Below are 51,683 nucleotides of genomic sequence, written 5' to 3'. Positions count from 1 at the left end.
GGGTCACAGACACCATGGAGTGGGAGGATGGGACGCCATGGAGACTGTCAGGCTTGAGGGAAGATGCATGTGGAGGAGGGGTGCTGCTAGATCCATGGAGGAGGAGAGGAGATGAGAGGACGACCCCATGGCAGTCGCAGTGGTGATTTTTTTACAAAGAATGGAGAAAGCGGGCTACGGTTAGGAATATGTGGACGAGAGACTATGAGCCTTATCCGGTCGGAGGCTCAATTGCGTCGATATGGGCAGGTTCTGAGCGGTGCGACCTAAGTGGGTCCGTCCGTCCTAGATAGACAACCGAACAACGAAACAAACATGTCTTTTCAATCCAAGTCATTATAGGACATATATATGAAAATAAATAGGAAAAAGTCTATTTCTCCTCCTTCAACTTTTACGAAAGTCCACTTTTTCTCCCAGAACTCTAAAACTGGGCAAACCACCTCCGTCAACTTTTAAAACCGTAACGTTTTTACCTCCTAACCCAATTTTGTATTATTTATTTATTTATTTTGGTTGAATTTTTAAAAAAACATAGTATATCACATAAAATAATAAAATAGAGGGTTTATGCTTGTTAAATCTAAATAAATCTATAACTAAGTTGTACATAATGAAAACTTGAAAAGTATGAAATTTTTACTACACTTGAAGCATACAATAATTAGGTCATCATAAAAAAATTTACAACAATTGGACCATAGAAACTGTAATTATAAATTATTCTAATTTAATATAGAAAAGATTAGATCAAAACTCATAGTAAAAATTTATACTAAAGCACATCATATTATATGTTCACTATGTAAAACAATTTACATGGACTCCAACAAAATTAGATTTTTCTATTTTATGATTTTTTTAAGATTTACTGTGATTTTTTTAAAAATTCAGCTAAAATAAATATAAAAGGAAAAAAATAAACCTGTCTTTAAAACCGCTTATAACCGGACAAAAAATGTAAAACACACGGTTTTAGAAGTTAAAGTCGGTTTGCCTGCTTTTGGAGTTCAAGAAGTAAAAATAAACTTTGGCAGAAGTTTCCATAAACATAGGCATGGATTAGTGGGCCGGGCTGGGCTGGGCTGGGCTGATGGCCGTGTGGGTGAAAGGGAAGGCTGACAGCCCATCTCATCATCACCAAAAATAAGACCCCGTATAGGAGAGAATAGATGACAGATACAGAGAAGATAGCAGGGGGCGCACTCACAAACCCTAGATCGGCTTCTCCTTGCTCCGTCGTTGGTCGTCGTCGGCGGCTATGGCGGTGGAGGCGGCGCTGGCCTGGTACGAAGAGTTGCGAGAGAAGGACGATATGCAGGAGAAGATCAGTAATGAGATCAACCAACTCTGGTTGGGTACGAGGAACAAGGAATTCTCACAAGGCTTGAGCAAGGCGGAGCTCCGGAAGAAGCGGGCCGAGCTCGAGAAAAAGTGCGATGCCTTGTCGCAGAGGTACTGGCAGGTCGTTTTTGAGATGGGGTCGAAGCCGGATTTCTCAGGCATGACCGAGGCCGAGCGAGCGGAGACGGCGGAGAAGCTGAGGAGCGACGAGCTGCGGTATGCGCGCCGCCTTACGGAAGAAGGCGACCCCAGGGCTTTGAGCATTGAAGCCTTTGTTCCCATCCTCGACTTCGATCCTAAGCAAGGGGGTCGCTACTACAACCGCTACACCCTCGTCGACCTCACCACATTCGACCTCGATGAAGAGTGTAAGTCGCCCGCCTGACGCTTTCAATTGGATCCATCCCCATTGCTTGCCTGATACCTCTAGTAGTCCAGCCCAGTCCAATGGTTCGAGTACTGCATCCTTGAAGAAAAATAATTAATTGCTGCAATGCTGCTTTGATTTCATTCTAGAGGCTAAAAAATTGTTATCCCCCCCCCCCTGCCTGTGTGTTTGGGAATTGGGTTAGTCGGAGCTAATTTTTTAGTAATTTTAAAAATCCTGCTGTGTATTTGGGGATTGGATTACTCGTAGCTAAATTTTTAATTTTTAAAATCCTGCATATGGCTGCTGGTTCTGCTGGTCCTCCCACATTTATAGTTTTATCCACGTATCAATATTCAACTCCATCGTTTGTAAGCATGATTGATAGATGCAACTGATGATCTAATACCCTTTGTTTCCCAACATGAATGGAATGTGTACAGCACCCATTGGTCCGATGCAATTTACTGATTCCCCCCACAAAGTAATCGAGACCGACCACTTCAAACTGTCTGGGGCTGTAAACTTCTTGTCTGTCAAGGTAGCCTCTTCAGATATTGGCTTCCCAATCCATGTGTATGGCACTGTCATTGTCAGGGACAGCATCGATGAGAGGTGTGTTTATCACTTCCGCTGCGACCCTGACCATTGCCAACTCATCAATTCTGAGGTACCTATAACTATCATTTTTAGTTTGCATTACTTATGTGCTTGCTATAACTATCATCTCTTGTCATTTCTAGTTTGCATTATTTATGCGCAGGCTAGTAGCCTCATATTGCGCCCCTTTCTTTATTTCGTATTTTTGTTATAGTAATAGAGAAAAGATAAAACTTTTATGCTGAACTGAAACTTATTGCGTGCTGGACACACTGTAACCATGACTGTGTGTACTTGATTGTTTGTAAACTCCAGATTTTCAGTTATGATTCCTATCACACATTTATCTCTCAGTAGAGCTTTTTGTATTAAGAAATCTAGAAACGGCGAATCTGTATTTACAAGGTAGTACTTAGCTTGTTGCTTCCTATCGTGACTGACCATTAACAGTTTCGCCAGCTACCTATAGTAACCAACAGCTTCTGTTGCTGAAAAGTCTTTTTGCATATGCTGTACTCCACATACACTAGTAGTGCTTTTTGTACAAGAAATTCACTTGTTGCTTCCTATTGAGACCAACCATTAACAGTTTCATCAGAAAAACTTTTGCAGCATTATGTATTTGTAGAAATAATTAATGTGCCACTAATGTATCCTGTAAACCTTACTGTAGGCTGAATCGTTGATCTTGACTGGGCCGAAACGTGGGCTCGCATTGTGTGGTTACATGTATGTGGAGATTGATCTAAAGATCAAGGATCATCTAGGACAGTCCAGAGAATTTAGTAAAGGACTCTTAAGCATCAGTGACCCAACAAATTGTGCATCGATGGTATCTATGGTCGAAACTATATCCCTTGCTACCAGGCTCAGTACTGTGGATGTGACTTATGCAGTTGTGAATCGTGCAGCGGAGGGATTTATTGCAGTTAAAGTTCTGCAGGGAGGTTTCCATGGAAAAATCACCGCATACACCACCAGCGTCAAGGACATACTTGTGCTTTATGACAGCAAAGAGGCTGATGCTATGACCTTTGATGATTGTGGAGATATCCTGCAGCTTATGCGGCCTGTCGTATCTGTCCACGTTGAGGATTTCCTGATAATTGTTTTCCACACCAGTGACGGTAAATCAGAGAGCATACAATTCGCTCCAATGTTCAACGGCAGAGACGAAGGTCAAATTACTGTTGGTGCTACCAAGATGTGTGTGAAGCTTGCTTGGTCAGTAATGAAACCTTGACTGTGCTGTTAAGCTTCGTTGGTAGGACCCTTGATGCTTCACTATTGTAGCTACGTCTGGTTCAGTGATGCTGCAGTCATCTTAGGTTATGCAAAATTAGTGGGACCTTATAAGTAAGACAGTGTGTGTAACTACCCTATTGTGCTTGGCTGTTATATTTGAACCAATTTCTACCGTGTTGGGTTTGTTGACCACTATATAAATCTAATATCTGGGGCTTGTTATGCTGAACCACTATCTAATATGTGGGGTTTGTTCGCTGAACGACTAACCTATGGCTATTTGGGTGAACTAAGCATCAAGCATTGTCTTTGTGTGGCTTCGGATTTGAATTTGTGCTGTGTTTACTGTTTTGGTCTCGTCGTGCCAGTTATGTTATTGGAAGATCTTTTGAAGGCTGAAGTCCAGGAGCAACAGAAGTTCTCATTCTTGTATATAAATAAAATAGACAACACTATTTATGCAACATGTTACTTCCCTTAGTTTGAATGCTTGATTATGTAACGTGTGTTTTAATTTGCATGTCTTTTGAACTTCACGGATGCTGGTGAAACATACCCATACGCCCTCGGTAGCATTCTTTCGGCAGTCCATTGCCATCCTAAATTGAGGTGCTGCCTGGGGAATTATATTCGTTGGCTTCCTCCAACAGTTTTCAAAATCCTGGTCCTATATAAGACATTTTTTGCAGGAACCACTGTTTTAATATCATTTAAACACTTTTATATTTTCTCTCTACTGTATATTTGCATCAGGAACGCTATACTACTTTATTCTTTCTAACGTCCTTCACCTTCATATTGGTCATACTTCTCTCATGTCCTTCACCGATTGAATTCTCCAAGCGTGGTCATACTTTTTTTTTCTCATGTCCTTGCACCTTCAGATTGGCTGATGACACAATCAGATTGAGTTTTGCAAGTGAGGTCCTAATTATTCTTTCTCATGTCCTTTGCACCTTTAAATTGGCCGATAGCACAATCAGGTCGATTTTTGCAAGTGCAGAAAGATTAAGAGTTGAGATAGAGAGTTACTGGGGAGCAGTTTTTTTTCCAACCTTGCCACAAACAATCTAGATTGGAAGTGATTTTTTGAACCCTTGAAGATGCTTTTAGATTTGTTTTCCAAAGTGATCTGAAATGGAAATTTTAGGATTATATTAAGGCCAGTCTCAACGGAGGTTTCTTAAAAATTTCATGCACATTGAATACATTGAATATGCTGATGTGACACTATATTGATAAAGAGAGAGATGATAAGACTTTCATGAGTTTTATGGGGATGAAACTCTTCTGCACTATTTTCAAAGTGTTTTGGAAATTAAGCCATAAAACCCCCCACAGAGACTGGCCAAAGGGCCTATTTGGTTCCTTTAGTAATCCTACTGAAGTTTAGTGATCCCATTAAATTTTAGTAGCACTTTGTTTGGTCCTATTTACTAAAGATCACTGAAATAGTAAACAGTGACCATATTGTCCTTAATTAATGCAAGTGAGGCAGAATAAATGAGGGGTATCTCCTGTAATCTTTGTACTTTAGTCATTTTGCCTACTAAAGCCACTAAACTTTAGTGACCTTTATAGAGGGGGTTTGTTTATATTTATAGCATTTTAGCGACTAAAGTGTTAAGTCACTAAACTTTAGTAGAATTCAATCAAAGGGGCCCTAAACTCAGATTTATCTTATACTAGCAAATATGCACGTGCGACATGCACGTGTGTATGAAAAACTATTTTGATATGTCAATTTGTGTATATGTCATCAACAATTTTGTAAATATAAAAATACTATGTTAAATTACTTATTTAATATATAAAATATTAAAGAAGTTTACATGTTTACACCATCAATTTCTGGTATATTAACTCATACACTGTTGCATGCTTTGTTTTTGCTGCTGCAGTTAAAAGTAGATCAACCAGATTTCAGAGTATGAAAAAACTTATGAGTTGTGTGCAATCAAAGAATTTGTCTGAATAAAAACTAAAACAAATATAAACAAAAAATAAAATAAATATAAATATTATACAACCGTAGAAGAAATCCAAACGAACAACTGAGTGTTCTCTTTACTGGCAACACTCAATTTTTGTAACCGTGTGATTGTCTCTATAGGTCTCTGATCTAGCCTCGTGTCCGTCTTTGGAAATCACAGCACGCACGGGCGGTTGCTGGGGATAACACACACTCGGTTGGAGGCTCAATTTTATGATTTTGGCAAAAATCCTAGTATGTCAAGTTCTTTTGCCAAGCACAAATAATAAACTGGTGGAGAAGACCTCTTTTTTCATTTGACATTTGGTTTTGAGACTTGGCAAAACTATAGATTTGCCAAATGAGTTTTAGCAAACTATTGGAGTTGCTCCAACCCTGGTATGTAGGCGCAGCCCATGACCCAATCCAATCCGGTCTTCTTAACGCCTCCTTTTTCTTTCTGTCACAATGGTCTTTTGATTTCTTGCATTTCTTTTTCTCTTTCCTTATCAATTACTGTGCATGGGTCCTAAATTCGTACTTGACTGCAGTGCAGTTCTACGAGTGTTGATGTTGGTACGGTGAGAATTGAAGCTTTACTCGATCTTCTGCGTGCAGCATACATGATGTTGTCTACAACGAGAAGCGCATGCATCTATCTTGTCTTGGAGTACATGGATCTGGACCTAAACAAGTTCATGGATTTTTGCCCGGGGTTTGCGGAGAATTGCACTTTTGATTAAGGCGAGAATCGAATATGATAGTTTGTGACTGCTGTCAATCTGCGCCTTGCATCTGTTCTGCTCCCCATATATCCTCATAGATTTTTTTTCATCCTATTTATTTATTTCCCTTTGCTCATTTCTATTCCACTATATCCTGAAAAGAAAGCAAATTATGGGTTCCATGCCACAAAAAGTGGTTCAAGTTTGATCAAGTTTTTGGTGAATGATATTCACAATTATATCTTTAAAATAATTTATTATGAAAATATATTTTGTAATTAATTTGATGGTATATATTTATTTGGTATCATAAACACGAATACCTTTATCTAGAGCTTTTTACATGTATATCCCTAGAAAAATGCATTATGGCCTTTTTTTCTTTAATGTAACACCCGATTTTAAGAACAAAATCAGATATGCAAATATATGTGAGTTTTAGAAGACAAACCTCACATATAGCTACAAATAAGGGGTAATATCAAAGGAAAACACATAAATTATATAGCGTACATAATAAATCAGAAACAACCTTTGACAACAAACCACGGAAGAGAACTCCAAACTTAGGGTGTTAACTTCACTCTACAGGATCCAACTGACTGGTTGATCACAAGCCTAATACTTCTCCTGAGGTGTGGGGGAGATAGCAAGAGTGAGTCCAAGACGGACTCCGCAAGTATAACAACTAGATTGTATAGATTCCACGGTCTCATGATCAATGTGACATAAATAGTATAGAGCATTAAACAATAAACAATGAGTTTCTTAACACAACAAGATTCATCACCCTTAATGTAAGAATCCCCAAGGCCGCTCGTGGCCGTGAGCACGGCTAGTATACCAGTTTTTAACACTCTATAGAGGTTGTACATCTTTACCCATGAGTCATGATTTACCCTTTCGCCTGAGGTGATCAGCCTCGTAACCCACTACCAAGGTAGGTCGGCAGGGATCACTATGAAGTCTTTCAAAGGTTCGTCTAACAAGTTAGGGCCGCTTGGTTTCGTTAGTCAGTCCGTGTGATTCTACCCCGCAGGGGATCCACGGTCTGCTATCCCCCATTTGCGCCGCACGGGTAACCTCTAACAAGCTAGAAAAATTACTCATACTTGACTAAAGCCAGAGCCATTATAGCCCTCATGGTTGCACTTTCATCCCGGTTATCACTTACGAATAAATCCTCAAGTTGCTAAAAAGTCATTATTTTCATTTGTTGCTTTATATTAATCTAGTCACAAGATCATAGTCATAGAATTAAAATTCAAATGCTATACTTGCCTTGATTCAATTGCTCCTGCTGGTTCTGCTGATCTTACTTGCTTCCAAGGCTCTGATCTTGATCACCGAAGTAATGCCCACTATCTAATCTCGATCATCGATCATCAACACACAAACAATCGGAGACAGACATACACGAAGCAAACAAGATTATAATTAGAACAGTACACCAGCAGTAAATAAATCTAAATAAAAGCTTTCCAAAATCATCTACACGCTGCTACGATCACGTCAACACAAAGTTCACGCAAAGAGGAGTTACGACGCGAAATGTACGCATTAAACGGGACTGCAGTGGCTATCTACAGACTTGTTTTTATCTAGGAAACCTAACAGTGGTGAACCTAGGCAACAATGATACCAACGCGAAGCTTATAAAATTATGAAACTAGCGCAACTTGAACAGATCGAATCGGAGCTAAAACGGAGAAGATATGATTTTTCTAAGATTTTCCTATAGAAAAGTAATTAATTAAATAGGATCACGAAATTAAAATATTTCAAACCGCAGTGGTAGTGGGTCTAACACGTAGACAATTTAAATACGAATCTAACGCAATTTTAACAGGTCAAATTGGAGGTAAAACGAACTTTTTATGAGCTAAATGAAATCAGTGGCAAAACTATAAATTCCTGAAAGCGTATTTTGATCTAGCCCGACAGGAAATACGCTTTCTAAGCGGCAAAGCGTAACCTTAATGCGCTAAGGACGGTGGCCGAATTTGGAAATCTGGGAGGGGTTCTTTAAGCAAAGTTGCCCCCGAAGGGGTACGGGGCGCTCTCGGTCGTCCGATTAGAAATCAACGGCGCTGGTCGGTTTGGGGGGGAAGAGGTGGCGCTGCCGGCCGGAGACAGGGGAGGCGCGGCGGCGCTCCATGGCCGGCGGCGAGCTGCTCGCCGGAGAAGGCAGAGAACGCGCTACGGAGCACCATTTCCCAAACCGAAAACTCCGGGAGAAAAAGGAGAGCGAGAGGAGTTCGCTCCCGTCCCTAGCGAGGCCGGGCAGGGTGTCACACCCTGGCTTTTAAAATAAGACCAGAGTCGTCATATGTATGTCCAGAAAGTCCACACATACAACAAAGAATAGAAATATCAAAAAAACAATGTTATATATAGCGGAAAACATATTTATATTAACACTTACAAACATCAGAGTACGCGGAAACAGTAGCTAAACTTCTTAGGCTCCATTCTTCTCATGGACGGTTGACTGGAGGGCACCATACGCCAAGCACTTCTAACAAGCTTCTAGAAAACTTCACGATATCTTTATCCTTCTTCTGAGCAGCACTTTACTACACACTGGGGGTGTGGGGGAATAGCAAGGGTGAGTTCATGTCGAACTCAACAAGTACAGACGGAAAATATAATGACATGCAAGGCTTAATCAAAGGAAAAGCTGACACTGTTTAACTGCAGCTGAGCTTTTAAGTTGGTACACTTTTATTACAATTCTTTTATTAAACAACCTATTACTAATTATGAGTAGCATAAACCCAACCCTTAATTAGTGTAAGTAGTAATTAGCATCTTTTAAATGACTATCCTAATAATTATAGTAGTCCAGGGATTAACCCAAATTATTAACACAGGATAGCAATCCTGCCAACACGGAATAGCCATTCCGCCAAAACACGAGGTAGCAACCTCGCCAAGTTCCATCTCCAAGTAATCAGTGAATCCAATTTGCTCATCAAGTGAGGGTCTGGGCCGCTCGTGACAGTGAGCACGGCTGATATATCAGTTTTACACTCTGCAGAGGTGTGCACGTTCACTCCAAGTCGTGATTCCCATTTGCCCAGGGTCATGACTCCCCAAAACACTACCAAGATGAGCAGGCAGGGTCTCACTACGAGACCTTTCACAGGGTCTAACTAATAGGATGCCACTCGCAAGTTTTTGCCGGGGCGCTCGGCAGTCGATACCCATAGCCATGGCGTACCGATCAACCGACAACTTAATATTCATTACCCAAGTTACTTCCTCACGCCTACCCGGAAAGTAACACCCTACTAGTGGAGGTCCTGCTAATTAGTCAAGCCAGAGCCATATAGCTTGGAGCTGCACTGTAAGTCCCAGGGGGCCGCTCCCTGACTAAGTCCTTACGGAGAGCAGAGACGGGTACGCCCGGCAAACCAGACCACCAACAGTACCCGCTCCCCCTGTCACCACCATCATCACGATGCTCGTAAGCATCCAACATCACCATCACCGCAGTGACCAAAGATCCAGCACAGTTTAAGCATCAAGTTGAGTAGAGATTATTACTTGTTTAGGCATGTGTATAAGATGAGTAGAGCAGCTAAGCAAACCTAGTATAGCCTAGACTACCCATATACATAACTCCAGGTGAGCAAGGAATAGTAAGTAAAGCTAGTCATGTCCTTAGGGTTTGCATTCATTGGACACATGCATGTAAAGTAAATGACATTAATGAGTAGGTTTAAAATGATCAAACGGTGTCTGCACTTGCCTTTATTCCCAGTGTATATCTGCTCAGAAATCTTTTGACTTCCTTCTTCTGATCTCCAATTTCTGACTGTCGGTCCTCAACTTCTGGTCTTCACTGTTGACGAACCACGTTTCTTCTACTCGTAGCAACCAAGCAACACAAACAGACAAACAAACAATCACGACTAAGAACAAACGACAAGCAAAAGAAAAGCTTTGAAAGAAAGCGCACTAAATGACATGGCTTATTGCTACGATCGTGATGGATTGAGAACGGAGCTATCGTTAAACGGACACGACTATCGGGGCTTGCAACAAAACGGAGAGAAGACAGACTATACGCTGGTCGTATTTTATTAGATGAAATATGGTGATAGATATTTAAGAGAAATATCATAAAATAGAATTAAACAAATTATAATTATAAAAGACAAAGCATAGTTCTAGTTATATTCTATTTATAAATAAAAGGTATATATATCATTTAAGTCATTTAAACATTTATGATTTAGAAAGCATAAAGCAAGTGAGAGCAACTAATCGAATCATGACATGCTTCCATTTATACTAAACAAGTTATAATTAATAAAGAATCCTTTAAATTGATATTAATAATGTTAGCATTTATTTATTTATAAAAAATCTAAATTATAAACATAAGTTACTTTTAATCAAAAAGACATTAAATAAATATGAAACAAATTAATTATATACTTTATGTCTAACTAAAAGAATTATAATTAATAAATATTTAAGTTAACATTAATCAAATTAATATTATATTATAAAAATACTGAAGTGTAAACCTAAATTGTTTTTTTAATAATTAAAAATGGTACTCAATAAATATTAATTAAACTAATTATATTTATAAACATGGGACATGGAAACAGTATCGCTAACAAGTCATTTACGTTGCCACGATCACAAAACAATATAAAACATGATTTTAACTCTATAGTACTTTTAATTATAAAATTAGGTGCATATATTAATTAATCTAATATTTAACTAAATATAGAAAAAACATGTGACATAATAAAAGTTAACACTACTGCGTAGAAGGCGACGTTATGAAACTAACGCAACCGAAACTGAACAAAACGAAGTTAAAACGAATAAACTATTGCTATTTTTATTCAGTGGTAAAATCGTAATTAACACCTTCTTCTACCTTTGGTCATCTGGATCACGTACGCACCATCTGGATGAGCCGTGGCTGCGCTTGCGCAGGGGAGCAGAGGGGCGCCGGCTTGGGGCATTGGGCGGCGGGGCATGGCACTCGGCGCGACGCGGGCCTGCACGCGGGGCCAGGCAGGGGGCTCCACGGTGGCCACAACCGTGACCCATTCGGCCACAGGGAGGCGGCGGCGGCCATGCCTGTGCTGCAGGCACTCGACGCAGGGGCTCAGAGCGCCGGTGCTGGCAGCGGGGCCGTGGGCCTAGGGCAGCGTCGCGAGTTTGGCCCTATGGCCCGAGGTGAAGGGCGCGCCCATGACCGGAAAAGAAACCTGCAATGGTGGAGTTCGCCGGAGGCGAAAGAGAAGACAAGAAAAGTGGTCAACGGGTGACGGATTCACGAAACTAATGGTCTGTCGGTGTAGAGGAGATCGACACGAACCTCACGGTGGAGTCGGTTTTCGCAGGGGACGTCGGAGCTAACCGGAAACACTCGCCGAAGGTTCGTCGGAAAACTTCGGCGCGGCTTGGAAAAACGATCGTACTTCTGGAATCAGCGCGTCGAGGGCTACGCCGGCATATATATAGGTCTAGGGTTTTGAAAAATTTCAAAATTTCTTAATTTCGGGATTTTAAATAAATCATTTTCAGTTCCAAAATAATTTCAGAAAAAACTGAAATCATTTTAAATCCCTGAAAAAATATTTCCAAAATTCTAAAAAATTAAAGGAAAACTTTTAGAGATATATTGAGAGTTGACCAATCCAAATAAAGTTTTTGGTGTCCATGAAAAAGAATTTTAGAGCATATAAAAAAAATTGATTTTGTTCTAGGAAAATGGGAAAAAGTTCTGAAAAAGTTTTGGAAAATTCTCGGGAAGGACCGAACGGTGTCTAAACGCATTTATGAAACCTAGCACACTCAAAAACACAAAACTCAAACAACAAGCAAGCATCACATCAACTAAAGGTCGTCTAATTAAATACAAAACATTTGAAAAGCATCGCTTTTCTTTGATAAAAATATATAAAAATCTAAACTATTGTTGGCAAATTTTATCCATATATTGAAACCATTCATTTTATTTAGTATTTTCTAATAACAACCCGAAATAGAAATTTCGGGGTGTTATACAGGGGCTCGCGCAGCACGCTCCATGGCCGGCGGCCATGGAGCTCGTCGGAGCACGCGGCTAGAGCGCTAGAGAGCGCCAAATCACGAGAAAATTGATCGAGAAGAGCGCGGGGAAGAATAGGAGCTCACCAACGCGACTAATTTCGGCGGGGACGGCTCGGTTCTTCGAGTTTGAGCGCGGAGTTCGCCGGCGGCGTTCTTCGCTGCGGTTGCTGCGCACGAATGCGAAGGTTGAGGCGAGGAAAGAGCGGATTGGGGAGAGGATGGGGCTCGGGCTCTGGCGCGCGGGCTCTCCACTACTTGCTAAGGCGCGGGGAAGAGGAGGGAGGTCGTGGGAAGCGGGGGCGCGGCTCGGCGGTTCCAGGGAGAGAGAGAAACGGGGCAGACGGTTGGGGGGGAAGAGGGAGCTGACAGGTGGGCCCGGCCTGTCAGCGGGAGAGAGAGGGGGGAAGGTGGGGGTGGCTGGCTAGGCCTCGGCCCAAGAGGAGAAAGGGGGGGGGGGCGGGATGGGCTGGGCCAGCAGGCCGAGAAGGAGGGGAACATGATTTCTCTTTTTTTTCAAACTAATTTTCAAAGCTTATTTCAAATTAAATTTTGAATAAATTTTTCTTTTATAAAAAATCACACATCACAAAATAAAAGTGCTGCAGCATGAATGCATCAAAAAATTTTCTAAACTTATATTAAATTTTATTTTCCTAAAATTTATTTATTATATTTTTTTCCTATATTTTATGAGCACAAAATAGCAAATTAAATTATTTTTCATCTATTTCCAAAAGAGCAAAATTTAGAGTGTTACATTTAACTTAGGCCCTAAAACAAAATCTTCTTCCTTCTATACCTTCTGTCCATTTTTGGTACTTCATGGTGTTAAGTCCAAAGTAAAATGACCATTGTACCCCTGTTAGAAAAAATACAGATTTTTGTTTATCTTTTGTACATTTAGAGTAATATTACGTAAATAAGTTCACATATATATAACACTTCATAATCAAGTACACAAATAAAGTAAGCTTATCAAATGCATAAAAATTAGCATTAATGCATTGTAGTTAACCATTGGTTGACACATAAATTATTTCCAAATCCACCGTAGTTTCGTTCTCACATAAATAAGGTAAAAAAGCTCTTTAGTTTCGGGGCTATATAGATAAGTTAAAAAAAGGCCATACAAAGAAGATGTATTTTTTTCTAAGACCATACAGGTAAAAAAGCTCTTTTATCTATAATTGATCAAACTTCAAGGTACTAAAAGTGTTCTAAAATTGATTCTTTTTAGGACGGAGGGTATAGTATCGCATAACCATAAAATGGATGAGGTGCCTGTGGATGCATTTTGAAACGTGACTGTTCTCTTCTTCCTCCAGTCATGCCTGCACCAGATACTAGGCATTGAGTACTGCCATTCTCAAGGATTTCTTCATCGAGATTTGAAACCTCCGAACATATTGATACACCGAAGCTTGCAGACTTCGGTTTAGCCAGGGGATTTGTACCTCTTGTCCGTAAATTTACTCATGAGGTACATTTGTTATGCTCTAACTTGAGAAAGGGAGTTTTAATTGTCCTGTTACGGAAAAAAGTATTATGACTTATGAGGGATGCCAAAATTATGGATCGTATAATGGGTTAGAAATTTAGGCCTTGTTTAGTTCACCCCGAAATCCAAAAAGTTTTCAAAATTCTCCGTCACATCGAATCTTGCGGCACATGCATGAAGCATTAAATATAGACGAAAACAAAAACTGATTACACAGTGTGTCTGTAAATCGCGAGACGAATCTTTTGATCCTAGTTAGCTCATGATTGGACAATATTTGTCAAATAAAAACGAAAGTGCTACAGTAGCGAAATCTGAAATTTTTTCGGAACTAAACAAGGCCTTAGCAAAATTCAGCAGCAATTTAATCTAAAAAAATACCATGATAATAATATTGGTGACATCATATATGTGCTTGTGTGAACTAAAAATGAAACTAATCAGCAAGCATCTAACGCAAGATCTTACTGGAAAGAGGAGTTTAGAATTATATATACTAGGCGGCACCAGAGTCGGTTGCGCTAATCGACATAGCGTTTGTTGGTGTAGTTGTCCCACTCGATGCCGCGGAGGTATATAGCATTGCCGATCAACTCCATGACGTGTGCCACCACCAAGAAGAACAAGGTGTTTGCGAGTAGTCATGCTGCCCTTTACCTGTGCAAATAAATTCGAAGGAGACTAGCATTCCGGAGGCCTACTTTTCTAGGACTTGTGCGCGCAAGTACTGAAACAAGGAGAGCTTTGGGACAGCGGAACCGTGGTTATGTGTGCAAGCATCGAAGAAGAATGAATAGATGATGGAATGGGATATTTATCTCATTGTCAGGAAAGATGAGTGGACATAGAAACTCAAGAGACGAGAGAGACGTCATGGAATAAAGATTCAAAGAAGAAACTCCGGCCATCATGAACGATTAATCCTCACAATAGAAATTCATATCATCATGAATGAATAAATTCTGTAACTCACGTCATTAGAATTGGAAACTCCTAAAACTTCCATTTTAATCAAGTGCAGACTCCTGCTCTTACTCGACTTGAGTGGCAAAATAAATATCACATTCAAGGCACGACATGCACATCTTGTCTCGCACAACTAATCACAAATAATATAGTATTAAACTATCACATACACATACATATTATTTATACGGCCCTTAGAATTATTTAATATATTAAATATTTTATATGGACAAAAACATAATGTAACGTTTTGTTGTCCATTCTAGTCACATTAACTCACAATATGGAAGTATTTTTCAGGTAGTGACATTATGGTACAGAGCTCTAGAAATTTTTCTTGGAGAGGAAAAGTATTCCAGTTGATGTATGGTCTGCGGGCTGTATCTTTGCGGACATGGTGAATCAAAGGCGTTCGTTTGGCTGACATCGGCGAACTGTTTAAATATTCAGGTTCTATGATTGTGCTGGCATTGAATTTCTTATTTCATATTTACATATTCCCTGGTCACTCTTTAAGGGTACTAGGTACACCAAATGAACAAAGTTGGGCAGGATCGGAGGAGTCAGTTGTTTGCCTAACTTCAAGGCTGCTATTTTCCCCAAGGTCTTGTTTACTTCCACCGAAAATCTAAAAACTTTTTAAAATTCCCTGTCACATCGAATCTTTAGACGCATGCATAGAGTATTAAATATAAACGAAAATAAAAACTAATTGTACAGTTTGGTCAAAATTTACGAGACGAATCTTTTGAGCCTAGTTAGTCTATAATTGGATAATAATTATCACAAACAAACGAAAGTGCTACAGTGTCGCGAAAAAATTTCGGGAAGGAACTAAACATGGCCTTGAGTTGCAAAGCAACAGCATAAGCATTTCGTTCGGCACATGTGACAGTGCATTTCTTTTTACGGAAACAGGACTGTCCCATCATATGCTAAAGTATGGATAAAAAAAACACAGCATATGCTGGGTTCTCGACAAATTGAATCTTCGCTTCCTCTGTTCTGATGAATGAAAAACCTTATTTACACCTTCACCACCTCACTTAAGTAACTTGCCAACTAGGAGCAGTGCAGGGAAATGCCTTGAGCGCATGCAGGTTGTATGGCATATATATGAAAACTAAACAAAGTCATAAAGAAAAGAGGACATTTACTTCAGTATCGATACCTAGTGCAAAAGCACACATGCATATCTAAATGGCATTGGACGTTTCTTCAAGAGGCATCAAAGTTTGCAAATAAATGACTTGTGAACAGTATACAGATAAATGACTTGCAAATAAATGACTGTGGGGTCATCTGGGCAGCGGAATTCCCTCAAATCTAGCATACTTTTTTTTTAGATAACTGATTCAGCATAAACAGCCCAGCCCAGCGGTACAAGAGCGTCCAAATATAAAAAGCCACGCACAATACAAAAAAGTCACACACACACACTATTATTTATCAGGTCCGACACACTATTACTTATCACGTGTCCAGCTAAGTTATCATAACTTAGGGTGACGACAGCATCACCGAAACAGACATAGCTATAACAATATATAATGGGGTATTATGCAAATCAGTCAGGGGTCCATTACTGACCAAGAAAGCTTCACACGCAACTTGGTTGCACCGACAGCAAGTGGACATTCATCTCTGGTGTTGATCCTTGGAGTGAATAGTATGCGCTCAGATTTACCATCACTGGTCACGGCAGCAATCATCAGCAAATTCTTGATATAGACAGATACAACAGGTCGCATAAGCTCGAGAGTTCCACAATCATCAACAGTAATCGCATCAGCCTCTTCGCTATCATAAAGCACAAGCATGTACTTCATGTTGATCGGCAGTGTAGGCAGCAATTTTGCCATGAAAGCCACCCTGTAGAACTTCAACTGCAATAGTTCCCTCCAGTGCACGATCCACAACTGTACAAGTCACATCCACAGTACTGAGCCTGGTAGCAAGAGATTTGGTCTGAAGCGTGTATCCCGTCACCGATGGACGGACAAGTTGATGTGCTCCTGATGCTTATGACTCCTTTGCTAAGTTCTCTGTCGTGTATTAGATCATCCTTCATTTTGAGATCAGTCTCCACATACATATCTCCACACAATGCGAGAGGCCACGTTTCGTCCCAGTCAAGATCAATGATTCAGCCTACAGCAAGGTTTATTTAGAACGGGGGATACAATATTAGTAACACATTAATTATGTCTACAAATAAATAGTGCCTACTCCGAACAAGCCGATGTGGACGTGTTTTGATTTTTCATCCAACGTTTGATATATATGGATGGATCTGATGACAGCCGGACGACGGACCAAAAACGAGAAGGACGACGATACTTATGTGACGAAAACGAAACACGCTTCCCTGTTGCCGATCTCCCCTCAATACTTACGGTCGCGATGTACACGATCGATGTGCGGGCAGGGAAACACCGCGCCGAGGCGGCAGTGGAGGCTCTGAAACTACGGCCTTGTGGATCAAGTCATGGCGCTTCGAGACACATGCGCCTGCTGAGCCGTGGACGGCTGGCCTCTTCGTCGATGAGGATGATGCGATTGACAGCAACGTACAGCATGTTTCAGACAGCAGCACAATCAATCAGCCGGCACAAGCAGGATGGTGCGGGTGGCGGTGCCTAGGATCCGCCTTCACTGGATGGTCCTGCAAAAACAACAAGACATTTGTGGACCAATTTTGATTTTGGCAAGTGAATTTTGCTAAACTATTGGAGATTACTTTTTTATTTTCTTTGTATATTATTATAGGAGTTGGAGGAAACCAAAAATTCCAAACTGTTGGAGATACTCTAATAAAAAAAACCAAAATTTTCGTCCAAGTTTTTTCCACTCCGGGTTTTATTTGATTCTCTTTTTTTTCCACGCCCGATTTTCTCTATTATGGAACCGTCTGTTTTTGTTCTGTGGAAATTCCGTATCCTTTTCTGATTTGTTTATTTTTTCCGTCCATGTGTCTCTCTTTTCTCTGTTGATGACTTTTTCCTTTTTCTTGTGGACGTGTACACATGTTAGAATTGGAGGGAGCTACATGTTTTTTTTTTCCTTAATCAATCGAACAAGGCCACACAGGTTGATTTCAGTAAGCCATGGTCAGCTATGAATTCTTTTTAGCCACTTTTTCCATTCCGGTGGTCCGGGTACATATTTCGTAGGATTAGAGTCATTGTCCAAATAGGACTCCAAACAACTATCCTACAACTATAAAATAATCCCGCTAAGACTTCTTTTCTCACCTACATATAAGATATAAGATATTCTTCCTAAGTCAAGATTTAATCTTTCGTATTACGGCAAAATTTCAGGAAAGAAGAAAAAAATCACACTCAACGATACCCCAGTGCAACCAAAGTTAGGATCGCCCGTGCAGGTGCTCGCGTTCCTTCCATCGTAGAAAAAAAAATTCTACATAAAAAAAGAGTCTGAGTCTCCCGTACCTAAAAATGGTAAAATAAGGTAAAAAAGAAAATAAGAAAAATAGAAAAACAAATAAGGAAAAAGGCTTCATACAAAAAAAGAGTCGATCCGTAATAGAAAAATTCTACGAGTCTCCCGGACCTAAAAAAAGGAAAATAAGGAAAACAGAAAACAAATAAAGAAAAACGGTGCCAAATAAGAGAGAAACACGTGCTAAGTGGTCTATTTTATGAAGGTATATAGATTTTGCCTAGTGCAAACTCAGACACACATGATCGTCTGTTCACACTCCGGGAGACGAAGAAGAGCCACCTAGGGCCGAAGATCATGGTTTCATGAGAGATTTCAATAACAGATAAATGTATAAGAGGGTTTGGGTTGGTGGTCGCAACATGACGGTGATGGTGGCCGAGACAACATGGACATCGCTCGCGCGGGGCGGTGGGAGATGGCAGTTTACGCAGGGCTGAAGGCCAGGGCGTCATGCTGGAGTAGTTGATAGGAGTCCAGTGGTTAGGGTAGGGCAACGTGGGAGGTTGGTGGGATAGTGGGCGTCATGCCAGAGTAGTGGACAGGAGCCCAGTGGATACGGTAGGGCAACGTGAGAGGTTAATTGGTGGGGTAGTGATCCTATGTCAGCTGTCAACCGTGAGTGCTAGAAGACGAGTAGAGGGGGTGCATGAGGCAGTGTGCGCAAGCGAGATGAGAGGTGGAGTCGGCGCCGATCAGGCGATTTCTAACCACACAATTGTTATCATGTAGCAACACATGGACATTTTTGCTAGTGAGAGAATAAGTATGACCAGTATAAAGGTGAAGGGACATTAGAAAGAATAAGTAGCATAGTGTTCCTGATGTGTGTGTGTGTGTATATATATATATATATATAGGAAGAGTATACTCCGTAGCTAGCTACAAAATATGTTATTCTGTAGCCACCTCCATTTACGATAATATTATATACTAATTTACGATGATATATATACATATTTACGATAGTTGGGTTACTATAACACATGGGGATATTTACCGTAATGTTTTAGTAAACCACTTAGTAAGGAATTACTATAATCTTGTAAATTAATATAGTAATTATCGTAACGCAAAGTGGCTACAAAATAAGTTATTTTGTAGCTAGCTACAGAGTAATAGTTATATATATATATAGAGAGAGAGTATATTTAGTAGCTAGCTACAAAATAAGTTATTCTATAGCCACCTCTATTTACAATAATTTTATATACTAATTTACAATAATATCTATACATATTTACGATAGTTGGGTTACTATAACACATGGAGATATTATGGTATTAATATTATAGTAATACACTTAGTAAGAAGTTACTATAATCTTGTAAATTAACATAGTAATTATACTAACTCAAAGTGGCTACAGAATAAGTTATTTTATAGCCAGCTACAAAGTTTATATATATATATATATAAGAAGTGGTTAAATAATATTAAAATAGTGATGCCTGCAAAATTGTCATATAGCACCAGGATTTTGAAAACTGTTGGAGGAATCCAACGAATATATTTCACCAGGCTGTTAGACTAAGCAATGTGTGGTTGCATGTATTAGACTAGGCACCGTGCGGTTGCATGTGTGTGTGTCGCATGTGTGGCTGCATGTGTGCAGACTAAGCAATGTGCGGTTGCATGTGTGTGTCGTGTGTGTGGCTGCATGTGTGCAGAGGTTGTATAAATATGTAACCGATGAGATCAATAGAACCATCCCTTACATTCTTTCATAGTATCAGAGGGGGTTACGATCCCCGCTTCCGCAACCCTAGCCGCCGTCGGCCCTCACGACCGACGCGGCCTCGCTGACGCTGAGCGCCACGCTCGTCGGCTCGCCGTCGCTGGGCCTCGCGCTCGCCGGCCGCACGTGCGCCCCTGCGCCGTGCCTTCCCTCCGTCGCTGGGCCAAGGCTCACCGGAGTACCACACGTGCGCCGCCACGACGCCGTGCGTTCTGATCGCGCCGCCGACCGATCCCGATCTGTCCACCCGCCGCCGGTTTCCTGCCTCCACCCCAACCATGGCGGAGACCGCGGCCGAGCGCGCCGCCCGGGAGGCCCAGGAGCAGCGCGACCGGGAGGACGCCGCTGCCCGCGCCAAGGCCCTCAACGAGTACGAGGCCAAGTACGCCGACGTCCACGCCACCGCCATCGCTGTCCTCAACATCAAGGTGCTCGTCCCCGTCGTCCTGGATCGCGTCGCCAACAACTACACCCGATGGCGCGCCCTCTTCCTCGTCGTCTTGGGCAAATATGCTCTCACCGATCACGTCCTCACTGATGTGGTCAACGATGATCGCCCGGCGTGGCTGCATATGAACTGCACCGTCCTCACGTGGATCTACGGCACCATCAACCCCGACCTGCAGCAGTCCACGATGTTGAAAGAGCCCAGCGCGCGGGTCGCATGGGTACATCTGGAGGACGAGTTCCTCGGGCAGCGCTAGTCGCGCGCCCTCTTGCTGTCCGCTGAGTTCCGCACCGTCAAGAAAGGCTCCTCCTCCATCACGGACTTCTGCCGCCGCCTCGAGACGATGGCCGCCTCTCTTCGCGAGTTCGGCGACCCCGTTGGCGACCGCACCCTCGTCCTCACCCTGCTGCGCGGCCTCAGCGAGAAGTTCCGCCCCATGGTGACGAACATCAAGCTGCGGCAGCCGTTCCCCAGCTTCTCGGAGGTGAGAACCCTGCTGCTTCTCGAGGAAATCGACCTCAACGACTTCGCCGGCGACGCCGGCACGTCCTCCAGCAGCACCACGCCCGCCGCGGGCGCACCGGCGCTTCTTGCGGCCACGGGCTCCACCAACACCGCATGGCGCCCCCCTGCCGGCGGCCCTGCTCCTCCTGGCCGCAACCAGGGCGGCGCGCCCACCGGCCAAGGCAACGGCAACCAGGGCGGCCGCTCCGGACGCCATCGCGGACGCAACAAGCAGCAGCAGCAGGGCGGGCAGCAGCAGCAGCAGGCGCCGCACGGGCAGCACCAGCGCCCGCCGGCGCAGTACCAGCCCTGGGCGTACTGGGCACCGCCGCCGCCCGCTCCGGGGCCGATGTACAGGCCGCCTGCTGCAGGGTACATGGCCGTACAACAGCAGCAGCAGGCGCCGCACGGCTACCAGGCCGCTCCACCTGGCTTCGGCGCGCCACCAGGCTTCGGCGCGCCATCCGGCTACGGCTACGGGGCGCCCGGGTACCACGTCGCCCTGCCGCCGCCACAACAGCAGCAGCCGTGGACGCCCATGCATGGGGGCAGCTTCGACACGTCCTTGCCCGCAAGCAACTTCAGCACCATGACACTCTTCCCTCCCGGCACGGGCGAATGGTATGCTGACTCGGGCGCTGGCTCCCACATGGTCAACAACGCTGGTATACTCACCACCTCTCACCCTCCCTCGTCATCACATCCTTCATCTATCATTGTTGGTGATGGGAACTTACTTTTCGTTACTTTCGTTGGATCACACTCTTTTTCGAACACTGGGCGTCCTCTAGTTCTTTCTAATGTTTTAGTTTCTCCAAACATTATTAAGAATCTGATTTCAGTTCGCCGTTTTACTACTGATAATAATTGTTCCATTGAGTTTGATCCCTTCGGCCTTTCTGTGAAGGATCTTCAGACACGGAGCGTGATCGCCAGGTGCAATAGCACGGGAGACCTTTACCCGTTCTTCACGCCATCGAGCACCACTGCCCTCACTGCTGTTGCATCTTCCACCACTCTATGGCATCGTCGTCTCGGTCATATCGGTTATGAGGCTTTGTCCACGCTCATTAGTTCCAATGCTATTCCATGTAATAAGCGCCATGATACTCATATTTGCCACGCTTGTCAGCTTGGTCGCCATGTGTGCCTTTCTTTTAGCATGTCAAACTCTCGTGCCACGCACGCCTTTGATTTAATACATTGTGATCTTTGGACATCCTCAATTGTTAGTGTGTCTGGCTACAAATATTATCTTGTTATTTTAGATGACTGCACACACTATACTTGGACATTTCCTTTACGCCTCAAATCCGACACGTTTGGTGCCATTACTCACTTTTTTTCCTATGTGCGTACGCAGTTCGGCTCCTCCATCAAGGCAGTCCAGTGCGACAACGGCCGTGAATTCGACCATTCTTCGGCCCGCACGTTCTTCCTCACTCATGGAGTCGTTCTTCGCATGTCCTGCCCTTACACTTCACAGCAAAATGGGCAGGCCGAGCGCATTCTTCGCACTATAAATAATATTGTGCGCTCCATTTTTTTCAGGCTAGTCTTCCTCCCGTTTATTGGGCTGACTCCTTGCACACTGCAACATATCTTCTCAATCGTCACCCCACTAAAACCCTAGACGGCCTCACTCCTTTCTTTTCCCTATATGGCACGCAGCCTACGTATGATCACTTACGCGTTTTTGGCTGTGCTTGCTACCCCAACCTCGATCCACTCTGTGTGTGTTCCTGGGATACTCCACTGATCATAAGGGTTATCGGTGTCTTGATCTTCACACAAACTGTATCATCATCTCTCGCCATGTCACCTTCGATGAGACGGTTTTCCCATTCGCCGATATGTCCACTTCCCCCAGGACCACACCACACTTGAGTTTTTGGATGCTGATGATTTCTCTTCGCCCGATGGCGCAAGAGCTGTGCTTGCAGGTACCCGCCTCCCCGGCGGCATGGATGCTGCTCCGGGGGGTCATACCGACTCTCTGACCACGGGCGGCCTCGACCCCACCGCCTCGACCTCGGGCGGCCACGACCTGGCCTCGGGCGGCCACGGGTGCCGCTGGTGGCCCCGCTTCGACCGCGCCTGGTGCCACTGCCCCTGCGGACGGTCCGTCCCAGGCTGTTGCCAGTGGCGCTGGGCGCCCAGCCGGCCGCACCACCGCCACAGTTCCTCTCCAGCAAGCACCTGTCGTCAACGCGCACGGCATGCGCACACGCGGCAAGGACGGCATCCGGCAGCCCGTTGACCGCCTCAACCTTCATGCGGCACCGCTGTCCCCTGTGCCTTCCTCAGTCTGTACTGCCCTGACTGACCCCGCATGGCGCCGTGCAATGCAGGATGAGTTTGATGCTCTGCAGGCTAATGACACATGGACCCTGGTGCCTCGACCGTCTGGTGTCAACCTTGTTACTGGAAAATGGGTGTTTCATCATAAGTTCAAGTCTGATGGTTCTCTAGACCGTTACAAAGCTCGTTGGGTGCTCCGCGGCTTCACACAGCGTCCAGGTATCGACTATGATGAGACTTTCAGCCCAGTGGTCAAACCAGCAACCATCCGCACAGTTCTTACTCTGGCACTCTCATTCATGGCCTATTCATCAGCTTGATGTGAAGAATGCATTTCTCCATGGCATCCTGAATGAGACAGTATATTGTGTTCAGCCTGCTGGTTTTATTGACACCTCCTGCCCAGATTATGTGTGCCGTTTGAACAAGTCCCTCTACGGTTTGAAGCAAGCACCCCGAGCCTGGCATCATCGCTTCGCAAGTCATATCACTTCTCTAGGATTTGTTGAGACGAAGACTGACAGTTCTCTGTTCATATACAGCCGGGGTACTGATGTGGTATTCTTGCTTCTCTATGTTGATGACATTGTTCTTACAGCCTCCTCTACGAGTTTTCTGCAGCGGATCATCCATGCTCTCCGCCAAGAATTCTCTATGACAGATATGGGGGCTCTTCACCACTTCCTCGGCGTCAGTGTGCAGCGTCAGAGTGACAACTTGTACCTCTCGCAGCGTCAGTATATTCTGGACATTCTTGACCGTGCTGGTATGCTTAGCTGCAAGCCTTGCAGCACACCTGTGGATACTCATTCCAAGCTTTCTGCCGATGGAGCTGCCGTCACCGAAACCTCCTCCTACCGCAGTATTGCTGGTGCTCTTCAGTATCTCACTTTTACTCGTCCAGATATCGCTTATGCTGTCCAGCAGGTGTGCCTTACATGCATGACCCCCGGGAGCCTCATCTGGGCGCTATGAAGCGCATTCTTCGCTACCTTCAGGGTACCTTGGATCTTGGTCTTCATCTTCACCGGACCTCACCAGTAGATCTGACTGTCTACACAGATACAGATTGGCCGGGCTGTCCTGACACCCGCAAGTCCACTTCTGGCTATGCGGTGTTTCTCGGGGACAATCTCATCTCGTGGTCATCTAAACGTCAACCTACAGTGTCCAGGTCCAGTGCTGAGGCAGAGTATCGAGCCATGGCAAACGGCGTTGCTGAAGCCTGCTGGTTGCGACAACTACTGCAAGAGCTTCATCATCCTCTTCGCCGTGCTACCGTAGTCTATTGTGATAACATCAGTGCTGTTTACCTCTCTAGCAATCCTGTCCAGCATCAGCGGACCAAGCATATTGAGATTGATTTGCACTTCGTCAGAGAGCGAGTCGCCCTCGGTGAAGCACGCGTCCTGCACGTTCCCACTACGTCTCAGTACGCCGACATCTTCACCAAAGGTCTGCCGAAGTTTAGGTCCAGTCTTAATGTTCGCGGTGCTCCCAGTTAAAACTGTGGGGGAGTGTTAGACTAAGCAATGTGTGGTTGCATGTATTAGACTAGGCACCGTGCACCGTGCGGTTGCATGTGTGTGTGTCGCGTGTGTGGCTCATGTGTGCAGACTAAGCAATGTGCGGTTGCATGTGTGTGTCGCGTGTGTGGCTGCATATGTGTGTAACCGATGAAATCAATAGAACCATCCCTTACATTCTTTCACAGGCAACACCTCAATTTAGGATGGCGATGGACTGCCGAAAGAATGCTACCGAGGGCGAATGGGCATGCCACTCACTGTGTTCCACCAGCATCCGTAAAGTTCAAAAGAAATGCATGCAACTTATTAAAACGCACGTTGCGTAATCAAGCATTCAAACCGAGGAAAGTAACATGTTGCATAAAAAATAGTGTTATCTATTTTATTTATATACAAGAATGAGAACTTTTGTTGCTCCTGGACTTCAGCCTTTAAAAGATCTTCCAATAACATACATGACCGGCACGACCAGAGCAAAACAGTAAACGGAGCACAAATTCAAATCCGAAGCCACACAAAGACTATGCTTGATGCTTAGTTCACCCAAATAGCCATAGGATAGTCGTTCAGCAAACAAACCCCACATATTAGATAGTGGTTCAGCATAACAAGCCCCACATATTAGATAGTGGTCAACAAACCCAACACGGTAGAAAATTGGTTCAAATATAACAGCCAAGCACAATAGGGTAGTTACACACACTGTTTTGCTTATAAAGTCCCACTAAGTTTACATAACCACCGAAGATGACGACAGCATCACCAGACGTAGCTACAATAGTGAAGCGTCAAGGGTCCTGCCGACGAAGCTTAATTAACAGCACAGTCAAGGGTAGTGTACCGACCAAGCAAGCTTCACACGCATCTTGGTAGCACCAACAGTAATTTGACCTTCATCTCTGCCGTTGAACATTGGAGTGAATTGTATGCTCTCTAATTTACCGTCACTGGTGTGGAAAAGAATTATCAGAAAATCCTCAACGTGGACAGATACGACAGGCCGCATAAGCTGCAGGATATCTCCGCAATCATCAAAGGTCGTAGCATCAGCCTCTTTGCTGTCATAAAGCACAAGTATGTCCTTGACACTGGTGGTGTATGCAGTGATTTTTCCATGAAAACCTCCCTGCAGAACTTCAACTGCAATAAATCCCTCAGCTGCCTGATTCACAACTGCATAAGTCACGTCCACAGTACTGAGCCTGGTAGCAAGGGATATAGTTTCGACCATAGATACCATCGATGCACAATTTGTTGGGTCACTGATGCTTAAGAGTCCTTTACTAAATTCTCTGGGCTGTCCTAGATGATCCTTGATCTTTAAATCAATCTCCACATACATGTAACCACACAATTCGAGCCCACGTTTCGGCCCAGTCAAGATCAACGATTCAGCCTACAGTAAGGTTTACAGGATACATTAGTGGCACATTAATTATTTCTACAAATACATAATGCTGCAAAAGGATTTCTGATGAAACTGTTAATGGTTGGTCTCAATAGGAAGCAACAATTAGTACTACACCATGTAAGTACAGATTCACCATTTGTGAATTTCTTGTACAAAAAGCACTACTACTATATGTGGAGATATATATGGCATATGCAAAAATACTTTTCAGGGACAGAAGCTGTTGGTTACTATAGGTAGCTGACGAAACTGTTAATGGTCAGTCACGATACGAAGCAACAAGCTAACTACTACCTTGTAAATACAGATCCACGATTTCTAGATTTCTTCTACAAAAAGCTCTACTGAGAGAGAAATGCGTGATAGGAATCATAACTGAAAATCTGGAGTTTAGAAAGAATTAAGTACACACAGTCATGGTTACAGTGTGTCCACAGCATGCAATAAGTTTCAGTTAAAAGTTTTATCACACGCATAAGCAATGCAAACTAGAAATGACAAGATCGAGATGATAGTTATAGCAAGCGCATAAGTAATGCAAACTAGCTAGAAATGATATAGTTATAGGCACCTCAGAATTGATGAGTTGGCAATGGTCAGGGTCGCGGCGGAAGTGATAAACACACTTCTCATCGATGCTGTCCCCGACAATGACAGTGCCATACACATGGATCGGGAAGCCAATATCTGAAGAGGCTATCTTGACAGACAAGAAGTTTACAGCCCCAGACAGTTTGCAGTAGTCGTTCTCGATTACTTTGTGGGGGGAATCAGTAAATTGCATGGGACCAATGGGTGCTGTACGTACGTGGTGCATCCATGCATGTTGGGAAACAAAGGGTATAAGATCATCAGTTGCATCTATCAATCATGCTTACAAACGATTGTTGGGAAACCGGCGAGTGGGCGACTTACATTCTTCATCGAGGTCGAATTTGGTGAGGTCGACGAGGATCGAAGTCGAGGATGGGAACAAAGGCTTCAATGCTCAGAGCCCTGGGGTCGCCTTCTTCCATAAGGCGGCGCGCATACCGCAGCTCGTCGCTCCTCAGCTTCTCCGCCGTCTCCGCTCGCTCGGCCTCGGTCATGCCTGAGAAATCCGGCTTCGACCCCGTCTCAAAAATGACCTGCCAGTGCCTCTGCGACAAGGCATGGCACTTTTTCTCGAGCTCGGCCCGCTTCTTCCGGAGCTCCGCCTTGCTCAAGCCTTGTGAGAATTCCTTGTTCCTCGTACTCAATCTGAGCTGGTTGATCTCATTACTGATCTTCTTCTGCATCTCGTCCTTCTGTCGCAACTCTTCGTACCAGGCCAGCGCCGCCTCCACCGCCATAGCCGCCGCCGACGACCAACGACGGAGCAAGGAGAAGCCGATCTAGGGTTTGTGAGTGCGCCCCCTGCTATCTTCTCTGTATCTGTCATCTATTCTCTCCTTCACGGGGTCTTATTTGGTGATGATGAGATGGGCTGTCGTCAGCCTTCCTTTCACCCACGGCAATAAGCCCAGCCCGGAACCGCCCACTAATCCATGACTAAAGTTGAGTATGCAACCCACGGGCCAAAGGCACGGCCCAAAGCACGATGATTTGGCCCAGTCCGAGCACGGCACGGCCCGATCTTAACAGGGTTCGGGCCGGCCCGAAACACATAGCGGGCCATGCTTGGGCCGACCTCTCAGTCCGCTGGGCGGCATGGCACGGCCGGCTTTTAACAGTAGGCACCCGGTATCAGGGAATTTGTGAAACTTGAACTATCTGTGACTTGTGAAACTTATGACTTTTGATAAGTGAAATATGATCTAAGAGAGTATATTGTGTTATGTGAATTGTAAAGTATTAATATCTGTAACTTGAATGTAATGTACTTATGCTTTGTTAAATTCTGTATTAAAATTGGTGTTTTTCATATAGCGGGCCGAGACCTTTGCCTCTCAGAGTAGTTGCAATGCTAAAAATACTAGTATGCTCTTCTCCTTTGTACTTTACAATTCCTCTTTAGATTTGTGTTTCCCAATGATTCCCAGTCAACATACCAAGTTTAATAGTAATGCTAGCAATGGCTGAAAACCATGCAGTGTTCTTAAGGTTTTGTCAGTAATATGTTTGCTTCAATGCCAGGAATTGGCAGAAAGTTAAAGTTGCATTTCAACCACCCTGAGAAAGTTGAAAATGATATTGCCATTAGTTAACTTTTTTGTAACCTCTTCTTACTTACTATGTAAGATGGTTGCCTTATATATTCCTTTTTTCTCTCTTTAATATGAGGATACAACTCCGGCCTCACTAAATAGCGAACGTTCATTAGATTTGAATCTAGCGAACGATCAGACAGCTCCACGACTTTCCTTTTTGGCAAAAAAAATCCCACAATTTTCTATTTTTGGAAAGTTTTCTATTTCAGGCAAAAAAGTTCGCTACTTTTTTTTTTTTGAAAAATTGTACTCACAATTTTTACGTATAACTTATGGAACAAACTTTTACGTATAACTCATATACGTGACTTTAACATATACCTTCATTGTGACAAAGTTACACATATAACTTATATACATATAACTTACTACATGATAAAGTTATACGCATAACTTTTATCTATAATATTTTATGGAACAAATTTATCAACATAATTTATGACGAGACAATTTAGCGAATGTTCATAAAAGTTACAATTAAAACTTAAGCATATTTTAATTAAACCAATTTTAACATATAAGTTAATAACTACAAGTTAAGCACAAAGTATAATAAATCAAATAGCTTTGCAAAAAGGTAGACATAAAAGATAATAATTATAAGTTAATATCTACTAGTTACACGTAGAAAGTTAGATATAAAAGTTGCGTACAGAAAGTTAGACATAAAAGTTACGTGCAGAAAGTTAATAATTACAAATTATATGGTTAAAATTTACATCTAGCATTTTAAAATAAATATTTTACTTTTTTATGACATCAGCGGTGGTTATGGAAAAAGCACGCTAGAAGAGGAGATAGTTTGAACCTTTGTTACATCAAATCTAAGTGAACGATCGCCCAAATAAAATAAGGGTTGACAGCATATATAAAAAGAAAAAATTGATAGACTTATATAAAAAATAAAAAGAGAAAAAAAGACAAAAGAAAAATTAAAAAAATGTTTTATAACTTTTGTGTTTCAAAGTTTTAGCATAAGTTGTAAGTTATATGGTATAAGTCATATGGTAATAAGTTTTGCAAAGTGTTATGCCAAGTTGTTAGTATAATTTATAGAAATAAGTTATGTTCTATAACATATATATGTATAACTTAGTTACCTTCTAAAAATGGAAAGTTGTGGAAATTATCATTTCCAAATAAGGAAAGTTGCGGGAGTAGCTGATGGTTCGCTAGATTCATTACTGGTGAACGATCGTGGAATTGGAGTTGGGATACACGTCTCCTGCATGTTTGAGAAAAAAAAATATTCTGAACTTGCTCTTAAAATCAATAATCCCCCAGATACCAGTGTGTCTTCCAATGCCATCAGTGCAGCCTCAGAAGAAATTATTTCATTTCATGAAGTGAGTTGTAACACCATCAAAGAAGCTATTGGCTAGAAAACTCTCATGCAATGCGGCAGAAGGGAAAAGCCTTCTTCTGACAGGTATTCAGTCTTCGTGCAGCCAACCTTTTTTTTTCTATCTTCTTCTCAGCAGTGAGCTTATATTGTCATGATTGATTTTACATTTTGCTAAAGGTCTGGAAAGAGTTATATTTTTTGAGTGCTCAGGGATCTGTGGCCCACCTTCTCTGGGAGAGTCACCAAGCCCTCAGAAGGGATGTTTCATGTTCCTCAGCGGCCATATACCAGCCTAGGTACCCTCTTTGAAGGGAGGGAGTGAGGATAAAAGTTCTTTCGTTATATGGATCTGGTAGGCCCACCTCTTGAGATAGCTGTCTGTTGAATTAGTAAGAACCTTGTATTATGGTGATCTAGGAGTATGCCAGTCTATTGAAGTAATAAATTATATTGTTGCTTGTCCTGATAACGGGAAAACTGTGGTAATATAGGTAACAATTCTAGTGCCTCTGTCCTGTTGAATGATCACCTGAAGACAATTCTAGAGAATGTCCGGCTGCTGTATCTTCTAGAAAGAGAAGGGTGGTATTCTACACCAAACTGAGAAAATGTTCTGTCGTTAGGAGAACAACAGAGGCTTGGGATGGTCAGTATTAACTGGCAGACAACCTTGTTTGATACCTTTTCATTCTATATGCTATTGAGTTAATTGAGTATCACTCTCTTCCTTTTGTCAGGCTTGTTTGTTTTTCCATCATCCAAGTTTGGTATCCTCGACGAGTGCACCAAGTACGTGTTATGTCACAATGCTCTTTTAATGTTTTTTGCATTTTCTCCTCTGTGCTGACCAATTACTGTGGGTCCTAAATTCATACTGGATTGCAGTGCTACCAGTGTTGATGTTGAAGAGCATCTGTACAGACTTTCAACTAGCATGGGCATTAACTGTGATCACTTCCTCGCAAACAAGCATTTGGACAATCCCTGCGATACGATGATTCTGATGGTGGTGAACCGTCAACTTGCTTTCCAAAATGGATCGGTTGTGTTGCTAAAACTTTTCCGGTTTTCCCCAGTTATTACAGAGACCTGCCTTGATGCCCTTCCAACTTCCATGCCTTGGAGCTTAAGCTCATTGACAGCGAAGCCAAATGGGAGCTATGTGCGATCCAGCAGTGAATCATGGTACCAATTAGGAGTTGATGCCATCAAATGCACTGTCAGCTGCATTGCCATTGTGTATAGAAAATGTTGGAATAAATATCCTTGTCAGAATCTGCCTCACGTTGAGCAGCAGAGCATTGTTAGTGAAGTGAGGGGGCATGTGGTTGTGAGCCATGGTATGTGCCTATGTGGTAGGGGTTCGCTTTGAGGCGTTTTGGACTTGAGTTTCTATAGTAGCTGGATAGAGTTAGAAGCTGTACCTATTGATTCATTACATTATATTGATCCTGTGTAGTAGATGTATATGACAGTCAAGGCAATAAATAAATATAATAGCGTAGAATTGTGGATGCTACTGCTCTTCATTCTGATGAATTTGTGCTATCGGCTGGGCATGTCGGTGTTGTGATGTAGTATATATGCATGTCGATATAACAGGCCATCAGAAATTGAATCAGGTGTAGTTGGGAAATTGTTCAACGGTAAGCTGCATGCAGCGTCGAGGCTGTATATCTGCATGCATGTAAATGACAAACTGACAATAATTCGTTACAATGCTATTTGAGGCCGCCATGAACTGCATGTACCTGTTCTTCATCAATGCCGTTCTACTGCACGAATGCAAGCACGGCCAGTGGCCTGGACAGCAAAGGACTGGAACTGTCCGAGACTTTCCTGTTGCATTGAAGCATTTACCATGCTTGATCACTTAAGCTACGAGGTGGCTCTAATGGATCATCAATTACGACTGTTACTAGCACACCGGCCAAGGAGCAATCATCAGAGTTGAAAACAGCTCGTCTGGCAGGAAATGGCAGCAAGAAAAAAAAAAAGAGGTAAAAGCAGTTCACAAATACAAATCTCCAGACATCACAGTGTTCACAGCCAAGTACCACTACAGATGACAATTACATGTCCTAGCAAATAAACAGCAAGTTAGTAGGGGCTCTTCTGCCCCTCCTGTTCTTTCAAAAAAAAAAAAAAAAACCAGCAAGTTTATGGCGGAAAGTAAGGGATCAAGGTAGTGGTGTTGCATATATAAGCACACGCCATCTTAGTGGTGTTCCTGGCCCAACTCTTGTGCTGCTTCACACTAGCCTTCTCCGGCTCCAGCGTCCTGATGATCCTCCCTCTCCACCTCCAGCTCTGTCGTGACGCTGGCGCGGACATACCACCTGGAGGCGAGGTGGGTCGCCGCACACGGCACGGTGGGGGCTCCCTCGCCGTCGCCGGCCGCCGCAGCCGCATACAGCGTTCAATGAAAAGGGGAAGAGGGCACCCTGTCCCGCTTGTCAGCACAAATCCCCTTCACGTGCATGCTCCTCTCATCCTCTGGGCCCGCTTTGTCAGCTACAGTATAGAAGGGAAGCAGCAACCTCCGTTGGGTGTCCGTCAAGCGCCGTCCAACAGCCCCGTCTCTCTCTTCCTCTGCTTTTCGTTCCATTTCACCCCCACCTCTGGCTGGGTGGAGCCACCATTTTTTACTCAATGGGGGCCAGCCAAGTTTATTAAATTGATACTGTACATTGTTATGATCCAACTGCCTATACTTCACCAAAAGCTTGTTTAGTTCAAAAAAAATTATAAAAAAATAACAGACTATTATATCGGATCTTGCGGCTCTATACATAGAGCATTAAATATAAATAAAAATAATAACTAATTGCACAGTTTGTCTATAATTTGTGAGATAAATATTTTGAGTCTATGATTAGACAATATAAATCAAATACAAATGAAAGTGCTACAGTACTTATTTTGCAAAAAAATTTAAAACTAAGGCTTTGTTTAGTTCCAAAAAAATTTTAAATTCCCCATCACATCGGATCTTTTTTTTTCGATTCTCATCACATCGAATCTTGCGGCGCATGCATGGAGTATTAAATATAGATGAAAACAAAAACTAAATACACAGTTTACCTGTAATTTGTGAGATGAATCTTTTGAGCTTAGTTAGTCTATAATTAGATAACATTTGTCAAATACAAACGAAAGTGCTATAGTACCTAAAATCCAAATTTTTTGCCAACTAAACAAGGCCTCCAAAACAAAACAATAATAATAATAATAACTAGAGCAAGCTGGCAACATTTTTCACGAGTGGGATTCAGGAGGGTGGCAAACAGATTCCCTACTAGGTTAAGAATTGGAAGTAGAACTGATTACTTGCTGATTGACCAACCGAACATGGCCCATCCTTGTTTGCAATATCATCAAATACTAAACAGAGTGATGCTTTCCTGTCTAGACCACATCTTCCATGCGTTAGTGTTTCCCTTACCTATAACTGAATCTGAGGATAGAGAACTACTCTGCACACAAAAAAGACCAGATCAGATGTATAATGTTATTCCAAAAACAAATGACAATCTGTAAGTGACCTAAGCTATACCTTCTCCAGGAAGTACATGACAACCACAATTCCTTATGTCCATTGAGCAGTAATCTCAAATATGCCACTGCAACTATATTGGATTATACTTGAATCAGAACGCTCAAATTACTCATGTGCTAAGACTAAGACATGTTATTAATTAGGTCCATAGAGAGTATTTACTTGAAGATAATCTGGAAGATGCATGTGTTGAAGTGAATCTTTAAAAACAGAATGACCAAAACTTTCTGCAAGCACAACTATTCCACCAGCTGTTCCCCACACAACGACCTTTAATTTATCTCAGCAACGTACACCAACCTGAGAAAGAGAATATATATAAAAAAACGAAGGATTGTTAATTAGCATCGCCTGATTTGGGAGAGAGCAAAGAGGATGAGTCCGGTCCATGTACACCCGACAATTTTGTACAGTACTGTATTTTAATTTCGACTCGAGAGAAGCTGTTGGTTTCGCTCTGACTTTCGCACGTGCGGAGCAATGGAGGCAACGTCATTTCGTCACGACGGCGCAAAGTGGACTCATCTCAGGCCGTGGCGTCCCTGTGCCGCCTCTCTCAAATATTCCTAATAGTTTGCTTTCAAAAAATAGACCCTCAGCTTGGCGCTAAGATCCAACACCACGATATACCGGACCCATTGGTGTCAAGATCCTTGCACTGATGCAACCGTGGTGCTTATATGGCAAATAGCTTGGTGTCATTAGCATTGACGTCAAGTTGTTACCATATATATCTTGGCATTTGAAATAAAATAAGTATAATTGTTTCAAGATACTTAACACAACTTCAACTCGGTCCAATCGGTTAGGTTGGGCACATGAGAGCAGGAAGAACCTCAGCCTTGCAGCTTTTTTTTGATATATTTTTATAAGAAATACAACAAGTTTAGTACAGCTGTCTCGAGATTGACATTATACAACTTCACCTTGTTCCAACCGGTTAGGACGCGCGCGTTAGAGGGAAAAAAAAAAAGGCCTTGGTTCGAATCCCAACCCTAGCAACTTGTTTTTGTTACATTTTTTCTAAGAAATAGAACAAGATAAATCAAACCCACTGCCACATATTATTTTGCTACATTTTAATTAGCAGTAGAACAAAAAAAATTATCTACACTTAGTTATTAATAACATAAGAGAACACTATTCATAATGCGAAAATAAGGAGAACACTATTCACTAATTTTTGGGAAAAATGGTACGTTGTATGTGTCTTCAAAAAATAGTTTGTTGTATATGAATTTAATCCACAACTTCACGTATCTAAGAATCTTAATTTTTTTTCTCTTTTTAGGGATCTTAATTTTTCTCACGTGCAACCTTAATTTTTTTTCTCTTTTTAGGGATCTTAATTTTTCTCACGTGCATAGGTACTAGTCAAATAAAAAACAAATTAAATATACAGTGTGCGGTGAAACCCGGGATGATAACAATAAAGGAATAATATTTCTTGTTGTATTTAATTATTTGCTTGGTTTGAACCTAGTTCTGCAAGGTGAGAACCACACGTCCATTTATCAACCAATCAGCATCAACCACATTAAAGATAGTGCCTAATAAGAAATATAAAATGAGAGTACATATATCTTTTATATTCTTTCTTTATTTGCCTTATAATTCTCAGGATATACTATATTATTGGATATAGAAAGTATATGGTAACAGCTCGACACTAAAATCTATGGCGGAGAGCTTGGTGCCAAGCTATGTGCCGCGTAAGAGCAAGGTCAATAATAAGAGCTAAGTGCTTGGCTATAAGCCAAATAATTAGAGCCAAGTTATACAATAAGTTGTCTCCTACTTGTCTCTAAAACACATTCTCTTTCTTCTTTCTTCTCACAACATTTGCTTTTTGGGCCCACTACTACCTATGCATCCGTGCCCAGGTTGGTGCTTAACTAAGAGCCAAGCTATCATCTCTCTCCTCTCTTCTCTCCTCCACATCAGCATTAACTTGGCTATAAGCCCATTATTGTACCTGCTCTAAGAGCAAGTATAATAACGTTTTTTAGCCGGCTGGGAGAACTCCACATCGACACGGAAAAAGGCCACGTCGGAGAGAGATTACGGAGCGAGCGTTTCCCATCTCGCCCGCCTGCAGCTCATGGTCCGAGAAAAAATTTATTTCTCGCAGTCGTCTCCCAGCTCGCTATCGGCGAGAAGCCGACGCTTCGCTCTGCCGTCTCTCCCCTTCCTGATCCCGTGCTCCACACCATCTCTCTCGGCGCGAAATCGATGTGCTCTCCCGCCAAATTGCTTCATCGCGCGCCAGATTGGTTGTTTGCGCGCCAAATCGAGCGATTTAAGCCTCAATCCTCCCCAATCGACCTCTCTCCCAAACCCTAGACACCACACTGACCGGCCGCCGTCGTTGCCTGTGCGAGATGAGTAAGAAATCGAAGAGAACCTCTGCGCCGGCACCTATGGAGATTCCTCGGCCGGTGGTTCAGCCTATTAGCGCCCCAGGCACCCTGCCCGTTCAACCAGCATCCATCCCTTCCATGTTCAGACCCGGCATGTGGTGTCCGCCTCGCTCGCCGCAGTGTTTGCCTCCTTCATCCGCGCCATATTGGTTCAGTGGCGGCATACAGCAACCAGGCATGGCAGGTTCATCAGCTCAGCAACCAGGCATGGCTGGTTCGTCAACTCAAGGGGCTTGGTGGACACCTGCTGTTGCTGGTATTGGTGGCTCAAGGCATTCTTGGCCTACGGCTGACAGTCAAGAAGATTCTGATGTGCTAGTATGGTACGTGATCCATTCTTGATAAATATTGTTTTGTGGCCCTTTTAAATATTCTTAGTTATTTAATTTTGTACTAGTCTATTTTGCTCTGTAATTAGATGGCTTATATTTCATATGAGAGATTTCTACAACAAAAATGATGCAATTTTTTCTAGCAATATTTGTGGTGTTTCTTATCTACCCTAGATGTCTGCGCGATCCCTGGTCTGATCAGGAGATTAGTTAGTTTATATTTATTTTTGGCAGGGCTAATCTAGTACACAAGAATTTATTATTCATATTTATTTTTTGACAGGGGATTAGATTCTCACCCTCCTGGTGGTTTTGTTAATATGTTGAAGAGCACACCACAAGTTGCAAGCAATAGGACTGCATCACAGGCAATCCATATTGACAGTGACAACAATGATGCTGATCATAGTAGGTCTGAAAAGCGCTTGACATGGACAAAAGAGGAAGATCTTAAGTTGGTGAGTGTTTTTTTAATTAAAAGGCATTATGCGTTACATTGCTAGCACATACATCAATTGACATCTATTGATAATGTTACAGGTTAGTGCTTGGCTAATGAATTCAAATGATCCCATCCAAGCCAATTATAAGAAGAATGATCAGTACTGGAATGATGTTACTGAAGGTTTTAACAAAACCGTCCCAAAAAATCGAGTCAGATCAGCTAAGCAAGTAAAAGATCATTGGTGGAGAATTAAGCTAAGGATTGGTTGGTTTTGTGGTAATTGGAAGGAGGCTAATTCTATGTGGGGTAGTGGTGAATCAGAAGATGATGTAATGAAGAATGCATTGGCAAGTTACGAAGAAGATCACAAAAAAGATGGTCCATTTGCGTATAGGCATTGTTGGGAAGTTCTTTCCAAGGAACCAAAATGGGAAGCCTATTTGGAACGCCTTAAAGATCTAGAGCCAGAGAAGAGAAAGTTTAGTGTTGATGAGGAAGTGGGGCAGCAATTCTCTCTGGATGATATTACAGATGAACGACCAATGGGGGGCAAGAAAGCTAAAGAGCTGCGCAAGAAAAAGAAAAAGGACTTGCCTTCTATAATAGATATCGAAGATGAGCTTCACAGCTTTTTAGATGCTCAAAAAGCTGCAAATGAAGGGCGTACAGAGATGTTAGAAACACAGAGGCGTGTGTCTAGTGAGAAGCTTGAATCTCGGAGGCTTGCTCACCTTGCAGCAAAAGAAAACAAGGAGGCAGTTATGCTAGAAACATATCGATCATTACTGACACAAGACACAACTGGAATGGATGAAGATGTGAAAGCCGAGCATGTGTTGGCATTGAGGTGCCTGAGGGAGAGCTTATTTAAAAAAAATGACTAAGGTATTCCTTACAGTCCATTTATTATATTAAATGATTACTATGCTGAAACTAGTTGGAGAAAAAAATCTCTGAAGTTCTGTGGATCTCATTTCAGTATACAGTCATATCTTGACTTAGTATTTTTCATTTATGCACCTGTCTCCGTCATATTATTATTGTTTGGTGAATGGCTACAAAGATATCGATCACAGCTGATCACATGTACATGGGCTTCTACATGTTGACATTAAATGCTTGTATTTTTATTATAGTATACCTTCCAGCCGGCTCACTATACAGGTTAACTGTATGATCAGCTGTAAGTGACATGGCAACTTCTCTCAGCCGGCAGTGGGCTAAACCATTAGCCTTGCTCTAAGCACCACGGTTGCATGGGCGCAAGTATCTTGGCACCAATGGGGCTGGCGTCGTGGTATTGGACCTTGGCATCAATTATGATGACGTTAAGCTATTTTCTAAAAGCAAATTATTAGGAACATATTTGAGAAAAACTTTAAAAGAAAAGGCACAAAAAATAAAAAAAGACGGTCCCTTAGCAAACTCCTTGGTGGCCATATCTTTGTGATCGAACGGAGTCCGCGGGTCCACACGCCGCCGTTGCAGATGCCCAGGTTTTGCTCCATGCTGGGAGCACAAAAGGCAGCACATCTTCAGGCCTAGATCCAAAAAAAATTTTAGATTTTAACACTGTATTATTTTTATTTTTATTTGATAAACATTATCTAATTATAGAGTAACTAAGCTTAAAAGATTCGTCTCACGATTTACAGATAAACTGTACAATTAGTTTTTTATTTTATCTATATTTAATTCTTCATGCATGTGCCGCAAGATTCGATGTGACGGAAAATCTTGAAAATTTTTTGGTTTTTGAGATGAACAAGGCCTCAGTCTTTTTCTTATAGGTCTTAGGCCTTGTTTAGTCCAAAAAAAATTGCAAAAAAATTTAGATTTCTGGTCGTATCGAATTTTTTCGGCACATGCATGAAGCATTAAATATAGATAACAGAAATAACTAATTGCACAATTTACCTGTAATTTATGAGACGAATCTTTTGAGCTTAGTTAGTTTATGATTGGATAATATTTGTCAAATACAAACGAAAGTGCTATAGTGTTCATTTCCCAAAATTTGTTGGAACTAAACAAGGCCTTCAAGAAAGAAAATTTTTAGGTCATATTAGATATATCGACATATATTTGAAGTACTAAATATAGATTAATCAAAAAATAAATTATATAGTTTGTTTGAAAATTATGAGACAAATTTATTAAGCTTTATTAATTTATCATTAGCACAAATTGATTACTGTAGCAATTATGACTAATTATAAAGAGGTTGTTTGGTTGCTGGCCCTCATGCGCCATGCCATACTGATAGCAGCCACAACACGATGTGGCAGTGGTGGCCGAAAACCCCGCCACTCGCCACAGCCTCGCCACAATCAATATGCACTACACGACAAGCTGCAGGAGCAAACAACAAGGAAAAAGACATGTGACTGCCACTGCTAAAAATCAAACCGCTCTGTGGCTCGCCAAAGCTTAGGCCCACAAACCAAACAGATCCAAACTAACTAGGCTTTCAAAATTCGTCTCGTAATTTACAATTAAACTGTGTAATTATTTTTTTGTTTATATTTAATGTTCATACATATGTTAAAAATTTTAATGAGACGATTAAAAATTTTTTGAGTGGAGAATTAAATATGACCTTGCTTTATTTGCTGCTTTGTTGCCTTGATTTGCTCGATGCGCGTGGCCTCTGCATCCGTCGCGACAAGTGGTCATGTGACCTGTGACCATCGCTGCCCGAGGAGAACCTCAGGTGCACATTCATATGACTAGAACATCAGACGCTCTTCGGGCGCCCTGCTATTACCTCAAAGTTTAAAGTATAATTATTTATTCACCATATTAACAACTGCTAATTGAACACATGACTTTTTTAACATATGTCCACTTCCATCTCAATACAGATTATACAAGCCCTTTGGTAGTGCAACAACTCTTATGTGTACAGACTACAGACAAGCATATTTTGGATAGGAAACAAACTCTTTTGCCATAGGCACCTATTTAAAAAGTTTACTGTTAGATACATTCACAAGGTTCATCATGCACCTTTCCATATAAAAAAGGAACACAATAACATGGAAAGAAATGGTGCAAATAAATGATAATTCCTGTGACACCTCTACGCTCGTCTCCAATAGCAGAATGCCTGTAAGCAAGCTTCCTTTTTGTTGCCATGATCATAGGGTGAACTGAAATAGCCAACCTCAAATCATACAAGGTCAAGTATCTCCAATCATCATATTCACTCAAAAGCATTGAGATTGGGTTTCATCATAGTTCCATATACAAGAAACAGAGACTCTGCCCAAATGAGCAGTTGAATGACTCATGAAGAATAGTGGCAGAAACAATATATAGTAACTACACAAACAAAGTAGAATGAATTATGTAAGTACAGTCTATTGGAATATTTCATCTATGGGGCAAATCATAGTAGCTTGCAAAGGGATAAATGCATTGCCACACATCTTATCTAGAGAAGAGAAACACAAAGCAAGGATCAAGCATAGCTAGCATTGGATCAGCACCACATGTGCCCACTGCCTCTGGTGCTTCTGTACATAAGAATGAGCATTCAGTAAGAGTGCCTAAAAACGTCTCAGTACAAAACAATGTGGTGGAAGGATGAGAAATAACAACAATAGCAACTTTACTAATACAAAGTTCCTAGATTAATATAACATTAAAATTGCAAAGAGTAGCTCTGTAGAAAGATGGAAGTTGTACCTCGAAGCAGCCCCTCTAGCCACATCATGAACTTCAGGCTTCTCAATTGTCTTATTTTGAAAACTCCAAAAATGCAGGAACAATTGAGCATGAATATAGATTATAGATGTGACACATCCTGACAGCTTCAACATGAATGTCCTATAGTTAAAATTATGTAGCTGCAATATAGCTGCAAGCACAATCAGATCAGGAGCCTGTTTTAAAATTATGTAACTCAATAGCTAGAGAACTATCAGTAGATAAACAAGGGCACATTAACATCATATATATTGCACTCCTATCAAGTTTAGCGATCATTATAGCTAACTTAATTACAGTAGATAAACAAGAGAAGTGACCTATAAATTCCAACACTTGTTGCATAGAGCTATCTTATGTGGAGCAACTTCATAGAGCAAGTGCATTCTGGATATCAGTCCCAAATCAACCTTTTTTTACTTCAGCTCTACGATAACTACTTCATATAGCAAGTTCAGGGATTGGAGAATAAACTCACATATGCCAATAATGAAGAAATGACGCGGGTTTAGAATGAGGCCAAATCCAGTGTAACAAATCTGCTTACCAAAACCCACCAACATTTTATTGGCCTAGTCAGGTAGCCTACTTTGCATGTCCTTGCCATTATCATGCACTTTACCCTTTTAATTCCACAAAGTAGCATTGCAAGGGCTGTCCTTAATTATACTCCAGTTAGCAGCAGCACTCATGAAGTCATGATTAGTGCCGTGCTAAGCCAAGCTGACACCAAAAAAAGTAGAGTATAAAAATTTATTTCATGTTATATCTAACTATTACTAATTTTGTGTCAAAACTCATAAATATTAATCTTTTTTTCCTATATAAATTTCTTCAAACTTAAAAACAAACTCAAACTTAGGACAACTGACATAGGGAGTAGCAGGACGATGACATATTTAGGCAATTAGGATTCACACGTTATTAACTAAATAAAAAATAGGAATAAGACATCCTTCAAGTTTTGTGCAGAACACGGAAAGTGTGTTTCATGCTTGAGCATAAATAAAAACTCCAGAATCCAAATTTAGTACTTTTACCAAGAGCTATGAGTTCACGCTGCTGGAACAGGAGGCCGGATGGGGAGGCAGAGAGTTGTCGAGATGATCCATAGACGACTCCACCTAGGTTCCCAAATAAAAGAAAATTAGGTCTCAGAATACAGAAGTTAGGTCCCAGCTAACGCAGAGGAGGTTACCACTATAGGCATGTTCTGCTGGATCTTATGGATTTGTGTGCAGAGCAGTTAGGTCTGCTTTTATCCAGTGAGCCGCGATTTGGGGAAGATGCAACATGTTGAAGCCGCTAGTGCCAGCATGCTCGCCTTGGAGGGTGGACGACGGAAAGGCAGATATGTGCCGGAGCTTCCACCTCTTCGTGAGTTCGTCCACCATGACCGGATTTGCTCGATGTCAGATCTCGCACGCCGCCGGATCCTGCACGGCTCGACATACTCCCTCGCACTTAGAAGGCCACACGTCTCCCCATGCTCTAGAGGTGATGCATGGAGAAGAGGGCAAGGACGGGCTACCGCTTCTGCCTCCGTCGACCAGAGAGGGGCAAAGGTGTGGGGGTGGGGGTGGGTGGGGGGGGGGGGGGGGGGGGCGGCGGCGAGAGGAGAAAAAGGAGAGAGGGATGACGATATGAAGCACGAGATCAGAGAGGGCTGCGGGTGCGGTGTGGGAGCGGGGCTTTTGTGAAAAACTGTAAAGATTTCTTCTCGAAACAACAACATGTTTTTTGAATTTCCCACCTTGGGTTTAGGCCTTGTTTAGTTCCGAAAAATTTTAGGAAATGGACACTGTAGCATTTTCGTTTGTATTTGACAAATATTGTCCAATCATGGACTAACTAGGCTCAAAAGATTCGTCTCGTCAATTTCGACCAAACTGTGCAATTAGTTTTTATTTTCGTCTATATTTAATACTCCATGCATACGTTTAAAGATTCGATGTGACGGGGAATGTGAAAAATTTTGCAAAATTTTCAGAGAAGTAAACAAGGCCTTAACTGGAAAACATCTGAACGTCTTTACTATTTTCGATTTCGATAGAGGAGTTGGACCGCGGGTTAATTCTAAAAGTGCTGAGGGTGTTTTTACAAAAAAGTGTCAGAACCATGCGTCAGTGCCTGGAGAAGCCACCGATGCTTCAATTTATGTGGTGCGAGCAAAAGGGAGTGGTGGTCTTTAATCAACCCCGATTCGAGTCTGACGATGGCTGGCGTGGCTCAAAATGGTCAAGCACTTGTCTTATAATTCCTATTTTTCAGCTTGTTTTTTTATTGGAACAATTTTTTTCTAGTATTTTTTTTATCATGGTTTATCAGAGCACTCTGCATAATCAAGCAGTTGGAGTGTTTATTAGTAGATCAAGGAATGAACAACTTTGCAGTTTGCACCAAGGAATGTTAAAAGAAATTTCAAGGTTCTCGTTTTGCAAATTGCAAGTCATTTTAGTTTTGTCTTAAGGCAAATATCTCTATCTTACCAATTTGTCGAAAATTTCACAAACATCTTCGACATCAATTTTTTAATGCTATTATAAGGAAACATAATAACTTGTACAATGTCAAAGAAAGATAAATTACAAACATATATTTGTAATGAAATTGCTTATATAATGTCAACAATATTATTCTTATTTTTTTCTTAATAAATTTAGTGAAATTTAAGATATGCTGACTTAGGACAAATGAAATTACATATATTTGAGGATGAAGAGAGTATAATTATATCAAGTTCTATTATTACCATATTTGTGTCAATGGCCCCTTATAACTCAGGACCGGCTGAAACATGATTCTATTGCACGACTGCTACATGATGACACAAAAAGAAGAATCACAGTACTGTGCATTGTATTTCTCCGATCATCAATAGCTAAGGCCTTGTTTAGTCTAATGTGCAATTTTACTGTGCAATTACTTTTTATTTTCGTCTATATTTAGTGCTCGCACGTGTCGCAAGATTCGATGTAACGAGAAATTTTGAAAAGTTTTTGGTTTTTGAGGTGAACTAAAACAAGGCCATACTCCTAAAATCTAAAAATTTCTTAAGATTCTCATCAGAGCACTAAATATAGATAAAAATAACTAATTATATAATTTACCTATAATTTGCGAGATGAATCTTTTAAATCTAATTGGTCTATGATTAAATAATAATTATCAAATACAAATAAAAGTATTATAGTATCTAAAAACTTTATCTAACTATAAATTAATTAGATTCAAAAGATTTATCTCACAAACTATAAATAAACATGCAAATTACAGACATACTGTGGTAGTGTCGTGCCTTGTGCCCGTGTGTCTGCCACCTCCTGCCATGGATGGGAGTTTAGGCCTTGTTTAATTCACTCAGAAAATCAAAAAGTTTTTAAGATTCTCTGTCATATCGAATCTTGTGGCACATGTATGAAACATTAAATATAGACGAAAATAAAAACTAATTACATAGTTTAGCTGTAAATCACGAGACGAATCTAGTTTAGCTGTAAATCACGAGACGAATCTTTTGATCCTAGTTAGTCTATGATTGGATAATATTTGTCACAAACAAACGAAAGTGCTACGGTACCGAAAACTTTTTACTTTTCGAAACGGCCTTAGCTTGTGGTTGTGGAGAACTCATGACTATCGACCGATGGGAGTAGATGGTGTGACACATGGATGGGGCACAGTGGTGCTGGGAGTTCCCACTAAAAATTTTACTGTGCCCTTTGCACAACAAATTTAGACAGCCGGATGGTTAGTGGTGCTAAAATTTAATAGGTATTATAGTATTTTTATTTTATTTTATTTTATAATTAATATTCAATTATGAACTTAAAAATTTATCTAGCAAATTATTCTTTAGTTATATTTTTAATTTCATAAATAGTCTATATTTAGTACTTTATATATGTGTTCAGTTCCAAAAAAAATTGGATTTTGATACTTTAGTACTTTCGTTTGTATTTAATAATTATTATTCAACTATAGACTAAATAGGCTCAAAAAAATTATCTTATAAATTACAGACAAACTGGACAATTAGTTTTTATTTTCATCTAACGTTATTGCCCACTAAAATCAACTAAGCACGCATCCATATGAGTTTTTTTTAGCAACACTGCATACGAGTTTTTTTTTAGCAACACTGCATATGGTTATGCATGGACTTTTGCGATACGTTCCCCACGCCTAACTTGCAGTCAAAACCACGCCTTACAAATGATAATGGAGGGGGTAGTAACCAAACCAAAGGTATGGTTATTAACACTGCTTGGTGTCTTATAAATGAACCCAACTCTATTAGGATATATGGTTATTAACACTGCCCGCACGTATATTTGCGCGCTAGACAGGGATATATGCTAAAATGAAAAAGATTTTGGGATATCAAACAACATTTTTTTCATTTTACTAAAAAAATTATGGATGAAAAGTTATTTACTAAACTGTTGGAGATGGTCTTAGACAGTAGCAGTATTTCATTATCAGAAGTTCAGAACAGGAGAGAGACAAACAAGACAACATATAACTTTGCAAAGTTGACTAGACATACTTCTGGTCTTGTTGGTATTTTCTCGGTCCACAATAAAAATACAATTATGGGATCCATACCGGTGAAACTAATTCAAATTTAGCTAAGTTTATTAGTAAATAGTATTAATATTTGTATCTTTAAATAATTTTATTGTAAAAAAATAGATTTTAGAACTTATCTAATGTCACTTATTTTATATCAGGAACGTTAGTAGTTTTTTATATAATAAGTTAGTTAATGTGTAAACCATGGAAAAGCGAAAATTTTGTTGTTCAGCGTACTTTTTCCCTCCAAAAAGAATCACAATTCTCACATCCCGAGGTTAACTGATTTTAGTTTTGATCAAAGTTATATAAAAAATACTAACATTTATAATACAAAATAAATATCAATATTGATAGAACATATTTTTATAATAAATCTTGGTTAAAACATAGGAGTAAATGTTAATCTTAATCCATCCTTTTATGACACATGGAGTAAGGCCTTTAGATACCTTCAAAATTCTAAAATTTTATAAAATTTTCTATCACATTGAATTTTTAGATGTATGCATGAATAGATAAAAAATAACTAATTGTACAGTTTGCTTGTAATTTGTGAGTTGAATCTTTTAAACTTAATTAATCTATAATTAAACAATTACGAAAGTGATACAGTAGCAAAATAAAAAATTCTAGAGCCTAACGTGAAAAGTGCACCGCGGTAGTTTTCACCGATGTGATGTGCAGATGACATCTGAGTGTATGCATAATCATGACGACCAGAATAGAGTTGTCAGGCCATTTGTTTTTGCGCCTAGGTAGCCCTAGTTCTAATCTAGGGTCTTGTTTAGTTCCCACTAAAATCAAAAAGTTTTCAAGATTTTTTATCACATCAAAATCTTACGGCACATACATAAAGCATTAAATATAAACGAAAATAAAAATTAATTACTCAGTTTGCCTGTAAATCGTGAGACGAATCTTTTGACCCTAATTAGTCTATGCTTGGACAATATTTGTCACAAACAAGCGAAAGTGCTACAGTAGTGAAATCTAAAAAGATTTTCCATCTAAACAAGACGTAGGTACCATAACAGCCTTTGTTTACTCCTTAAAGTTTAATATATAGACAGTATAAGCATGAAATATCACATATAGATTTAACAAATAACTAATTACATAAATTTTAATTAATAAATATTTTAAATCTAATTAATCTATAATTTAATAATAAAGTACCACAGTAACATACTACTTACTAATGATGGTTAACTATATTTAATAAATTTATCTCGTGATTTACTAACAGGTATAATTTATTATCTATAACTCTTATAATCCTAAACCTCACTAACTATTTCTCTAAACATACAAGTTATCCACCTAATCAATGTACTATCATATTTAATTAGAATCCATTAAATAAAATCTCAATAATTATTTATCTCAACATGCAATCCACTACCACATATACAACTAAAAACCAATAGCACACATAACAAGTATAATGTCCACGTTACCAAGACAATATAGTATAGTCTACGTCATCATACTATATATATAATCTAGTAATCCGCAATTCCCGCAGCAACGCGCGGGATATGCTCCTAGGCCTTGTTTTATTAATATCTAAACACCCCTGCAACACCTATGTGTGGTACATCCGAAAACTTTTACGCGCTGGAAGTACAATTCCTTTCGTGCATCCGAGGGTCCAACTCCAACGTGACGGGAGCGACGCCGGGCAATGCAAGACCAACCGCGCTGTGTGCTACATCGATCAGCTGCTTGAGACTGCAACTCATCGTCAAAGTCACCAAGAACTCTGCCTCCGCAAGATCAGCTGGTCCACATCATCAGAAAAAAGGGCACTGGATTCACGGCGAGCACCCAAGGCAATGACACACGTACGTTCTTCTCCAAAATTTTTTGAGTTTGTCTCTTATAGCATTTTCGTTTATATTTGACAATTATTGTCTAATCATAGGCTATAACTAGACTAAAAAAATTTATCTCATAATAAATTACAAATAAACTATGTAATTAGTTATACTTTATACATGCGTTCAAAGATTTGATTGGGGAGAATTTTGAATATTTTTAGAGATTAAACAAGACCTTAGTGCTACAAGCAAAATGATATCAAAGACTATTATAAAGTCAACGTAAATGTGACTAACTAGATCACGGTCAACCACAACAAAATCCCACACCCAGCAGTAATAAAGGCACAAAGGCCATAGTTGGCTAACGTTGACCACCATGGCTCGCACGTGCGTCCACTACATCCTTCTTTCTGTCGGGCAAACCGCTAAAGATAACAAGCACTTTCGAGACCCATGCTACATAAGCCCTCGTTCGTTTGCTTGGGTTTCTTTCCGGACACGGTGGATCCAGCTCGTTCCAGGCCCAGGATAAACAACCAAGGATTAATTGTCACGGATTTGGCACAACTGCCGTTCGTTTCAGCCAGGAATGATTACACGGTTCTGTTCGCCCTTTACAGCCTACTGGCACTGCAGGCTATGGCTGGTTTTCTCTATGCATTTCCTATAGATTAAAAGCAACATCGTGGTTGTAAAGAGCAGCTCAACAGGCTCAATAATTATAACTTGACGTAAACACTTTGACAGCAAATCAAGGGTCACTTGTTTGACAGCAACTTGACAGTATACATTTATGTACATGCATTAAAAGTAAGGAAAATGAGAGAGAAGTAGTAGACAAGTAGCAAACAAAAATAGAGTCTTTATCAATACAAAATAGCAACATCCTTTCATACTTCCAGTCTTGATCAAGACATAGACCGAGCCTCCTGCACACTCAAACCTGGTAGCCAAAAAGTTCAACATCAATTCCAGTGACACGACAATAGTATTTGGATTCATAATCAGGAACAGTGACAAATTTGGAAAATGATACCATGCATAGAAATAGAAATATGATACAATATCCAGGTTAATTTATCTTTAGTTCTTTACCATCAGTTATGCATTGCTAAATGTAGAATAGTGAGCAGCATACGAAACCAAAAACCAAGCTCTCAGTCTCAGTTGCTTGAATGCACATGGCCATCTATTGCCTAGAAATTTAAAGCCACGCTATGTGCTAATAAGGCCGGCATAGATTCAGCTCGACCATATCTATGTATATTTATACAGAAACCAAGTTCAATCAGCAGGTGTTCAGTTCAACCATATCTATGTATATTTATACAATATCTAATAGCACTAGCTCTTTTCTTAAGTAAATAGTAAATAAAATAATAAGAGGTAAATAATGAGTAAAAAGTCCACACAAACCATCAATTTCTTCCTAGCTAATTCGTTGAACAAAGCTACAAAACAAATAATCTACCAACAGTAGCACTGCTCCACGACATGGAGCAATAGTGCCTCTTATATTCTTGGTACAAGAGTGGATAGTATAGACTACGCCTACTCGCAAGGTCCAACTTCAGTCATCATTTACACATACTTGCCCCCTGAGATAGTGTACATAAGCATGCACAGGAGCACTAATATATATCTAAAAAGAGTTTGAGGAGGGAAAGGTTAAGCTCTGCAATGCGCACTTTGTGAAGCAAATGGTTGTCTGTTTGAACTATAGATTCTCTGAAGAACTAAAAATGAGCAAACAGATAATTCTTCTGCCCTTCCCACATTGCATCCCTGTTGTGCAGACTGGGACAAACTGAATACAGGACCAGAGATCCTTGTATTCTACAATATGAGCAATGCAATCAAGTATAATATATGGTAGCATCCAGATCTCTCTACTGCTTTGTGATGACCATCTCATCAGGAAGGAAGCTTAGCAAGCACAAGAAAGGGCCCATGCCCCCTCCTGAATCCTGATGAGATAAAAATTCTCAGGGAATTGTTGTTTTCTTTTTTTCTCTGTGTATTTCCTACTCTGTACTAGTAATGTCTAACTGCAACTTTCACCGGTTGCATTCAATGGACCAATAGCTGACTATTTGTTTAAGCAATAGTGAACCATAAGTACGTATTGGATTGGAGTAGAGCTAGCTAGCAAAGCATCTGAATTGCCATTGCACCAGGGCACGCCCAAACTGAATCTATCCTCCTACTCCTACGGTCCTACACTCGATCACGATGGACATGGTCGCGACGAGGCAGGGGCTGCGAGGAGAGCAACTATACCGACGCGTTGCCGCATTGGGCAGCAGCCGGCTGGGCACAGGCCGGAAGCTCCACCTCCTCATCAGGATGGATCCACCTTCCTTCTCGTCAGGTTGGCACCGACGAGAACCCTAGCGTCGGGGAGAGGCGAGGGCGATGAAGACAAGGGCGATGCCTTACCGGCGAGAAGGTGACGGAGAGCGAGGACCTTCGATGGGAAGCGGTCGCCGTTGCCTTCGCCTTTGTGCCGTGCCGTCGCGTCCCCCGAAGCTCCGCGCCGTCGCGTCCCCCAAATGCGACGTCACCTTCCCTACGAAGGTCCGTCTCCATTCCGGGCCAAAGAGGAGGAAGAAAGGTCGGGATTGGCCCATTTTTATTCCGGACCATACACAACCGAACGACCAATCTTGGCCCGACCTGACTTCGAACCGGGCCATATCAATCGAGGCGGATCAGGCCATGTTCCGGGCCGTTCCAGGCCTAAACGAACGAGGCCTAAATGAGTTCATAATCATTAGTTATCCAGGAGACTGCAAACCAATTGGTACTCTGTTCTTGTTGGCACACCTGAACTCACGAACATCACCACTAGAATCAACGTCACCTACACCTTCACATTTGCATAAGTGTGTGTGTAAGATATCTCAGGTCAACCTTGTCAGGGTCGTCGATCCACAGGAAGAAATAACACATGTCCCGGCCCAATCCTACAGTTGAAATAACACCCCAATAGCTCCCAATATTACAATACACAATTTGAGCAAATTAACAACATCACAACAAAATCGCTAACACGGTAACCGTTGCAGCAATAGTAGGCCCGTACAGCAGTATCCTCATGCTTAGGCTTGTTTAGATCCAAAAATTTTTTGGATTTTGACACTGTAGCATTTTCGTTTTTATTTGACAAATATTGTCCAATTATAGAGTAACTAGACTTAAAAGATTCGTATCGTGATTTACAGGTAAACTGTGCAATTAGTCATCTTTTTTTATTTATATTCAATGTTCCATGCAAGTGCCGCAAGATTCGATGTGATAGGGAATCTTGTAAAGTTTTGGGTTTTTGGGAAAGACCTTAGATTGATCCACCCAGGTGGTTTGCCACAGTCACACATAGCTACAGGTAATTCAGATGACCCGGTGCATCTATCTTTACATGACACGTGTCATCCATGTATGTATAAGTTTTTGGAACGACCCCTCTCTTTCGCCACCTGTGCGGTGCCTATGCATCTACACAGAACAAAATATTAATAAGGACATCTAGTGAATTATAGCCAAAAAAAAATATAATAAGCATTTAAACATAGAGAAATGCAAGAACATGTAAGGCCTTGTTTGGATATAGTTGGATTCAAATCAATCCACATGTGTTGAGGTGGATTGGAGTGGAACTTGAACTATATTTCATCCCAATCCACACCAACACATATGGATTGAAGTGAATCCGACTACATCCAAACAATGCCTAAACATGCGATGAAGGGCAGCCACTAAACCCAACCTTCCTAACTTCCTAACGTATTCGATCCACCTAAATTACTTTGCATTTCTTCCCAAAGAAAGATTTTGTTTGAAACTCTAGCTACCAAAGTAACTCGTCAAACCACCAACAAAACGGGAAATGAGAGGGGATTTACCTTGTCCTAGGCCAGGATGAAGTATTGGAGCCAAAGAGGAGCCGAGCCAATTAGCCGGGATGTCAGCGAGCCACCGCTGCCACGCGTCGCAACTTGAATGGATGTCCCCATACCGGGTACGGACCATCCGCACCTCCTCTCCCCCTGCCTCTCACGTGACTTCTTTCTCCCTTCTTGTTCAGCGGGTGGAGAACAGAGAGGAGAGAGAGTGCCAGCCAAACCCCTCCTCCAAACCCCTCGACGCAGTCGCCGTCGCCGCCGCCCGGAGTCAGGATCAGCAACCGATAGGCCCGCGGCGTGAGGATCGGCAAGCTAGGGAGGGCCATGGCCATGCCCAACCCATTGTTCCAGGATGTAAGTTTTCCCCCGCTAGCTTGCTTCTTCTTGAAAACCCCACTGCGGCGAGCCGGCGACCCACGCTCGCCGCCGGGCCGGAGTCCGACCACCACGCACGGAGCTCCCGCTCCCCACCTCGTGAAAGAAAGGTGCAACCTTTAGGTTGAAAACGCCTCCTCCGCGGCTCCGCGCGAGCGCCTCGCGGGTCGCCGCCGGTGGAAGCTCCGGCCGGCGGCCCCGGCGTCCACGCATCCCCACCATTCCCATCCTCGTCTATCGGCTTTGCAAAGAAGGATTCTTGATGTCCGTCGCCGCACGGCTGTGTCAGCACCATCTCCGACGTCCCCGCTTGCTTCTTCAAAGTTCAAACCCCCCTGCGGCGACGGCGAGCCGGCGACCCACCCTCGCCGCCGGGCCGGAGTCCAATCACCATCCATGGTCCCATGGAGCTCCCCCTCTCCACCTCGTGAGAAAGGGGGCAACTTTACTTTGAGAACCCCTCTGCATTACCAGTACCAGCCAGCCCCTCGGTCGCCGTCGCCGCCGGTGGAAGCTCCGATCCCGGCGTCCACGCATCCTCACTCCGACCAGCAGCATCCTCACCATCCCCACCGTAACGGCACCCACGTCTCTCGTATTCACAAAGTTGAATTCTTGAGCCCCTCCCCCGGCCCGTGCGTGGTCCGTCGCTGCACGGCTCACCCCCCCGCTGCTGCGACGTCCTGACGACCGGCGGCCTTCTATTGCCGGCACATATATATTTTTTATCACGTGCATATGCTTCTATGCCTGCATGGGCTGGTAAAATAACATTTTGTAGTTGCATTGGGCGAAACATGT

General features: G+C 41.8%; 2 protein-coding genes, 1 long non-coding RNA gene and 2 pseudogenes across 4 annotated transcripts; 3 read left to right on the top strand and 2 right to left on the bottom strand.

The window, feature by feature from the left end:
- Window positions 1,160–3,874, top strand: LOC8068654. Its single transcript, XM_002440387.2, has 3 exons — window positions 1,160–1,712; window positions 2,155–2,381; window positions 2,985–3,874. Exons 1-3 carry the CDS (start codon window positions 1,262–1,264, stop codon window positions 3,552–3,554), a joined length of 1,248 nt encoding a protein of 415 aa, XP_002440432.1. The 5' UTR covers window positions 1,160–1,261; the 3' UTR covers window positions 3,555–3,874.
- Window positions 20,289–22,962, top strand: LOC110430227 (annotated as a pseudogene).
- On the bottom strand, window positions 25,382–26,987 carry LOC8067299. Its single transcript, XM_021447505.1, has 2 exons — window positions 26,775–26,987; window positions 25,382–26,188 (listed from the first exon to the last, which is right to left on the bottom strand). Exons 1-2 carry the CDS (start codon window positions 26,985–26,987, stop codon window positions 25,619–25,621), a joined length of 783 nt encoding a protein of 260 aa, XP_021303180.1. The 3' UTR covers window positions 25,382–25,618.
- LOC8067298 lies at window positions 29,997–30,916 on the top strand (annotated as a pseudogene).
- Window positions 39,268–41,783, bottom strand: LOC110430106. Of its 2 annotated transcripts, XR_002447325.1 has the most exons (5): window positions 41,403–41,783; window positions 41,245–41,328; window positions 40,683–40,927; window positions 40,184–40,355; window positions 39,268–40,011 (listed from the first exon to the last, which is right to left on the bottom strand). It is a non-coding gene; the product is annotated as an uncharacterized LOC110430106 (long non-coding RNA). The 2 variants fall into 2 exon arrangements; XR_002447324.1 differs by having other exon boundaries at window positions 40,184–40,927.

The sequence above is a fragment of the Sorghum bicolor genome, chromosome 9 (assembly GCF_000003195.3).
Source record: "Sorghum bicolor cultivar BTx623 chromosome 9, Sorghum_bicolor_NCBIv3, whole genome shotgun sequence".
In the NCBI taxonomy this organism is placed as follows: domain Eukaryota; kingdom Viridiplantae; phylum Streptophyta; class Magnoliopsida; order Poales; family Poaceae; genus Sorghum; species Sorghum bicolor.
The sequence above is the reverse complement of the archived record's forward strand: the minus strand, read 5'-3'. Positions and strand labels throughout refer to the sequence as shown.

Coding starts and splice junctions, on each gene's coding strand:
- LOC8068654 (XM_002440387.2), top strand. CDS start 1,262: ATGGCGGTGGAGGCGGCGCTGGCCTGGTACGAAGAGTTGCGAGAGAAG. Junction 1,713..2,154: donor ATTCGACCTCGATGAAGAGT/GTAAGTCGCCCG, acceptor GAATGTGTACAG/CACCCATTGGTCCGATGCAA. Junction 2,382..2,984: donor GCCAACTCATCAATTCTGAG/GTACCTATAACT, acceptor ACCTTACTGTAG/GCTGAATCGTTGATCTTGAC.
- LOC8067299 (XM_021447505.1), bottom strand. CDS start 26,987: ATGCAATTTACTGATTCCCCCCACAAAGTAATCGAGAACGACTACTGC. Junction 26,189..26,774: donor GCCAACTCATCAATTCTGAG/GTGCCTATAACT, acceptor ACCTTACTGTAG/GCTGAATCGTTGATCTTGAC.